The sequence below is a fragment of the Eucalyptus grandis genome, chromosome 6 (genome assembly GCF_016545825.1).
Source record: "Eucalyptus grandis isolate ANBG69807.140 chromosome 6, ASM1654582v1, whole genome shotgun sequence".
NCBI lineage: Eukaryota > Viridiplantae > Streptophyta > Magnoliopsida > Myrtales > Myrtaceae > Eucalyptus > Eucalyptus grandis.
In genome coordinates this window covers 46,459,322-46,527,351 of record NC_052617.1, presented here as the reverse complement: position 1 = coordinate 46,527,351, position 68,030 = coordinate 46,459,322, and the positions used below count along the sequence as shown (strand labels likewise).

At 40.1% G+C, this 68,030-nt stretch overlaps 8 protein-coding genes, 1 long non-coding RNA gene, 3 other non-coding genes and 2 pseudogenes across 15 annotated transcripts in view; 4 read left to right on the top strand and 10 right to left on the bottom strand.

Moving 5' to 3' along the window:
- LOC104450334 (monosaccharide-sensing protein 2) overlaps positions 1-1,756 on the top strand; it is a 4,930-nt gene extending 3,174 nt beyond the window's left edge. Inside the window, exons 3-5 of the mRNA XM_010064847.3 lie at positions 1-325; positions 740-927; positions 1,095-1,756. The exon at positions 1-325 is cut by the window's left edge and continues 625 nt beyond it. Of these exons, the coding sequence (XP_010063149.2) occupies positions 1-325; positions 740-927; positions 1,095-1,539 (958 nt within the window). The 3' untranslated portion in view covers positions 1,540-1,756. The remainder of the gene's footprint in view (positions 326-739; positions 928-1,094) is intronic.
- A 1,271-nt stretch (positions 1,757-3,027) lies between these two features.
- Positions 3,028-5,469, bottom strand: LOC104450333 (protein MULTIPLE CHLOROPLAST DIVISION SITE 1). Of its 2 annotated transcripts, none has more exons than XM_010064846.3 (5): positions 5,318-5,469; positions 4,960-5,205; positions 4,427-4,593; positions 3,892-4,279; positions 3,028-3,396 (listed from the first exon to the last, which is right to left on the bottom strand). In XM_010064846.3, exons 1-5 carry the CDS (start codon positions 5,420-5,422, stop codon positions 3,199-3,201), a joined length of 1,104 nt encoding a protein of 367 aa, XP_010063148.1. In that variant the 5' UTR covers positions 5,423-5,469; the 3' UTR covers positions 3,028-3,198. The 2 variants fall into 2 exon arrangements, with proteins under 2 accessions (XP_010063148.1, XP_039170845.1); XM_039314911.1 differs by having other exon boundaries at positions 5,300-5,451.
- A 71-nt stretch (positions 5,470-5,540) lies between these two features.
- TRNAW-CCA lies at positions 5,541-5,612 on the top strand. Its single transcript has one exon. It is a non-coding gene; the product is annotated as a tRNA-Trp (tRNA).
- A 1,395-nt stretch (positions 5,613-7,007) lies between these two features.
- LOC104452136 (MLO-like protein 9) lies at positions 7,008-11,336 on the bottom strand. Its single transcript, XM_039314617.1, has 15 exons — positions 11,205-11,336; positions 10,791-10,848; positions 10,429-10,649; positions 9,560-9,676; positions 9,413-9,470; positions 9,158-9,246; positions 8,961-9,035; positions 8,806-8,894; positions 8,645-8,694; positions 8,501-8,541; positions 8,220-8,393; positions 7,944-7,979; positions 7,796-7,863; positions 7,603-7,663; positions 7,008-7,343 (listed from the first exon to the last, which is right to left on the bottom strand). The coding sequence occupies exons 1-15, from the start codon at positions 11,334-11,336 to the stop codon at positions 7,008-7,010; spliced, it is 1,605 nt and encodes a 534-aa protein (XP_039170551.1).
- Positions 11,337-12,249: 913 nt separating this feature from the next.
- On the bottom strand, positions 12,250-12,321 carry TRNAD-GUC. The gene has a single exon. It is a non-coding gene; the product is annotated as a tRNA-Asp (tRNA).
- Positions 12,322-12,751: 430 nt separating this feature from the next.
- TRNAD-GUC lies at positions 12,752-12,823 on the bottom strand. The gene has a single exon. It is a non-coding gene; the product is annotated as a tRNA-Asp (tRNA).
- A 651-nt stretch (positions 12,824-13,474) lies between these two features.
- LOC104450329 (protein S-acyltransferase 21) lies at positions 13,475-19,221 on the bottom strand. 2 transcript variants are annotated; one of them, XM_010064842.3, is made up of 10 exons: positions 18,802-19,221; positions 18,021-18,137; positions 17,814-17,934; positions 17,332-17,537; positions 16,522-16,590; positions 15,840-15,911; positions 15,573-15,701; positions 15,178-15,258; positions 14,863-15,066; positions 13,475-14,533 (listed from the first exon to the last, which is right to left on the bottom strand). In XM_010064842.3, the coding sequence occupies exons 1-10, from the start codon at positions 18,844-18,846 to the stop codon at positions 13,643-13,645; spliced, it is 1,935 nt and encodes a 644-aa protein (XP_010063144.2). In that variant the 5' UTR covers positions 18,847-19,221; the 3' UTR covers positions 13,475-13,642. The 2 variants fall into 2 exon arrangements, with proteins under 2 accessions (XP_010063144.2, XP_010063145.2); XM_010064843.3 differs by having other exon boundaries at positions 17,332-17,522; positions 18,802-19,220.
- A 7,717-nt stretch (positions 19,222-26,938) lies between these two features.
- On the bottom strand, positions 26,939-31,229 carry LOC104452135 (MLO protein homolog 1). Its single transcript, XM_039315561.1, has 14 exons — positions 31,107-31,229; positions 30,959-31,016; positions 30,560-30,810; positions 30,336-30,452; positions 29,643-29,703; positions 29,440-29,525; positions 29,179-29,253; positions 28,941-29,029; positions 28,778-28,827; positions 28,646-28,686; positions 28,143-28,316; positions 27,949-27,984; positions 27,668-27,796; positions 26,939-27,367 (listed from the first exon to the last, which is right to left on the bottom strand). The coding sequence occupies exons 1-14, from the start codon at positions 31,227-31,229 to the stop codon at positions 27,005-27,007; spliced, it is 1,653 nt and encodes a 550-aa protein (XP_039171495.1). The 3' UTR covers positions 26,939-27,004.
- Positions 31,230-34,001: 2,772 nt separating this feature from the next.
- On the bottom strand, positions 34,002-42,250 carry LOC120286195 (protein S-acyltransferase 21-like). Its single transcript, XM_039314616.1, has 10 exons — positions 42,098-42,250; positions 40,565-40,681; positions 40,370-40,478; positions 39,889-40,094; positions 38,580-38,648; positions 37,048-37,119; positions 36,781-36,909; positions 36,346-36,426; positions 36,133-36,225; positions 34,002-35,279 (listed from the first exon to the last, which is right to left on the bottom strand). Exons 1-10 carry the CDS (start codon positions 42,140-42,142, stop codon positions 34,308-34,310), a joined length of 1,893 nt encoding a protein of 630 aa, XP_039170550.1. The 5' UTR covers positions 42,143-42,250; the 3' UTR covers positions 34,002-34,307.
- A 1,794-nt stretch (positions 42,251-44,044) lies between these two features.
- On the bottom strand, positions 44,045-47,741 carry LOC120286383 (annotated as a pseudogene).
- Positions 47,742-49,102: 1,361 nt separating this feature from the next.
- Positions 49,103-51,316, top strand: LOC104450331. 2 transcript variants are annotated; one of them, XR_726684.3, is made up of 3 exons: positions 49,103-49,343; positions 49,941-50,064; positions 50,879-51,316. It is a non-coding gene; the product is annotated as an uncharacterized LOC104450331 (long non-coding RNA). The 2 variants fall into 2 exon arrangements; XR_005552193.1 differs by having other exon boundaries at positions 49,941-51,316.
- LOC104450332 (protein S-acyltransferase 21-like) lies at positions 50,539-56,464 on the bottom strand. The gene is made up of 10 exons (XM_039315562.1): positions 56,374-56,464; positions 54,477-54,593; positions 54,270-54,390; positions 53,761-53,873; positions 52,941-53,009; positions 52,258-52,329; positions 51,991-52,119; positions 51,596-51,676; positions 51,421-51,474; positions 50,539-51,080 (listed from the first exon to the last, which is right to left on the bottom strand). Exons 1-10 carry the CDS (start codon positions 56,416-56,418, stop codon positions 50,970-50,972), a joined length of 912 nt encoding a protein of 303 aa, XP_039171496.1. The 5' UTR covers positions 56,419-56,464; the 3' UTR covers positions 50,539-50,969.
- A 1,759-nt stretch (positions 56,465-58,223) lies between these two features.
- LOC104452133 lies at positions 58,224-62,710 on the bottom strand (annotated as a pseudogene).
- A 1,325-nt stretch (positions 62,711-64,035) lies between these two features.
- Positions 64,036-66,497, top strand: LOC104450328 (hypothetical protein). Its single transcript, XM_010064840.3, has 5 exons — positions 64,036-64,256; positions 64,865-64,982; positions 65,402-65,504; positions 65,820-65,906; positions 66,062-66,497. The coding sequence occupies exons 1-5, from the start codon at positions 64,196-64,198 to the stop codon at positions 66,194-66,196; spliced, it is 504 nt and encodes a 167-aa protein (XP_010063142.1). The 5' UTR covers positions 64,036-64,195; the 3' UTR covers positions 66,197-66,497.
- Positions 66,498-68,030: the final 1,533 nt, after the last annotated feature.

Here is a 68,030-nt window from a genome sequence, read left to right as displayed (position 1 = left end):
TGAGAGAGAAGGTGAGGATGGGAAAAAAGAGGGAGGATTTAAGAGAATCTATTTGCACGAGGAGGGAGTTCCAGGGTCCCGACGTGGTTCCCTTGTTTCCCTTCCCGGGGTTGAAGTCCCTGCTGAAGATGAGTTTGTCCCAGCTGCTGCTTTAGTTAGCCAGCCTGCTTTGTATTCGAAGGAACTTATGGATCAGCATCCACTAGGACCAGCCATGGTTCATCCATCCGAAACTGCCTCGAAGGGTCCAATTTGGGCCGCTCTTTCTGAACCAGGAGTGAAGCACGCATTATTTGTTGGGATGGGAATACAGCTACTTCAGCAGGTATCATGTGGTTTCATTTAGGTCCATTGCTTGCTGCCTTTTTTTTTTTTTTTTTTTTTTTCGATCTCATTTAGATAACAATAGACATCAACAAAGGTTTCCCATGTTCTTAACGCCATCAATCCATGTAATCTGCAATCCGGTTAAGCCTTAGTATTCCCAGGACATGGAGTCATTAACCTGACAGTAAAATGCATTCTCTATGTTTGCAGTAGTCTGTAGGCATCCATCTTCCATTTTCTGGTCCAGTTCTGGGATTGAGTAAATGACCCCATGATTTGTCTGGATCTTTGTATTTGGTCCTTCCTTAATGGCAAATTGTGACAAGCCAAAGCTTTTTCTTGTCTTAGCAAGTCATGTATAAATGGGATCATGAATTTGATATGGAAGCACTGCTAACGCGTTTATACACAGTTCTCTGGAATAAATGGAGTTCTCTACTACACTCCTCAAATACTTGAAGATGCTGGCGTTGAAGATATTCTTTCAAGCTTAGGGCTCGGCACAGAGTCTGCATCATTTCTTATTAGTGCATTCACGACTTTCTTAATGCTACCATGTATAGCTGTGGGCATGAGGCTTATGGATTCCTCTGGAAGAAGGTAAACATCTCTCTCTCTCTCTCTCTCTCTCTCTCTCACACACACACACACACAGATTTTGGAGGGACATGATGGCATATCTACGTTCTTCTGTAATTTTATATATTACAGACATGTTCCAACTTTTATTCTCCGAGGTGTTTCAATCAAAATTTGCCTTGATGCAGGACGCTCCTTTTGACTACAATTCCGGTGCTCATTGTGACACTTGTAGTATTAGTAATCGTCGAACTGATCAATTCGAGCTCGACAGTCTGCTCCTATATCGCAACCATATGTGTGGTGGTCTACTTCTGCTGCTTCATGACAGCTTACGGTCCTATTCCAAACATCCTGTGCTCTGAGATATTCCCCACAAGGGTGCGCGGTCTCTGCATCACAATATGCGCATTAGTCTTCTGGTTGGGAGACATCATTGTGACCGATACACTGCCCGTGCTGCTCGAGTCAATCGGCTTAGCCGGCATCTTCGGCATTTATGCTGCCGTGTGCGTCATATCTTGGGTCTTTGTCTTTTTGAAAGTTCCGGAAACCAAAGGCATGCCTCTTGAAGTCATCACCGAGTTCTTCTCCGTCGGAGCAAAGCAGATAGCTACCACGAAAAATGAATGATTCAAAGCAGTAGGCCTCTTATTCATATGTACTGCTAGTTGAGAGTAGAGTATCTGATGGCTTCAAGGATAGTAGTGTCAAATTTGTTATGAACTTACTTGTTTTGTATTGTTTTGTATCGTGATACTGTTTTGCCGAAATTGTTCCTACGGTGAAATTTTTTTCACCAAAGGTCATTTTCCGGCTTTTAATTTAAGAGATCAGGATTCCACGCTAATTTAGGATAACAAAAATGACAGGCAAAATCAATCAATTACATTAAATAGAACTAGACTACACAGACAGAAACAGTTCCAGAATTTAATCAATGACAAAGTCTTAAAAGTATAGACTCAAAATGATATAAACGGTTGTAAACGAACTATATTGAAATTCAATCGACAACAGAAAATATAAAGATATTATGTCGAAATTTAATCGACAATACAGAGTGTAGGAAGATAATGGTAGGGAAAAGATTGTAAATTTGTTTGATTTTGCGGTTTTTCACTGTTGGTTGCTGGCGGTACCTAAAACGAATGTGTAGTTGTTTCTGTACGATTCCCAGCAGTTGCATTCTTTTTGAACGGTTTCCTTCGGTTATTTCAATGTTTCTTTGCTCCCGACACTCTTGCTCTCCTGACCTCTTTACTTACTTTCTGAGGGTTATTTTCTTGAAAATGAGCGCTGACTGCCACACGATTTGGCTTTGTTGATGGCTAGTAACTGTTTATCTGTAACTAACCCACGATCTTGGCATACCATGATCTTACATTCCAATGGCAACTGTTCCCTCTAAAAAAAAAAATTTCCTCAATCCCAACTGCTTCGTTTCGTGTCGTAATCGTGCCTCTATGCTCTTTAAGCGAACCTCTGCCAGTTATTCTATTGCTTTCCAAATTGCTTCACCTCAGACTGTCTGTGTTTCCCATGCTTTCAAAGGACATTCTGCAGCTTGCGCATTGCCAGTGTCCACACCGATAGCTGCCAGTAGCTTTTCATCATGTACCGATAACTGAATGTGTCATTCATAGGCATCAATGTCGATTGGCCGAACACCAATCTCCGCTGTTATCGACAAGATATCATGTGTGGTACTGTTCATGTGTTACTCATGTGACTATCTATGCTCACGTGTTAAACACGTTCTTATCAATGACTTGATCATTTTTGGGCGTAAACAGACACATACAGCAAGATTTTTTGGCACGTCCTTCGCTTGCAGGGGCAATACCAACAACGCTTGTATGTCCCATGAGTACCATCGAAAAGGTGTCTTGTTCCTGCAACCTATCGTATGATCATGCCAAACCTCCGAGCAAAAGGAAGTGCGATATTATCACTGTGTAGATAACCAACCACTTCATGATTTGACACGAGCAAAGATGATCATGAAAGATGAGATACCAATTTAGCTTCAAGCATTTTCACGCACGTCTTATTTCACGAGAAAGAAAAAGTGACGAGAGACAGAGAGAGAGGGAGAGGGAGAGAGGGAGAGGGAGAGAGGAAAAGGGAAAGAGGGAAGCAGGCATTCAACATAGATGCAAAAATTCACATTGATGTAGGGATATTTACGTTGACACAAAACCACTGAATTTACAACCAACGTATTTTCTCTTCTTTTCCCAACTCCCAGCTACTTCTCAGTAAAAAATGAAGCAGACTATGAAAAGGACCCTACTGCTTTTGAATTTCCTCAGCGGATGATTGGCTGATAGAAGAAGTTGAAGACGAGTGCTCTGATTCGGAAGAATTTGATGATTGATTACGTGAGGCACCCTGCTCACCGTCTAATGGCGATGCTTGAAACTTATAGGGTCTTTCAAAGTCCTGAGCGTTTTTCTGATCAATTACGAGTTTATCAAGTTTCTGGTCCTGCAACAATCTCGAGTAAATGAGTACATCAAACAAGATGAGGTACAGAAACCCCAGAGGCAGTTCATTCTACTTATGAATGAGTGAAGTCATATATGTAGACTTGTCTTGATCTTCATGTATGTAGATCAGACACAGCACAACAAGAAGTTCCAACAAAACAAGAATCCAGAAAATCTACCGAAGAAATTAAAATATGCTACAAAAAAACACAACAGACTAAGAATTGCCAAAATTTGACACTCAACCCCTTTTTGGGAAAATCTAATTTTCCCATGAGACTGATTAAATTTTAGTCATTTTTAGCATGGACACAAGCAGTGAGCACAATAGAATGATATGAATCACACTTTTGAATACATACTAGTGTTTAAAGCAAGCAGAACATAAAACCAAGAACACGAACTGAAGATGATCATTTGCGATATGCAAACAAGGAGGTCTATTATCAATAACAGAACAGCCAACTGATTTACATGGAGGAATAGTGCTTACCATCTGTAAAGCTTCCAGTTTCCTTTGCAGTTCCTCATGTTCAGCTTTGATGCGGAAGGGAACGCCATGCTTCTGATACACATTAGTTTGTGCCAAATCTTCATCTATGTCACTGGCAGTGGTTGCAAAGGGATGATTTGCAGGAATCCACCTCACCGTGTCAGGATCGACATCAGGAGGTATCATATCACCTTCTTTTAGAAACATGGTGGGCCTCTTCCATTGATAAGCCCGTGACCTTCTCTTCTTATGAATTGCTTGTTGCTCCTTAGTAAGTGTAACTGGAGCCAACCGATAAACCTTTCCGCACATCTCCAGCGTTGAGTCTCTCTTACCAACTTTGACTAATGGGTTGTTGAATGGATCATCATATTTGAGGGGCCTGGAGCTGTGATGAAAATTACAGGGGGGATGTTAAATCAAGTGTTGATGAAGCGAAAAGCAAACTAAATGGTACAGAGACAAACACGATTCAGACATCAATGCACCAAAAAATATGTGCCAGGAAAAGGAATTAGAGGATTAGTAATCATACATGCCTCTTCTATCAGATCTCAACTGCCCACGTCTCACAAGATCAGCCACAGAGCCTGAACGATTGTAGTTTGCCTTCCTCGCCGCAAAGACTCTCACAACAATGAACACGAATGCAGTCACAATGCATAACGCAAAAGCAAATCCAGCACGAGACTTGCTTTTCATCTGATGGGCCCAAAAAAAAAAAAAAAAAAACGCAAAGCAATTAGAATGAACGCCTGAACTCTCTTAACAGAACAAAAGCAAACTCACTAAGTTAAGCCAGAAAATACTACCCAAAACATCGCCTACTTTAGACGGTTCCAATCACAGATAAACCAATTCAAGCTCCAAACATTTCAGATCGATCATTTACCACATAAACGAGAAAGCTTTACAATAACAAACAGCATCGTAGAGCTCTAACAAGTGCAACCAGTAAACAATTTCGTTTTTTTTTTTTGTTCTTTCAATGCGTTCATTTGCGCTTCTTCCTTTAGCACTGAAAGAAACCCCAATGAAATGAAAATGAGAATGAGAGAGAGAGATTACCACGTAAACAACCGGCGGCAAAGAAGTGACAATGCCATGGAATTTAGCAAATGGGTCTCCTTCCTCTGACTTAACGACCTCTTCTTGATCAGACTTGGGTTCGCCAGAGCTCACCGGATCCGCAACCGCTCTCAGCACGAACCTTCCGTTGGATCCAACCACATTCCACCGCACATTCTCGCGGTTCGACCCGAACCCCGTTCTCAAATTCGAGAAAACCCGGCGCTCCAAAACGCAAACGCGAGGCTGCACAACCACGAACCCACACGCAGTCAAGCACTTATCCGGGACGAGAGAAACTCAGAGCAAGAAAGAAGACCCAAAAAAGAAGTCACGGAACTGCCGACGTCGAGGTCACCTGAAGAGAGGCGGAAGGAGCGTGAAGGGACCAAATTGGCGACATGCTGGGTAGGGCATGGCGGGAGGGAAGACGAGTCGGAGAAGGCGTCGTGCTCGCGGTCATGGCGAGCGAGAGCGTTTTAGGGTTCTTTGATTTTCCGTTGCGAAAGAGATTGGTGGCTCTGGCCGGGGGGATTGGTAATGCAAAGATATAAAATTTGTGGGAGGAATGTTTCAGCCGTGGATCCGTGGCGCAATGGTAGCGCGTCTGACTCCAGATCAGAAGGTTGCGTGTTCGATTCACGTCGGGTTCAATCCCCACGTTTTTATCATTCCTCTTCGGTCCGAGACTTCTCTTTTTTTGGGTTAATTTGACACTGAAAAAATTACTAGAGCACCTTGAGGATTTTTCTCTGGCCATTCTTTTCGTTTGTTCATTTCCAACTGCTAACAGCTTCAGTTCATTTTGAACAGTATCTTTTTCTTAGATTATTTTTTTAGAGAAAATACCACAAACGATACTTAAACTTTGGCCTAATATATAATATGAGTCATGAACTCTAAATTTATTCAACGTGGTTCCTAAATTTTAGCTCAATATATAACGATATCTCTAAAATTTTTAAATTATTCAATATAATCTCTAACCTTTTAGTACGTATTCAATTTAGTCCATAGCTATATCTTTTCTTCTTTTTTTCGATTGAAACCAACTTTGAATATTTGTATATAATCTAAGAATTAAATTAAACATGTTGAACAAATTAAAAATTTAGAGATTACATTGCATATTATGGTAAAGTTCATGAACCGCTTATATCATTATCCCTCTTATTTTTAAATCCTTTGAAGTACCTTTCTTATAATTGCTAAATGCACCATAAAATCAACTCACTCATTAATCTTATAAACAAAATATATACCTTGTCAATTTCTAGACTTGTGTTTGTCAAAGACAAAAAAAAAACTATGAAAGTGTGTTGAGGTCATCAAATAAGCTTTTATCTTAATTATGATTTTCCGCGGTGTTTTTTAATAAGTTTCTCGATTCTTGAGAAGTTAGCGAGATAGTCAATCACGACATCGATACCCCTTAGTTATAAACTGTGAGGACCAAAATAATGTATCATGTGATCATGTTACTAACGAAATAACAAGCATGACTACACTCAACATAGATAAGCACACGATAATCTACATGTATGACAAGCGAGGCATAGAAGAGTAACACAAAATTGGAGTCCAATGAATATATATACTCATCCATTAAGTAATGTAATTTACAGGTTTCACAGTCTGGGATCAAGTCATCCAAACGCAAGAGAATCCACTTTCTAACACATTTGCTATTATAATGACAAAGCACAATCAGGTGCAGACTGGGGAGCAGAACTTGGTACCCTACAAACTATTCAACAATTGGACACAGAATTTTGAGAATACTACCTACAAGACTGGGTTCCTGGGTCTTTTTTTTGCTTCGGAAAGTACTTAAGCCGATGCGGAAAGAAGGCATGTGGCTCGACAAATGATGGTCCTGACTTCCCTTTTATCAATTTGCAGGATAAACAGTACCTAATCAGGAAACAAGGACACCCCCACAACCACAACAAACATCTTCCGACTTTGGAGGGCATCGTGACAAGACGATTCTCAGCATGCTCACAGTTTGTAGGAGAAAATTGCGACTGTCGAAGCTAATAATATGATTAAGGACCAGATAGTAGATCGTGCTGACCGAACGGAGAGCCTTTGTCATTATTCTGGGTATTGCGTTCCCCGGGAACGTCCACACTAGCTGTGATGCTTGCTGCATTGTTGTCCAGAGAACGGGCGTCATTATCTGAGGGACGGATCTTTGTAGGATGAGGTTGTTGTGCATGCATAGGCGAATGCTCGGGCGAGTCTCCAGGGCTTCCACCCAGAGTCCTAGTGGAAAGTTCTGTTTTCCCATCAGTCTTCTTCTTTAAGGCGTTCTTGTGCCACTGTTTCAGAGCCTTCGAAGTTTGGTCGTCAAAGATCGATCTCTTCATGGTCGATCCCATCTGGTATTCCCAAATGAGGGGGAAAATGCATACATGATTAGCAATCTTCTTGTCTTCTTAGTGCAATATATGGCAGAGAGTATGGCAAGCACGCAGCCATTTGCATTTTAGACGAGGTGAGACTATTTCCTGACTCCTAAAACCCTCCTGAGTGTGCTTTTTGTTTTGTGTCTACCGTAAAAACATCCTTAAAAAAATGCAAAGGAACACATTTAGCTAGCATCAGTTGATATGGAGGGATGCAGCGGAAGTCGTGTACCTGAGTGACAAGAGCATATAGGGGGAGTGTGCTATAACTGCAGAGAATTTGGACTCCAACCCTGAGAGATTAAAGCTATCGTTCATTGTTCAATCATTACGCAAATTACATAGTAAGCTTGAAAGAATACTTTTGGAACTACTTGATTCTTACAAACTAACGTGGAAATCGTATCCAAATCATGATGGCTTACCCCAGTGCCACCCTTATCAGGACAAGGGTAAAATTGTCGTGAAAACAGGATTTCAGACCGAATTCATACTGCATCAAGAGAAAGATTTAGAAAAACCAACTTGCAAAGTGAATGAATTCAATAGTTAGAAATCGGAGTTGTTCGTTACCCAAATCCAAAAGAAGTAGGTAATCTCGAATGCGTTCTGCACAGAATGTAACAGACTAGTGAGGAAATCTCCACAGAGCATAATATTAAATGAAGGAAAGGCTAACACGAACAAGAACTATACAATAACATCATGACATGCCGTCATCTGTTAAGAAAGCTACTATGCCCATTGCAGTGTCATTGCAGATGTGCGAGTAAGTAGGATCTAAACTTTTGCTAACTCGATCACTATTGTCCAATAATCCCAACTTCCAAATAAAGGAGAATTTATTACCTGAAACAGGACGAAATGGATTAGATATAGCACTAACTGAGGCCAATGAAACCAAAAATGCCGGTCGGAGACTTGTACGAGGGGTATCCCTTGAACCACAGCGTGTCTCTCTTGGATCTCAAGAGCCATCTGTGTTATGATGGATTGCAATTTCGTCCCGACAGCTAAGATTACCTTCAAGAAAACACAAAAAAGACTTAGACATAGCGAAACAAAAGAAAGCAAGGCTTCTTCCAAGAGTCAAATATAACTTAAACATTTACTGTCAATAATTTTCTTACCACTACAGGTAGAATAGATAGCCAAAACATAGCTTGCCAACCTAGAAAGAGTCAAATGGTTATGAACGAATTCCTTGACTTACAGATTAAACAGAAGCACAAATTATAGTAATGCTATATTTAATTTGATTGAGAGAACTATACCGTAGACATTTAGAAGGAGGAAGATCACCACAGAAGCCCAAAGAAGTGGACTGTTGAAACAATGGTAGAACTATGTCAGACGGTGAGAAATGCTTGAAGACTTGCCGAAGCATATGCAGCATGAGACCTTGTTCAAAGAAATAGTAGTTCAAACGCATTACCTGATTCCCACCACTACTTTGAAGTCATCTTCTAGCGACCTTTTTATGTACTTTTGAAAATCGAATTTGCTCCCCGGTGCTAAATGAACCTGTTAGAAGATAATAAATAAATCACAAGGGAAATATGAACTGAAATGACTTTCTGGGGAACTCACGGTAATAAATCCATGTCTCATGGTCAAGTAGTCTGCCCTGCGAACTGCCCGGAAAAATTGCCGGAAAAAGCATACCTGTACGAGATGATCTTTCAGTAACTCTCCAGAACTATCGTCAAGATCAGTACATCCATTTCTAACTTTTGTGAAACGAAAAGCTAACAAAGGGAAGGGAAAATGCTGCAAAGATCACTTACGACATAAAAAAGACATGGTGTCTTGTTCCCCAAGTGACTGTGCTCTCTCACAAACGATGTCTCATGGGTGAGCCTAAACCTTGAAGGATCTGGAAAAGCATGAAAAACCCTCCATCATGCAGCCCCAAATATGGAACTCTTTGATGATTCTATGGGGCAAAACCCGCAGCTATGTAAGTGTACATGAGCTTTATGCTTTCAATCAGGGGAGATTACAGATTCTACATTGGGAATGACCAAAGTGCACCTTCATACCATTCAAGAACTCAAAATCAGTCATTGTCTCCCGCTCCCACTCTTTCCATCCGCGAATCTGCATTGAGAAAATTCGCATCCGTTCCTTAGGATTGTTGAAAGTTCAGGGAGTGGACTACATTGTGAACTATCAGATTCTTTTATCACCTTCAATCTTCCAAGTGTCATGGTCACTGCGCTGTATAGAACATGGAACACTGCTAGAAAGAAAATGAAAATGTGTAACTGATGCAACGCATTAACGGACACCATTGACACGTACCCCTACAGTAAGACAACTATATTAGTGAAGATCTAGGAGAAAAGTTTGCGCACATAGTAAGCAATCTGCGTAGGAAACTAAGAATTAAAAGACTGATCACAATTTAGAAACAACCGTTTGCAGAAAATTCTTTTACAGAAAAGAATCAAAGTTTTCCATGGAAATGGAGCGCTAATGCAGTCATACCTGTGACAGACCAGAGAGGCAAATTGCTCAGTAGTAGAACCAGTGCAGTGACTCAGGTACTTTATTTACTAACTAGGTTAGGGGCATGATGAAAGTGATTCGCATCTGAAAATTAGGAGAAAAGCACTTGAACATGTGCCAAGACAGTGTACCATCCAAATTTTTAAGAAATGGTGCTCAAATATTGGCCCAAAAGTATATAGAGATGATGGGTCATTAAATGAGATGAATGATGACGAAGTCCACAACAGAGGACCGTGATGTACTCATCCTATCCTGTAACACACTTTCCTTAAAAATCATGTTTGTTCTAGTTTCAAATGATCAACCTTCTAATGAACCAAATTATATAACGTGTGATTGCCCTCACTCCTTACTTTTGCCAATTATGTTTCAGCACACTCGTACTTTGTCCATGTTTGGCGAGAAAGTGTCACACTGCAAATATTCGAACACCAATCCTCAAAGCACTATTAGCAAATCATACTTACTGCTTTACAACCTGCGCCTCCACTCTCAGCCGCTAAGACCCTATGTGCGAACCAGAGGAGCCGGCGGTGATGTTCACCGCTGCCGCTGCCTCCTCCTTCTCCTGCTTCTGCCTCTTCTCCTCCTCCTCCTCCCCCTCCCCCTCCCCCTTATCACCAGCTGCATTGTCTCCATGATGATTAGATTGAGCAAGGGGGCACGGTAACATCGTATCTGCCGCACGTTCTGGAATGCAGACTTTAGCTATGTAGGTTTGCCCAAACGTCAATAGCAGCGAAATAAATCCAAGAACCATGAGTTCTGCAGCATTAAAAACAGATTAAGTGGCTGCACAAGAAATTTTTACAAATTTGAAAAGGAAAGACGTGTAACACATACGGGTGTACATGCGGAAAGCCTAAAAGCATAATGTCGAGAAGCAAATAGAAGCTGTTGCCTCACCTCCTTTCAGCTTCTCAAGAGCTTCTAACATGGCTGCCTTGCGCCTTTTACGAAATATCTATTGGATGCATAACATAAGTTACTAATGTGAACCATAAAGAAAATAGCGACAGGAAGATGGACAAAGCTCAGGAAAAGAAGAAAGGGAAGATCAGGAGAAGCATATTTAGATGTCCAAATCTATGACATCTTGTTTCTTCCCAATTCACGAAGAAGCGCGTCATTAAACAAGAATCCACTCGACATACTTTGAACATCACGTAAAGCGGTGTCGGCTAGCTTTAACAAAAAGGAGTTTGACCCTCTTGCTATGCCCACGGTCCAATGGAACCGCAAGAATGCAAGAGAACGGAAAGATTCATATTACATGGACATGCCAAAAACATTCAAGCAAGAACGAGTTCCATCCATTACCGATCCCACAGAATGAAGAACCTTCTCCAATAAGATGGAAATCAAGACGATGCTCGCACAAACAGCCGAGACAGCCCACGTCGGCGTTTGATCGAGCTCCCTCGAACCAGCGGTTGCGCCGCCACCAGCCATTTCTAAATTAGCTCAAACGAAACTTATATCATCCAACCCTTGATGCTGATCGATCTCTTCAAGAAGGGAAACAGAAAAGGTAGTAGTCACATTCATTCAAAATTTCGGCTGCAGCATGCCAATTAGAAGAAGTGAAACGAATCCTAGGATTTGCTGAAATCACAAAAAACCAACTTCTTTCCCCCCTTCTTTTGTTCTTCTCTTTCCTCCCGGGGACATTGGCCTAATGGAGGTCTCTCCCTCTCCTTCTCTCTTCCTCATAACGGTATTCAAGCAGGGGATGTACGGAGAGACTCATTCGCCGGTTGTCCATCAAGATCGACCCGATTCTCAGAGACTAATTTCGAGCTTGCCCCTTCCTCAGAACCCACAAACGACGGAGTGTTAATAGGGAATTGGTTACATCCTGTCCAATTATAGGAAAGTCGCACACACGCACACACCGACACAGTCTTTTCTTTCAATCGTTAGGGAAAAAAAATAAAAATAAAGGTTGTCTCTTGCAAAAATAAAAAGGGGTAAAGCCCTTCCAGCCGGAGTTCCAAAGAACTTGCATGGAAAGTGAAGAAGAGAAATGGTTACTTGGGATGAGAAACATTGCCTTACTAATTACCACTGTTAGGAGCCAGAAGAACACACAAGAACTAGAACCATCTGATTCTGGTTTCCTCTTACAATGTACACGAAACTTTAGCTGGGAATAAGGAGGACAGTTCGTGCAAAGACAGAGAACGTCAGAGATGCAACCGTGTCGACTGAACATCCATCTGTTCATGTTGCAGAGAACAATGAGACGGTGTAGTGACAGTTCATGGATGGGGGGGTCACCAATCAAACATAATTGCATTTCTAAGCGCGGACCAAATCGGAAAAGGAAGTTGATAACAACAAAAACAAATTATAAAAATAAAAGCGCCGTTGCCGGGGATCGAACCCGGGTCACCCGCGTGACAGGCGGGAATACTCACCACTATACTACAACGACTTCCTTGGCGAGGTGTCAATGAACAATAATATCTCAATCTGTTAAGTCTCGTCATGCATGATCGGGTCCGTTGTCTCCCGTGCGACCGTGGACCACGTGGACGGTTGGATGGCGCCGATTTGACGAGGAAACGCGAACGGTGGGAGTGTCTCGTGTCCTTGCAAGTTGCAATGCAATGGTGCAGCCGCCACCATCACTTTCCACGCGGAGATGGAGGAAGGAGCTTTATCGACATAACCGCCGTGATGGTGGGCAACTGAGGAGGTGACGGCGGCAACAGATGATAAAAGCGCAAGCACAATATCATCTACGCCCTCTTCGGCATTTCATCAAATAGCTACTCTGCAGGAGGGTAAAACTCCCGCCGATCAAAACGTAACGAGAACAGCGGTAGAGGAGGAGCCAAAAATGCGATGGACAAAATGAAAAGCGCCGTTGCCGGGGATCGAACCCGGGTCACCCGCGTGACAGGCGGGAATACTCACCACTATACTACAACGACTCGTGTGGCATGTGGCTCGTATGTATTTATAAATATCTAATAAATATGATAATGCTTTTGCTCTCAGGTTTTATGTCTCTTACACCTCCCTGAGCAGCCGACCGTATCACCATATAAGAACCGCTAAACCACTTCCTATTTTGACAACACTTTACCATTTTCCCGTAAAGACTATAAGAATTCCAACTTTTTGTGATCCTCCAAATCAAGTTAGATAAGATTGCAGCACTTTATTATTTTCCTATAAATGCTAAAAATTCTAACTTTATGTGATTCTCCAAATCAAATTATATGAGATTGCAGTAATTTCAATCGCAACACCATTAAAAAGAGAAAAGTTCATTTTAATCGAATCAATCTATAATTCTCAACTTGTTTGATTTGGTCTTTAGATTTTTGTGTATGTTCAATTTAGTCTCTAGATTATGTGAAAATGTTTAAAATTGTCCCTTCAACAAATTGAAAATTCATGAACCATATTACATATTTGGCTAAAATTCAAATACCACATTACATATAGAGCCAAAATTTAATGATTATATGTGTCAATATCTCAATATATAAAAGTTCATTTTCATTGGATGAGCCAACTTGGAACTCTAGTCAAATTCAAGATTGCTTTGTCAATCAAAGATATATACCCGTAGAAGCTTGAAAGGGAAAATGTAGCTTTTAATAGAATGGATGAGAGAGAGCATTTCGAACAATTAAGTACACAGACCAACTAATCACCTAAAACCTGCACAAGGAAATGGAGTGGAGTCGAAAATGATGTGTCTGCTCTAGATCTACGCTCAAACAAGGTGCTCATCTAAGCGTTCAAGGGAACTGAGACGATCGTTGGTAATCACTCGGAAGAAAAACAGGTAGTTGACCACCCCTCTGCGATCTACCCTGCTGATAATAATTTGATGTCGACCCTCTTTCCCGGTTAGCAGCCACAATCCCACTCCCCGTTCCTCTGTTTGGTTGTTCATTCACGAGAGGGCCGCTGAAGAATATGGATTGACCAGTGTATAGAAGCTCGGCCCCTGGTATCTGTGACGAGCCGACACCTTTAGACGATGATACAAACCGCCCTGCTTCTTGATCCCAATACACTGAAGATCTAGTGCTCTCAGCTGCACCCGAGTTTTTCCTATTAGGATTCTGGGGCACATTCACGTGGAGAGAATTTTCATTTCCCTCACTTTGTTTGGCCGACCGTGGAGACTGGGATGCTGATGACTGATATATTGGGTTTAAGTGATCTCGGTTGGCAATTCGATTGTCAAAAGGAGAAGTGGTCAGATTAGAGAGGTGAGGACTGCTCATGTTGCTAAGGCTGTGACCACAGGTTTCGGTATCTTCCCTACTAGTCCGGCTCGGTGGATACGGACTTTTGGCTCGTGACGTCCCTGCTCTAGCATTTCTATTGTGAAACCCTAAGTCAGAAGTGACCGGGCTACTTCTTCCACTTATGTTGCTGCTGGATAAGTGGTCAGCATCATATGGATGATGTCGAGAACTTACGGGACGTAGAACGGACGAAGATGCTCTCGCTTTAGCACCTGCGTCGATTGCCTCCTTAGAGTCTAACTTTGCAAGCTTCCATGCACTTATGCGAACAGGTCGTTGGGGCATCTTTCTCCCCTTGTCTGAAGGTTGGGTAGCATCTGGATCAATTGTGGAGGGGAGGCGTCCTGGCTCCAAGTGTGGAATGATTTCATCCTGCTCAACGAAACAAGGGGAAATATATTCAGCCAAAACAGTCAGCATGGTCCATAACAAAGATTCTAGCTCCATCTGCATACACGCAGGTGCAGAGGAAGCAGCATTTGACATTTAACCAAGTTTTAGATCTAACATCACCTTTATTTTTTGTACCAGACACAATACTTTTGAAATCCTGTTATTTATGGATATAGGGAAAACAAATTTGGACACAATATTAGCTTTACATTGAAGTTCTCTCCCAGTACACATGCTTTTCTAAATTCCTCCAGGCTTTGTTGCGCATTAACTGCTTTAAGTGCATGTGCATACTGAATAACTTGTACCTGGTTATCCATAAAAATTCTTGGAGGGGTACACCAAGCACCTCTATATTGTAAGCCCTTTCCAAGAGAGCTTCTTCCACTGACAGCGGTGACAACTGAACCAGTTGGGGAAGATGGAAGACTCTGCAGATCACCTCCTACAGATGGTCCAGGTGCTTCACTCTGTGTTCTCATTGCAACTACATACTCATATGTCGTTATACCCTGCACAAAATAAGTACACTAAAATGCCGATTGAAAGAATGTTGTTTAGGAGGAGGCATAATTTTTTATTTTTTTCATATTTTAAAGAAGAGGCATGGTTCATTGCCAAACCTTTCTAATTAAAATCATGTGGAAGAAGAATAGCTCTCCAAGAGGGACAGTGGCCAGACAAGAGACGGCAGTACATAGGGTCTGCAAGGAAAGAACCCGTGATATAGCAATATCATCTCCATAATTAATTGTGTTGAGGAAAGCAAGTTGCTCGGAGGTCATCCTCAATTTCAGGATCGCGAGCAGCAGAGAAGTACGTCAGAGAGTCTATGACATGACTCAACCAAAGCATACACAAAAAAGTGTGACCTAAAGAATTATGCGTACTTCAAATAAACAACAATGCATGCAAAGCATGAGAGAGTCAGTCAACTGACCAAGTGATACCCACTTTTTCATTCAGATAGCCAAACTTACATTATCAATGAAGAAGTGAATGAAAGGAAACAACATACCACCACAATGACAAAGGGAATCCGTGTGAATCCGACTCCAAGCTTGTCAATTATCTGATCTTCCATGCCCTTTTTGTCAACAAAGCACCGGACAAGGACAGCAACTCCCACACCAAATTCAACAACAAGCTGATGAAGATAAAGGCCCAAGCAAATGCATCAGTCCATTTAAGAAATGTAATTAAGGAAATGTGACTAGGAGGAGAAAACTAACATATCTGTAGGTAAATTGACGTTATGGACAGTTGGCAAGGAACAAAAACTCACCCAAATAAGGCTTACGGCCATGAGACACACAAAGGTGACATAGTTTTTCCTTCCCACACAATTATTCAACCACTGAAAAGAATATGCAATACAGTCAGACACTCCCCAACACATAAAAGCTAACGTAAGCATAACATCCCAAAACACAAGTGCAAATGATGGTAAGAAATCCAGCTTTAAGGGACTGGATCCTATTTGATGTAGGACCATAATTCTGTCTCCATTAGACTAGGTCTTTTCTGTTTTATTAAGTCTTCTATTATGCTTTAGGTTAGTAAATAGTCACATGCCAATCACGTGATTTTTAATGAGCTCCAGCCATTGATTTAGAAGTTCTTACTTTAGATCATGGGCTGAGATTATCCTTCTTCTGTAAGCGTTATATATACTTTAGATCATGGGCTGAGTCTCTTTGTCATTAGCTTTTTCTTCATTCGATAAACATCATTGGTTTTTATAACCTAGAATATTTCTCTCTGTTCCAGCTTCAATTCAACTCTAATTTAGCCCCCTTTTTTGTTCTTTTTGGTATCTTTTATTTTTCCGAATATGACAACTTTTAAGGAATTTTCCCTACATCACTATTGCAAATATTCTTTTAGAGCCATCCCTTTGTTAATACATCCATGGAAACTATAGACGTTAATTACCATTAGGCCATTCATGAGCGCACAGAACTTACTCGGCAATGATGATCAAATCCATCAACACATTTGGCACAGCTTCTGCAGTGTTTGCTAAACTTGCGTACCTGAGAGAAACGAAATGCAAGCTCTGGAGTGAGTCATTTGTCATTCTTCTTTCAGAATGTACCATGAAAGGCAGGGTAAAATCCCCAATAGGATTCGACAAACAGATTGAAGTACTATTCATATGAACAGAAAATAGTGAATCACATGGGACTATGCACTTTTCTGAAGAAGTACCAATCTATCTTTGCTGGGTTAAGCACAATAAAACAACGGCAATAATCAGGCCTTTCCTGTCCAATGGGATCGAGCATAAAAATTGTTTATAAGAGGCAAACATATGTTTTTATTCAGTGAAATGCTGTTGCTCATGAATTTTCCATCATAATTGTGTCAGTCAAGATACACATTCCAATTCCCAATTTGTCATATAATAAGACAAACAGACGAACAAACAAATGAACAAGGAGAAATGACCGCCATTTAGTTCCAAATTCAAGATTCTCCATCTAACTACAAGATCATCAAGACTCCAAGGAGACTGAAAAGACCTATAAGGTTTCCAACAAGAAAATGAGGCATAGCTAAACAACTGATTCAAGTACCTCAAACTCTATAGAGGCAGGGATACCAACTCAGTTCGAAATTCTGTAATTTAATTATATCTGCCTCCATATGTTGCACCAATGCATAAGCTTTCTATTATAGGAACCCTGTGGCATGTCTTCCTAGCGCCTAGCCAGCTCCACATTTAAAGGTAACCATGGGCTGGTGGAGCCATGAACCAGATTTCAGGATCTTACCTCAGCATTGCATAAAGTGCAAAATAAAGCATCCTCGTCTCCTGTTTGTTCCTCCAAATGATCTTCATCCTTGCGGCAATCTTCCTTGACAAGGAAGCCACAGAAAAAACCCCCCAACATCGAATAGCAACTTGCATTATGACTACCAGATTCTTCTCCATTCCTCAGACCTGCTTTGCGAGGCTCTTCCACTGAAACAGTATTTCCTGGTCATATATGAAGCTCATCTACGAAAAGGTAGGAAAGACCAAGTACATGTAGTGCTTCTCACACCAGCAAATTGAGTGACTCATTATTCAGCCTCTAGCAGGGACTAGAGTAAAAAATTACCCTGAAAATGTTCGTGTGTGCTGAGTTGGTCCAGACAAAGAAAAGGACAGATTGGAAAGAAAATTCAAATAAATTAGCCTTATTAGAGTTTAATGAGCAAGTTCTTCCCTGGATCATAATAACAATAATAAAACAACAAAAACTACACCAACCATCTAAATCAGTTCCGCTATGCGATTTGTACGCTGAAGTTCTGTCGACTTCGACCAAGATCCCAGGGTCAGAAGGATCGATGGCAGTGCACCGGACATACAGTGTAAATACGGAGAGAGCCTAGAAGAAAAATGTTTATAACCGTGAGATATAAAAGCAGCAGCATATTCACACGAAACAGGAAAAAAGAGTCCAAGTGCACCTACCAACAATGAATAAACACCGAGCGCGACATATTCGTATATGTCCTCCTTTCCAAGAAAGGGAGCAAAGAAGGCATAGAATGCCACAGATAGCAAGAAAAACACTGTTATCGCCACCACCTGCAAACATCGATAAAGATGAGTCAAGTATGGTAAAATGACGACCGCTGTGCTTGGAACGCATCATGAAATTTCAGCCCTTCGAAAGATTATCGACGCCATGATGATATCAGCACGACATGAAAGGCTTCTCTGCAGGTAAGTTAGCCGGATTCAAAACTGAACCCGATTCCCATAAATTAAACGAATAACATTCAGGCAGAAAAAGTTCGTGAAAATGGTTCGTACGGCTTGCGAAACTGTCCAAGAATTTCTGAATGGGGAACAGGGAATTTCATGTGAGAATTACTGTGGAGTTCCGTCTCGTGGCGAAAGGTTCAAATCGGAGAAAAATATTTTTCAGAAAAAGAATCTAAATTTGACTTTGAACAGTTACGCGAAGCTTTCACGGCTTACACCAAAAAGTCGTAAAGCGTCCACGCAAATCAGTGACCAGATCCAGCTCCAAAAGACAAGGAGAAAACTACGATCGCCACCCGCGCCACTACAACGCTTTATCCAAATAGATTGACGAGGAAACCATAATTCGGTCCGCATCGTTCACTGATCCACGAAAAAGCAAAGACTCCACACGCGACAAAACGCCAAGCGAGTAAACGCGCCATGCAATTGCTCACTGGTGCAAGCAGTCGAGCGAGCGTGGGATGCACGGGAGTGCAGTTACCTGGAAGGGATGAGCGGGGAGTTCCCAGCCGTGACGCCTAGACATGGCCGGAACCGGGTCGGAGGTCGCCGATCAAGAGCGTCCGGCGCGCGAGGGTCACTGCGGCGAGGCAGTGCGGTCCGACATCGGAGGCTCCGGCGAGTGCTTCGCGACCGAACTTTCTCTGTGCACCCAAAAGGAGGAGGAGGAGGAGTTCTGAGGAGGTTATATTAAGGAATGGCGCCGAGTCGAACACGAGTGGCGACTCGGTGATACCCGCCGCTGTAACGAGAGAGAAAAATTTTAGGGCTTGGAGAGCGGGAGTTCGAGTTCCGATGGCTGAGCCTCGGAAGAAGAAGCAGGAGAAGAAGAAGAAGAAGAAGAAGCAGCAGCAGCAGCACAAGAAGAAGAGGAGAAAACGGAGAGAGATAGAGAGAGAGAGAGAGAAGGGGGGGGGAGAAAAATAGAATAGTGTTGGACCGTATTTTATTTAGTTTTAATGGTTTTATTTAATAAATGAATTTCTTTTCGGCAAAAATAAATAAATCATTTCTCCAAACGCTTTTCTTTCTTTCTTTCTTTTTTTTTTCCAATTTCTGGGTGGCCATTGTTAGAGGGACGGCTCTACGCCGAGGAGCCGGCCCTAGAGGTTATAGTTTTTGCTTCGTAGAAATTTTCACTTAAACTCCGTTTATTTTACCAAAAATAAATAATTTAACAATTAATTTTTTTAAAAAAATGATTCGTATCGCTTAAAGTTAGTTAATAAAAAATATTTTCATTATCGACATTAATTTAGGGCTTAGTATTTATGTGCATGATGAATTAATAGAAAATGATGAATTATTCTTTCTATTAATTCATTATAAGTGATCGCTTTTAAAAATATATATTTTTAAATTGCTCATGTCATAAACAAGCACGCCTTTAATTTTTTTTTTTAACTACATGAACATCCGTGTCTCTTAACTAATTAATATGCGCAAACATAACTTTCACATTGCAAAAATTATGCCTTTAAAGTCGAATTATTTCAAATACAAAATTTCCTTTTTATCAAAAGGCTTGAGGGTACTTTCCTACCAATGAAGTCTTATCGAGAAAGTTCACGCAAATGACACGCAATATTTCATTTTTGCACCACTGATCACGACCGACAATCATCAAATTCCGTTTTGCCTCAAGTGGAGAGAAAGTCGATGGTGATTGCGACATTTTTGGAGGTAGTATCAAATTATATCTTGTACCGTGCTTCCGTTGAATGGTCAAAATCAGATTCCCCGTACCAATTCACCTCATGTGCTTCTGCTTTCGTGCCCTCTATCTTTTCGTCTTTTTCCATTTTTTTCATTTACGCAATTAAAATAGGGAAGGGGAAAATCGAAAAATTCAGACATGGAAGTTCGTTATACATCGGGAGATCGGATTAGATTTGGTACTCTCATAATTAGCTTAAAAGAATTATCGAATTTCGGGTTTTCTTTTTGACACATAGGTTTGCATCGAAAACGATTAACGTCTCGGAAAACGACGTGACGGGAAAAACAAAAGATGACTTTTTGTAAAAATGGGATCAAAAATTGTCGGGGGACATTATTTATCTTTCTGCCTAAATAAGACGAGATGCTGGCAGTTGACTTGATGGGAAGGTGCATCGCTCAAGTGAGCTGCCTCGGAAAATAAAATAAAAAAATTATATTCCCACCCCGTACCTACGTGGACTTTAAAATCAAGAAATTGAAAATTCAAACCTTTTTTGTTTCTCATCTCCGTCTTGTCTTTATCTGAAAAATATGGGCCGCTCGAGAGGGGACGATTTCATGATAAAGTTGCCTTGTTCGTTTTTTAATCGTCCGGCAGAGAGGTGGGCCCCCCAGATTCCATTTGAATATGGCAGCATTTTCTCGATTTGGAATCTTTTGCTTATTTTGTTTCTGCCGATGTCTCTGTCCGCAAAATTGAAAATTTGCAGTGGGATCCCTCTGCCACATCAGAGATATCGTTGGATTTGTTTTGCGGGTTTCCGTTCGTCATTGGTAATTAGCCCAATATACCAATTTTTATATAGTAAATATAATTAATAAATAGAGCCTTAGGTATGCGAATTTGGCGACGTTGACTGTGAAACGGAAATCACGCTACCGATGAAAATGAGAGAGTCGGGCTTTTCACGTATCATAATGAATCGAGAACTGAATGGCAAACCTTTTCTAATCATACAGATCAAGAACAAAGAAGACCTAATTGTTACGACTCGACAAAAAGGAAAACTCAATGCTGTGTGCCTCTGCAATGATGCTTGCTTGGTGGGCCTGTCTCGCGGGCTCAGTCATCTACGTCTACGGACTCAAGAACCCGGTCCTTATCTGATGAAGATTTGATGGGAAACTAGGCAATAGCGAGATAGGGAGCCTTTCACCATTACTGGCTCGGTACTTGTCCAGCAAGTGCGATGTAATGTAGCGAGAACCGGGGTTGATTTTGGCCACGATTTCGATGATGGGTAAGAGGAAGAGCTATCTCCTTCGAGCCCAACCTTTTCGAGCTGTCGGTTCCTCTCTGTAACTTCCTTGTGCCAATTCGTTGGGGCCTTGGCCATTTGATCATTGAAGGTTGCCTTCTTCGCAGGTGACCTAATCTGTTCGAGCATAGGTTGAGACATTTGAGCTTGTACCAACTTTTCATTATTCGCAATCAAAATAAAAAAAAAAAGAAAAAAAGAAAATGACATCTATTTGATCTATGTCGGAACATCGTCAACCCATCTAAAATGCCCACCTAAAATTTAAGGCGGATGTACTAAGGTGCTGTTAGCCGATCATTTAACACTTTCCAAAATATTGGCAAATTCATCCAAGGAAGAAGGTAAGAAAAGGAAATGATTGTCTATAGGAAAGGTTTTATGGTAGAAATCTCTTGGGTGATGTAGCCGCACAAGAACCGCAACCCAGGAAAAGAACCCTACTCAAAATAGCTCCCACGTTCTCATGAAAGCACGATCTCCACCTGATCTCCGACCGCATCAACCCCATGGCGCCATGTCCATCAGCATCATATCGCACCAGAGTTTCTGAATCAGGTGGATTCATTAAAAACCCTACTAATAAAAAACCAAAAAAGAAATGGCAAATGGGATCAGATCATGCATGAGAAACAATTCACACCCAAGTCCATAAGGAAAATGCCATCTGGAAGGCGTTCTGCAATGATGGAAAGACAACTGGAGTTGGATGTTTCGGGTTCGAGGACGAATCGACACAAAATTAATCTGCATCCGGAAAAGAAAAGAGGGGATCATATGTTTTTGTTAACGGGGGCGATATTCATAATTTCCAAGGCATAAAACACGGTGTCACATACCAGGAACGAGGTGAAATGGATCGAGAGAAGAACCCACTAAGGCTGATTAAACCAGAACAGTAGAGTAGAGCATGGGGTGATTGGTTGGCGAGAATTTTTGCTTCAGCAACCGGCGCCTCTGTCGTCGCCGGAGGACCTTTTTAGGTGGTGGTGAGAATTGGCCCAACGAGAAATCATTTTCCGCCGGACTTATGGTGCTTCTCTTAATTGATGGACGATAAGTTAGCAGAGTGAGTTTAACTTTACTCATCGAGTCCGTAAACATCATTGTCAAAAGGGTGGTGGACCATGTTTTTTTTTCTCTTTTTCCTTTTACATTTTTCTAGCCTCAAACAACAAAGATATTAGATGCTTTTATTTGCCTCCCGTGTGACACCATATCAAAGATTTATTGTTGTTTTTAAGTCATCAAAGGTTAGCTAGCTACAAAGAAGACAACGAGATGCCGTATTGTCCCGTGGAACGAGAACAAGTTTTGTTCCCTCGACATTTGATTTGGGGTTATGACTCATCAAAGAGTCGACGAAAGTGCATCCTTGAAATGACAACAACGCTTTTATGAGGAGGGCCCTTATTGCCTTATTTTAGGCTATGTCTAAATTAGCGTGACTATTATATATTCGATATTGTGTCGTACGGCAAATTGCCATTCGTTCATATTCCTCAGAGTTAACTTCTAGTGAATGATATAGACAGTTCCTGTTTCACATAAACACATAGTCATAAATTAACTTTCGATCGACTACCTTATAACACCACTGAATCATGCTCTAGCATTATGCCACGTGAGAGATTGACATTCTTCTGCATATTGTAAAATTTTCATTATGTCAGGACATACTCGTGACAAAGCCAATATCGACTAATTCGATAGATTACCTTTTCTTTTGTATTTATATCTCATAATCTATTTGGATAATATAGAGTAGACTCATTTGATCACAATTGAAATTTCATGGAAATGTATTTCACTCATGGTCAAGCAGATAATTAGAAAGGCACTATTTATTAGTCATGATATGAAACCACAAAGGCAATGCACAACTCAATTGCCTTAATTTAATTATTAAAAAAAATGAAAATTTCTCCACTTTAATGCAAGGGATATGTCTTCTAGCAATCCTAAGAGCACGACTCCACACAAGCTCCAATCTTCTTCACGTCCACTCCAACTTTCTTGGTATCTACATTAGTTCAAATATGAAACAAGAAATTAAAAAGCCACTCACATCAAAATTGAAATTGAATTTTCTTTTAGCAAAAGCATATATTGAAGTCCAACGAAATGAAATGATTTAGTATGCAACTATCCTCTCATAATTAAAATATAACAATGAAACGCTAACAAAGAAAAAAGATTATACAATTACTTTCTTGGTTTTATGGATCTAATAAGAAGTAATGTTTTATCTTCAATCTCAATGCAAAGATTATTACGACATGACAGTGCTTTGATGCTGGGGATGTCAAAGAGTCTTCTAGTTTGTCACACCTCGATTCACAAGAACAAGAGCATGACACGCCCGTCCTTCCACCAAAAGATGCAATCTTAACATAACTAAAATTCAGCCTAATATCAATATATATACATCCACATATATATATTTGACAAAAATGGCATTTAGTTACAATATCATAATATTTTTATAATCCACCAAACTAGAATATATACCTTTTCCAAAGACTAACTCACAAATTTATCAACTATATACAAGTTATACCAAAAGTCCCCGTCACAAAAAGTCCTCCCCGAAACAGACGCTCACGCCTACTTGCGACTCGCTAAAGAATCTGAAAAACAAGTAAATGAAATGAGTGAGCTATTACAGCTCAGTGAGTAACACATTTCTTCTAAACGGATCGAGAAATCACTATGCACAACAAAAACACAATCATAACTCACTTTAACATAATATATAATCATAACTCAAATATCGAAAATATCAATAATCCAGTCCATCAGTCAATCTTATAAAACATGTATCAATGGTCTATTCCATTGATTAAATTTACCAAACCACACATCGATGGTTCATTCCATCGACCAAACTCAAATCACATGTTAATGGTCCACTCCATTGACCAAATGGTTACGTGTAACGTCCGTAACAAGATGACCAAGATTCCCCATTTGCAAAGTCTCCACCTATTATTAGTTGGTGGCTTGGCCCATAAGAATATCCTAGACTAGTTTGCGCATATTCACACACCCCTCAGGGTTTACAGAGACATTGAGCATTAACCATCAATCACTAAATCCAATAATTCAACATTAAAACGAAAGTCATATCTCAACCGAAGTAGTCTTCAAAATCTTTTAAGATTCTTTCATAAAGAGTTTCACAAAACATTTTCAAACAACCATTCAAATTGAATTTGAAATATCTCCATCTGTCAAACAATAAATTGGTAGTAATAGCTCGATCCTATTTTATGGAACAAAATATGCTTTTTATCAACTCATAGAATATATAGTTCACTATGTTTTTCAAAACATGAGTCTAAAATACAAAAAATAAATAATGTCACTCATTTGGGAAAAGTCAAAAATTAATTACAATGGTAACTTTAGTCCGCGCACTCGAATTCCTAACAAGTAATTGAAAAACAATATTAAAAGACAAAGTAAAACGATATTCTAATGAATGACTCGACTATACTAGCTTATTTTTCAATAAAACAATACATGTACGTTACAAAAAGCCCGCCTTTAGCAGCAACCTATTGTTGTCCGCTAGGCCCGGCCCGCACGCTAAACTTCATCACGCCATAACTTCCTCTACAAAATTCCGTTTCAAACCATCTTATAGTCCTTACAAAGCCCTCTTGAGGTACTACAACAACCCCAACTCAGCCATCCCAAAACATCTCCGAAAATGGCTAAAAATCATACCTAAAGCTACTATTCGCTATAGTTCCATAATGCGCCCCCAACTTGAAAATTCCATTCCGGATAAATTGTAAATTCAAATCACAATCCGTAAAATGTTATAGCTTCACAATATCCTAAAATACCATTTCTACAAAAATATACAGCTTAACGATTCAAAAATCGGATTTCGCTGCACAAATATCCAAGAAACCCGAATTTTGAGCTCTAATTGCGATGATTCATTCAAATAGACAATTGAAGGCTTTGATCACTTACTGGCATTGCAAAATGAAGTTGAGTCAGCTTGATGAAGTGTCTGGATCGTGAACGCGGCAAATTTTTTTCTCTTTTTCCCTTTTTTTGTCTCTCCTCTCCCCTATTTCTTTCTTTCTCTTGTTTCGTTTCTGCCCAAGCCCTCCCTCTCTCCTCTTTAAAAACAGCCAAAGCTTCAGCTTGTTTTGTTGACTTTTCAAACCCTCCCCTCTTTTTTTTTCAAAGCTCATATATCACTTCCCAATGCATTTGGTAATGCATATAAATGGCAAAAAGTCAATCGCACACAACACTCCACAGTGCACCTTACATGCCTAAGATGCTACATCAATGCTGATGGATGACCACGATATCAAAGTTGCCACCAACATTATTAAGCCCATTCTTTTGGATGTCATTACTTCCATGGCTATTCCTACCTAAACTATTTGTAGCCTCTCTTTCAATGAGTCTTGACAGCTTTGTGATCTAGTGTAGTGATGTGTTAAGATGAACAAGTATAGCACCTTCATATACTTAGAAATTCATTCAATTTGATCAATGAGCATGTGACTACAAGGTTGGAAGAGGATAAAATCTATGTCTTTTATTTAATGTGGGTATGCTCCATATACCATTCAATCGAGTGATATCGATTTTTCACTGAATTTCGAGGTCCAATAAAATAATGACAATAAGTTGCCACCTGTTGTAAGAATTTCTTCTTATGTGCAAGTACTTGTCAAATTTAAGACGGTGATGATAAGTTGCTACCTATTGTAAGAATTTCTTTTTATGTTCAAGTACTTATCAAATTTAATCTCATCAACGAGCTTATTTCTAAAGGGCCCTAATTTCATTTAATGAGCATGTGACTATAAGGTATGAAGAGGATAAATTCTATCATTTTCATTTAAAGCGGGTATGCTCGATATACCATTCAATTGAATAATATCAAAGTTTTACCAAATTTCAAGGTCCAGTAAAAAATGACCATAAGTTGCCATCTATTGTAAGAATTTCTTCTTTTGTGCGAGTACATGTCAAATTTAATCTCATCAATAAATTTATTTCTAAAGGGCCCTAATCCATGGAAGCCCTCTTTGAGGAAGTCCATCAAGCGAGTAGCCCGTGGAAGCCCCTTTGAGGAAGTCCATCAAGCGAGTAGAGAAAGGTTTTTCTCTTTTTTGGCTTTTGAGTCCTTGGCACATCACCTTATTCTTTGAACACTATATCATATGCATGGAGAACTAAATTAAATTGATTTTACAAAACTAGGACTTTATGGATAGAGGCCCAGAAAATAACATTGCATTTGTTCCCTGATTTGATAAGACGCACGTCAATTCTTTTTTTGTTTTGTATTCACACTGTGAAAGTCTTAACATTAAGTAGATTTTCCTTATTTAATACTAAGTGATGAGCCAAACGAGGCAGTGTATCAGATCTGAAACGGGGCAAAATGAAGTGGAGAGGCGGCTGCAGTTACCACCCTAATCAATGTGATCTCATCTCTTCAACTACGGTAATAACCCACATACGTAAGGGCAAGAGACAGTAATGATCGGGACACAAACGATCAATCATTATAGTGGAAACTTCATCCTTGACGATGTTGATGCTTAATCGGAAATTGCACTGCCAATTAAACAAAGAGAATCGGACTTTTCACATATCATAATGAATTAATAACCAAATGGCAAACCTTATCTAATCATACAGATCAAGAACAAAGAAGATCTAATTGTTAGGGCTCGACGAAAAGGAGAACTCAATGCTGTGCGACTCTGCATTGGTGCTTGCTTGGTGGGTCTTTCTTATGGGCTCATCCAAATGTATCCGCAGACTCGAGAGCCGATCCTTATCTGAAGAAGATGATGGGTGATCGGACATTGGCGAGATAGGAAGGCTTTTGCCATTACTAGCTTGGTGCTTGTGACCCATGGTTGATGGTGGCGAAGATGGTGATGATGTGGAGGAGCCATCTCCTCCGAGCCCAGCCATCTTGAGCTGCCTGCTCCTCTCTTTGGCTTCCTTGTGCCAATTCTTTAGGGCCTTGGCCATTTGGTCCTCGAAGATTGCCTTCTTCATGTGTGACCCCATCTGTGTGAGTATAGTTTGGGGCATTTGAGCTTGTGCCGACTCTTGCTTATTTTGCAATCAGAGTTGAAAAAAGAAAGAAAATGACCTCTATTTGATTCATGTCAGACTGTCATCAACCCATCTATAATGCCCATCTAAAAATTTAAGGTCGATGTACTGAGGTGTTGTTAGCTATTTAGATAGTTGAAACCCCACGTAATCAACTAACTCTTTCCAAAATATTTGCAAATTCTCACCTAAGGTAGAGGATAAGAAAAGGACATGGATGTCTATAAGAAAAGGTTTCATGGTAGAACTCACTTGGGTGACTAGAGCATAGAGAGGGAAGGTGATGTAGCTGCACAAGAATTGAAGTGCCAACCCAAGAAGAACCCTAGTCAAAATAGCTCCCACGTTCTCATGGAAGCATGATCTCCACCCGAACTCCGACTGCATCAATCCATGTCGCGATGTCCATTAGCATCATATATCGCACCATAATTTCCGAATCAGGGGGATTCATTTAAAACACCACTGATGAAAAACCAACAGAAAAAAAAAAAATGGCAAAATGGAATCAGATCATGAGAAAAAATTCATACCCAAGTCCATAAGAAAAATGCCATCTGGAAGGCGTTCTGCAATGATCGAAAGACAACTGGAGTTAGATGTTTCGAGTTTGAGGACGAATCGAATCAAAAATGATCTGTATCCGGGAAAAAAGAAGGGATAACATGTTTTTGTTAACGGGGCAATACCCATTATTTCCACAGCAGAAAACACTGTGTTTACATACCTGAAATAAAGTGAAATGGATCAAAAGAAGACACCACTGAGGCCGATTAAACCAGAAGAACTTGTCGTGTGGCTCGACAAGTGGAGCTCCTTTGACTACACTGGTCCTGTCCTGGATATCTTGAGCCATTTCCATGATGATCACTTGAAGCTTTGTGCCCACTGAAAGAATTATCTGGCAACCCACCAAAAAACCAAAACAAGAAGAAGAAAAGTATCGTGATACTTCAGTATGTACCGTACGCCAACCTGATCATAATGTATGAAATGCATCAGAACGTGTTAACATGTGCCCGAAAGATTGTCGCAAATAATTGATTCAGATATTCACAAAGTACCAAAGGGTCTCGCATACATGCGAGAGGTGAATTAAAAGAATTGGGATCACAAAATATAAATTTTTTTCTGAATGAAGTTTGAATGTTTGAGGCGAGATTGATCCAACGATCTTTTTTTTCCTTCTTAGTTGAAGTAGGCAAAGAAGTGGGCTATGCATGAACTTACGAGAAGTGGAGCCAACGATAGCCAGGTGAGCGCGTACAATTCTGAAAAGATTAACACAAGGAGATCCATTTTAGAAGATGAAGAAACAAGGATTCATCGCAGAAGCCTGCGAACTAGAGCTGAAGAACTCACTGTATACGTTCAGCAGCAGGAACAGAATAGCGAAGATCCACAGTGGGAAGCTGCAACGTGGAACGAAAATTGAAAAGGAGAAATCAGCTTCCGATCAAAATGTCAGTGCATGTTGCTGCTGCAATAGTAACATTTCAATTTTCTTCACCGAGAGAAGAAGCACCTGATTCCCACGACGGCCTTAAAATCATCTTCCATAGACCTCTTGATGTACTTGTGAAAATTGAATTTGCTATTAGGAGCCAGATGGGCCTGCGCTGGTTTCCCACAGAAGGCAAATGATAAGTGCGATTTCTCATTTCAATGCAAACGATAAAAAGTATAACAACGAGCCATGAAGACTACTTTCATGCACAGGTATTTGGCACAGGCTTAGTAAAATTTCCCCACTCTAAACTCACGTTGATGAAGCCATGGCGCATCGTCAAGTAGTCGACCTTCGATACCGATCCGGAAAATTGCCTAAAGAAAGCAACCTGGTGATGAGGATTTGAGGGTCAGTCATGAACAGAGTGAGGGCCAAATCGACGAACCTGAGCCGATAAATAAGACTAGAATGGACTAAGAGGCCGTGTTGAAACAAAACCGCTGTGCTTTGCAATGTAAGGAATTTAAATTTAAGGACTATGACCACATACATGGGAAGATAATGCAAGACTTACGATCCATTTGATTCCAGGGACTTTTGAGAAGCCGGAGTGACGCATCACAAAAGAAGTCTGATGAGTGAATCGGAATCTCTCCGGATCTGGAAATTGTAGCAGGACCGTGCCATTACCATTTGACAACAATGTTATAATTATGATTAACGAAACTACAGTTTCGGGTTCAATCGAAAGGGAGAGGATTAGTTAGGATCAATCACCATGAGTATATATGTATTCCAGAGATGAGCTTTCTGCTTCCCAAGCCTTCCACTTCTTCGTCTGATCAACGTACAAAACCAAAATTTCATGAGGACTTTTGTGAAATCGTTTAATCTGAACTTTTGTGGACTGGGAAATGGGCGATGATCCGATCGAGCCCATTCACAACAGTGATCCATCGGCCGGCTCCTTTGAGGGCTTTTTTGGGCCCAAGAAGTTTATGGGCTAATTAAGAAAAAGTAAACAACAGTGTGACTATAACAAGGATTGTGAATTGCCCTTGCACTTGCACGTGCACACATACAGGGTAGAGACTTGTGCCAAGTACATGTACTAATTTGCTACATCGTCCCTAAATTAAGAGGATCGGCATCCAATATCGCATAGCATCGCAATTTATAATAAACATAAGTCTAAAATGCTAACCATTTTATACTTTATATACAGAAATATTTAGATAGATCCAAGATCGGGTGCGTTAAGTACTTAGTTAACGTCTAATTTAGTGAAGTCCATATTATTCCCGTGTGCCTCTTGCACCTGATCTCAGGTCAAATGCCGTCGCCGTTGAACAGCGAAAACCCAGGCCTCGGATCATAATAATTGGCCAATAACAGGTAAACTTATAGACCATGATGCAGCAAGAACAAACGCATCGTTCTTAAGAACTTGCGATGAAGGAAGAGACTCACTTTGGCCCTCGCTAGTGCCATCGTGACGACGCTGTAGAGAACGTGAAAGACGGCCAGGACAAAAATGAAGATGTGCAGCTGATGCAGCCCTGACGGAGAGATCAACGATATCTTCCCCTGTTTTCAAATCCCATCAAAATCAACGTCTTAAGAACAAGAACAAGAACAGAACAGTGACCACAAAACTGTCAAAAGAGTCTTATTAGTTTGGGAGGATGTCGTACGTGCTTGGAGCAGTAATCGTCCGAGGTGGAAGCCGCTAAAGATCGGCGCCACATCATGTCCGTGGCGAGGGAAAGAAGCTTTCTCTTGTCATGATCATGGTCGTGGTCATGATCGTCATCGTCGTCCTTGTTTCCGTGATTGAACTCGCACGGAAGCATGGTTTTGCCATAACTAGCAGGGATGCATATCTTTGAAAGGACGCCTGTACTCACGGTGAGCACTAGAGATATGAAACCTAGCAGCATAAGCTCTGCACATCCAAATTATCAAAGCCCGTTGGTCTCGAACACGAAAATTCCATAGTCAAGCACAATATGCATTGTTGAAATTTATTTTATCGATTGACATGACATTACATATGATATAGACTATAAAGCGATGGAATTGTGATGTTATACCGGCTTTAATTTTCTCCAATGCTTCCATCATGGCCTTCTTCTGATTCTTCTTGAACCACTGCCATCACCAGTTCAGCACAGAATGAGAATTCCATGACGACAGTAAAGAAATTTCTTGTACAATGCTAACGCTGTAAGTACAATATACTTTGGCCAGAAAATGAATGCATTGTTCGATGAAGACGGATAGAACAATGAAGACCGCGCACACGGTGGCGATCGCCCACGTCGGCGACTCTTGCAACAACTGGCCTCCTGCAGCACCTGCCATGGCCTGAATTCTCTCTACACCAATGCTTGTGTCCGACTGATTGAGACCGACGAACTCAATTCTTTCCTTGTCTCGAAGAGAAGAAAGCAAGAGAGATTATGGGACTTGAGAGAGCAAGAGCGATGATGTGCTGTTTCGAATTCCAATCAGGCGAACGAGAATATAAGCATTCGGAGCACGTATTTGGGGACAGAAGAGGGAATAAAATTATGCACACTTTCGTTGTAGGTTGTCCGAGAACGAAGATCGTTCGACGTTGACTTGAATTCCAGCTCCATCTGCGGTGGGATGCTCGTTTTTGTCTACTTTGCGTTTCGAAAGTTATTGCAAATCAAATGACTTTGGCGGTGACAATAATTATCAAGTCAATGAATAAACATGAACAGGGGTCCTGGTTAAACATGTCGATTCTTGGAATTGTGCAAAGCATATGTCTAACCAACTGGAAGCAAACTTCCAACGGAGATTTCTAGCGATAATCCAGTAATCCGACACCTAACCTAGATGCATTTCTTATTTTAACATACTAGTGCCCGTACGACTCGTCCTCCCAATTGGAGAAAAGGTTTTTCTTCCCTTACCCCAAGGAAAATTTTCAAATTTTACATCTTATAGTTCAAACGAGGCAATTTTAAGACATACTTAGGTTTATATCAATTTAGTGAATAAACATGAACCGATTCAAGACTCGAGAATTGAACTATTCTTTTATTTTACTTGAGAATAATGCTATGAATAGTTTATATATAGTTATTAAGACAAATCCAAAGTCTAGGAGTTACGCCTAGCTGATCAATAGATAAAAGACAAATGAGTAATTTTTTTTAAAAAAAAAAATATATATATATATTAAAATTGGAAGTTTTGTTGAAATCACCTTTCCGCGTATCTAAATTGTCAACCACGTGCTTCATCCAACCACAGAAAAGATAATGAGCTTTCTGAAAAATAATCAGCTCAAGAGTACTCTTTTCTTTGCAACATCAATTTTTTTCAAAAAAAAATTTAACTTTTATCTCCCTTTGTTACATAAAAATAAATATTCTAAAAAATCGCCTCTATCAATTAAAATAATTAGTTAATTAAAAATATTTTCATCATTGATAATAATCTATAATTAAAAAATTGCATGCATGCATGGTGAGAATATTTTCCGTCGGTTTATTTTTATAAGTGATGTAGTCGGTATTTTAAAAAATATATATTGAATTATTTATTTTTCTTAAAACAAATTAGGAAAAAAATGGAGAAAACAAAAGCTCTTGCCTAGGTAGCGTGGCCCCCAAATAACAAGTGACATTGAAGAAAATGAAACTCCAGTCCAGTTTGCACATCGAACTCATCGAAACCAGAGGAGATCATCTCTCTCTCCCTCTCTTCTCTCATCGTTGATCTCGTCTTGACTGAGCTCTCATCGTTGATCTCGTCTTGACTGAGCTGAACTCCTCTCTCTCTCTCTACAAGCAGACACAGGCACGCATCCTTAGTCGCGCCTGGCTACAATGGCTGCAGTCTCGTGCCCGTCGAGGCCAATGAGCAAACCTGCAGACGGCTTCTCATTCGGTAAGTCCTCTCCTGCATTTCGTCACTCTTGACTTCTTCAACCTCGAAACGTCCTCGAATGCCGTCGGTCATCTGGGTCTAACGAGTGCCTTTTGGAACCGCAATCTATCCTCGTGCTCCTTCGGTGGCGTCATTGCCGTTGTTATTTCCATTAAATGAATGCGATCTGCTCAAACGTGGCTCCCCCGCGAAACTGCTCTAGTCATTGGGATTCTTCCCTAGGAAATAGTTGGACATGATCATCTTAAGGAGGGAGGGAGGGAGGGAGGGAGAGGGGTAGAGAGAGAGAGAGTTGACTATTTTGCTGTGGCAGTCCTTTTCATGCCCTCTTGGTGGCGCAGCCAAGATCAAAGTTGGATGAATAACCTATTTCCAGGTTTAGAATCACTGAACCATTCGATGAATTTGGTGTTGTCGGCCAGACAAATGGTGGGTACCTTACTGGTCATTCGCTTGCTAATTGTGTTTTGAACGTCAGGTGTTTGTTATTTTGTCGTTGATGTAAAGCGCTCTCCGTTCTGTTGTAATACTCTTTTACACGGTCGTCCTCACCGTCCTCGCCGTCTTTAAATAGCATGTTCTGATTTTTTTTCGTAGGGACGTCTCCGAAGACACCAAACCAATTTCTCGGGAGACCAGGCTGCAAGAATCTATCGTTCGCTTCAAATTATGCAGGCAAAGTGAAAGTCTGCACTTCTCGGAAAATCACTGTTCAGGCTAGGTATGATTTGATTTCTGGCTTCCTGCAATTTCATGCTCCCCAATCTCAGTTTCTCTCCTGTGGTCAATGATTGCTTGCTGGAGTCCAACTATGTTGCATAGCCATTTGATATCACCTGATGACTATTGAATCAATATACACAAGTAACCTGTGGTGAATATGGGTGTTGATAAAGCACGTAAAGTAATCTGCGCACTTTAGGTGCTTGTCAAAAGACCACGAATCTAAACTCATTCTGAACTTGTCATGCTTAGCTACATACTCTACATCTATGACTTTTCCTGTGACTTTCTTTCGCATTAATTAGGCACGTGGTAAATGTTAACTCTTTTGCACCAAGCAACCTCTTCCAAAGAGGGGACTGAAATGTTATGGCACGAGAGAGTAATGTTCTAACTTTCTGTCTTTTTCACCAAAGCAACCAAATTACATATTGGGCCAAAATTTAATGATTATTTGTGTCAATATCTCAATAGATAAAAGTTCAATTTCATTGGATGAGCCAACTTGCAACTATAGAACGTAGTATAAAAGTCTTACAAGCCAACTTGGAACTATAGAATGTAGTATAAAGTCTTACAAATTCAAGATTGCTTTGTCAATCGAAGATATATACCCGTAGAAGCTTGAAAGGGAAACTGCAGCTTTTAATAGAATGGATGAGAGAGAGCATTTCGAACAATTAAGTACACAGACCAACTAATCACCTAAAACCTGCACAAGGAAGTGGAGTGGAGTCGAAGATGATGTGTCTGCTCTAATTCTACGCTCAAACAAGGTGCTCATCTAAGCATTCAAGGGAACTGAGACAATCGTTGGTTATCACTCGGAAGAAAAACAGGTAGTTGACCACCCCTCTGGGATCTACCCTGCTGATAATAATTTGATGTTGACCCTCTTTCCCAGTTAGGAGCCACAATCCCACTCCCCATTCCTCTGTTTGGTTGTTCATTCACGATAGGGCCGTCGAAGAATATGGATCGACCAGTGTATACAAGCTTGGACCCTGGTATCTGTGACGAGCCAACACCTTTAGACAATGATATGAACCCCCCTGCTTCTAGTTCTCGATCCCCATACACCGAAGATTTAGTGCTCTCGGCTGCACCCAAGTTTTTCCTACCAGGATGCTGGGGCACATTCATGTGGAGAGAATTTTCATTTCCTTCACTTTGTTTGGCCGACCGTGGAGACTGGGATGCTGATGACCGATATATTGGGTTGAAGTGATCTCGGTTCGCAATTCGATTGTCAAAAGGAGAAGTGGTTAGATTAGAGAGGTGAGGACTGCTCATGTTGCTAAGGCTGTGACCACAGGTTTCGGTATCTTCCCTACTAGTCCGGCTCAGTCGATATGAACTTTTGGCTCGTGACATCCCTGCTCTAGCATTTCTATCGTGAAACCCTAAGTCAGAAGTGACCAGGCTACTTCTTCCACTTATGTTGCTGCTGGATAAGTGGTCAGCATTATATGGATGATGTCGAGAACTTACGGGATGTAGAACGGACGAAGATGCTCTCGCTTTAGCACCTGCGTCAATTGCCTCCTTAGAGTCTAACTTTGCAAGCTTCCATGCACTTATGCGAACAGATCGTTGGGGCATCTTTCTCCCCTTGTCTGAAGGTTGTGTAGCATCTGGATCAGTTGTCGAGGGGAGGCATCCTGGCTCCAAGTGTGGAATGATTTCATCCTGCTTAACGAAACAAGGGGAAATATATTCAGCCAAAACAGTCAGCATGGTCCACAACAAAGATTCTAGCTCCATCTGCATACACGCAGGTGCATAGGAAGCAGCATTTGACATTTAACCAAATTTTAGATCTAACATCGCCTTTATTTTTTGAACCAGACACAATAATTTTGAAATCCTATTATTTATGGATATGGGGAAAACAAATTTGGACACGGTATTAGCTAGGGATGTGCAAAATACCCGGAAACCACTTGGACCGCCCGAAATCGGACCGGAACCGCCCAGAACCAGCGGTTCTTAAGGGAACTGGTCCGGTTCCCGGTTTCAATTTATGGGAACCGGTGGATACCGGTCCGGTTCTCGGTTCCATGGGCGGATCCGCTCGCCCACCCGGACCGGACCGGAACCTTTTTAATATTAAAAAAAAATTACTAAAAGAAACTCCAAATCTCATCTCACTCCCTTTAGGGATGTGCAAAATACCCTGGAACCGCCCGGACCGTATTTGTAAATTTGTTGCGTTTACTTCTCCTGTCGTCCGCATCTCCACGTACTTAAATTTGGTTTTTCTTTATTTGGCTTGCTTTGATATCACGTGGTCATTCTATGTTGAAAACCAAAATTGTTTCGCGTCAAGATCGGTTCCATGGATCCATCCGAGAACCGGACCACTGGTCCGGTTCTCAAGTGGATCCATGCAACAAGCGGGTGGATCTTGGTTCCAATTTTTCGGAACCGGTCATTAGCAAGCGGTTCCTAGTTCTAGGTCGGGAACCGCCCGCCCGGACCATGCACACCCCTAGTATTAGCTTTACATTGAAGTTCTCTCCTAGTACACATGCTTTTCTAAATTCCTCCGGGCAAGCGCAACAAATTGTTGCGCATTAACTGCTTTAAGTGCATCTGCATACTGAATAACTTGTACCTGGTTAAGACTCTGCAGATCACCTCCTTCAGATGGTCCAGGTGCTTCACTCTGTGTTCTCATTGCAACTACATACTCATATGTCGTTATACCCTGCACAAAGTAAATAAGTATACTAAAATGCCGATTGAAAGAATGTTGGCCAGGAGGAGGCATAGTTTTTTTTTTAAAAATAAGAATAAATAAAGGAAGAGGCATGGTTCATCGCCAAACCTTTCTAATTAAAATCATGTGAAAGATGAATAAATCTCCAAGATGGACAGTGGCCAGACAAGAAACAGCAATACATAGGGTCTGCAAGGAAAGAATCCATGATATAGCACTATCATCTCCATAACTAATTGTGTTGAGTAAAGCAAGTTGCTCAGAGGTCATCCTCAATTTCCGGATCGTGAGCAGCAGAGAAGTACACCAGAGAGTCTCTGACATGACTCAACCAAAGCACACACAAAAAGTGCGACCTAAAGAACCATGCGTACTTTTTTTTTTTTTTTTTTTTGATCGGAGAACCATGCGTACTTCAAATAAACAATAATGCATGAAAAGCATGAGAGAGTCGTCAACTGACCAAGTGATACCCACTTTTTCATTCAGATAGCCAAACTTATGCTATTATAATGAAGAGGTAAATGAAAGGAAACAACATACCACCACAATGACAATGGGAATCCGTGTGAATCGAACTCCAAGCTTGTCAATTATCTGATCTTCAGTGCCCTTTCTATCAACGAAGCACCGGACAAGGACAGCAACTCCCACACCAAATTCAACAACAAGCTGATGAAGATAAAGGCCCAAGCAAATGAATCAGTCCATTTAAGAAATGTAATTAAGGAAATGTGACTAGGAGGAGAAAACTAACATATTTGTAGGTAAATTGATGTTATGGATAGTTGGCAAGGAACGGAAACTCACCCAAATAAGGCTTACAGCCATGAGACACACAAAGGTGACATAGTTTTTCCTTCCCACACAATTAGTCAACCACTGAAAAGAAGATGCAATACAGTCAGACACTCCCCAACACATAAAAGCTAACATGAGCATAACATCCCAAAACACAAGTGCAAATGATGGTAAGAAATGCAGCTTTAAGGGACTTGATCCTTTTTGGTGTAGGATCCTAATTCAATTTCCATCAACTAGGTCTTTTCTGTTTTATTAAGTCCTTATTATGCTTTAGGTTAGAAAATAGTCGCATGCCAATCACGTGACTTTTAATGAGCTCCAGCCGTTGAGTCTAGAAGTTCTTACTTTAGATGGTGGGCTGAGATTGTCTTTCTTCTGTAAGCCTAGTATATACTGGTCATTAAGGCCCTGTTTGGCAACGTGCCAAACAGAATCGATTCTAATTTTTGTTTCCGTAATCGTTTAGGACGAGAATCGCGTTTGGTAAAAAAATTTGTTCCCAGAATCGCCGGAGAAGATTTGAGAATAAATAAAAAGTTGATTCTCGCGTCCGAGAATCAAAAAGAGAATCAACACAATAAAACTCTTCTTCTTTCCTTCCGCCATCCCGCGACACCACCCCGCCGCCGTCCGCCGCCACCGGTCGCCGGCCGTCGATCCGGCGAGCTCGCGGAGGCTCGCCCAACCACCGACGAGGCTTGGCCTCGCCGGGGAGCATGGGCGAGGCCCGCCGCCATCGGCCGGGCTCGCCTAGCCTAACCGGTGGCCGGCGAGCCTCGCCCAACCCGGCGAGGCTCGCCCGCCACCGGCCGAGCTCGCCTAGCCGGCCGTGGCCGAGCGAGCCTCGCCCGCCTCGGCGATGCCCGCCGTCCACCGGCGAGGCTCGGGCGACGAGGGCCTCGCCAAGGGCCCGACGCTCGGTGAGGTCGCCGGCGACCGGCCACAAGAAGAAGAAGAAAAATAGGATAAAAGGAAAAAAAAAAAAAAAGAAGGAAAAAAAGTAGAAAAATTATTTAAAAATTTAAAAAAAATAATTTGGAACAGAATCAATGAACACGTTATCAAACGCAATTCTATTCCATAATTAGAAATTTTAGACAGTTATCAAACACGTTGTTTTACTCGAATCGGTTAAGGAACAGGTAATAAAAATAACCATTTCTTGTCAGAATCAGTTCCCGGGAACAGAATCAAAAATAACCATTTCTTGTCAAAATCAGTTCCCGGGAACAGAATCATTACCAAATGCACCTTATTCTCTTTGTAATTAGTTTTTTTCTTCATTCAATAAACATCATTTGTTTTTATAACCCTAGAATATTTCTCAGTTCCAGCTTCAATTCAACTCTAATTTAGCCCCGTTTTTTTGTTCTTTTTGCTATCTTTCATTTCTCCGACTACGACAACTTGTAAGGAATTTTCCCTCCATCACTTTTGCAATTATTCTTTTAGAGCCATCCCTTCGTTAATACATCCATGGAACTATACACGTTAATCAATAATCACCATTAGGCCATTCATGAGCGCACAGAACTTACTCGACAATGATGATCAAATCCATCAACACATTTGTCACATTTTCTGCAGTGTTTGCTAAACTTGCGTACCTGTGAGAAACAAAATGCAAGCTCTGGAGTAAGTCATTTGTCATTCTTCTTTCGGAATGAACCGCATAAAGCAGGGTAAATTCACCAAGAGGAATCGACAAACAGATTGAAATACTATTCATATGAACAGAAAATAGTGAATCACATGGGACTATGCGCTTTTGTATGAAAATCGAAACAGCAATAAAATGTCTGAAGAAGTACCAATCTACCTTTGCTGGGTTAAGCACAATAAAACAACGGCAATAATCAGGCCTTACCTGTCCAACGGGATCAGGCATAGAAATTGTTCATAAGAGGCAAGCATATGTTTTTATTCAGTGAAATGCTGTTGTTCATGAATTTTGCATTATAATCGTGTCAGTCAAGATACGCATTCCAATTCCCAATTGTCATATAATAAGACGAACGAACAAATGAACAAGGAGAAACGACCGCCATTTAGCTCCAAATTCATCTAACTGCAAGATCATCAAAAGACTCCAAGGAGACTGAAAAGACCTATAAGGTTTCCAACAAGAAAATGAGACCATAGCTAAACAAGTGATTCAAGTACCTCAAACTCTATAGAGGCAGGGCTACCAACTCAGTTCAAAATTCTGCAATTTTCGTATGTCTGCCTCCATATGTTGCACCAACGCATAAGCTTTCTATTATGGGAAACCCATCTTCCTAGTGCCTAGCCAGGTCCACATGTACAGGTGTTGAATTGTTGATCCAATTTCTAGAAACTTCAAGATTGATATTAGCTAGAAAAGACAAGAAAAATCCTTTAAAAAGAAAATCTAGCTTAGGCGGCAAAGAAAAGTGTAGAAGTTAGAAGAAGAGTGGCTAAATTACAATCTAGAATTTCCTAGATGAAGCCTAAGTAGACAGTATTCTTCACAAATCTAGAATGTTGTACTTAGTCGGTGAAGAACCCTATAAATACGAAAGAGGGAGGGAGCGTAGTAGACCAATAAAGGTAAGCAAGCTCCTCCCCTTCCCTTTGTACTACAATAACTAAATAAAGAACTTTTTTTTTCCCATTGTACTTCTCTTTTGCCACTCTCTTTTATACATTCCTATTATTACTCCTATTATTACTTTGCCCTTGCCCATTTTGTTCTCAGTTCTTTTGCTATCTTGAAAGTTCACACACAAAACACACTTGCCTACACATCAAACACACGCTTCCACAAACACCAACAAAAGGTAACCATAGGCTAGTGGAGCCATGAACCAGATTTCAGGATCTTACGTCGGCCTTGCATAAAGTGCAATATAAACCATCCTCGTCTCCTGTTTCTTCCTCCAAATGATCTTCATCCTTGCAGCAATCTTCCTTGACAAGGAAGCCACAGAAAAAACCCCCCAACATCGAATAGCAACTTGCATTATGACTACCAGATTCTTCTCCATTCCTCAGACCTGCTTCGCCAGACTCTTCCACTGAAACAGTATTTCCTGGTCATATATGAAGCTCATCTAAGAAAACGTAGGAAAGACCAAGTACATGTAGTGCTTCTCACACCAGCAAATTGAGTGACTCATTATTCAGCCTCTAGCAGAGACTAGAGTATAAAATTACCCCGAAACGTTCGTGTGTGCTGAGTTGGTCCAGAAAAAGAAGAGGACGGATTGGAAAGAAAATTCAGATTAATTAGTCTTATTACAGCTTAATAAGCAAGTTCTTTCCTGGATCATGATAACAACAATAAAACAACAAAAACTACACCAACCAGCTAAATCAGTTCCGCTATGTGATATGTACGCTGAAGTTCCCAAGATCCCAGGGTCAGAAGGATCGATGGCAGTGCATCGGACATACAGTATAAATACGGAGAGAGCCTAGAAGAAAAATGTTTATAACCGTGAGATATAAAAGCAGCAGCACATTCACACGAAACAGGAAAAAAGAGTCCAAGTGCACCTACCAACAATGAATAAACACCGAGCGCGACATATTCGTGTATGTCCTCCTTTCCAAGAAAGGGAGCAAAGAAGGCATAAAATGCCCCAGATAGCAAAATAAAACCTGTTATCGCCACCACCTGCAAACATCGATGAAGATGAATCAAGTATGGTAAAATGACGACCGCGGTGATCGGAACGCATCATGAAATTTCAGCCTTTCTAAAGATCATCGACGCCGTGATGACATCAGCACGACATGAAAAGCTTCTCTTCAGGAAAGTTAGCCGGATTCAAAACTGAACCCGATTCCCATAAATTAAACGAAGAACATTCAGGCAAAAAAAGTTCCCTGAAAATGGTTCGTACGGCTTGCGAAAGTGTTTTAAGAATTTCTGAATGGGGAACAGGGAATTTCATGTGAGAATTACTGTGGTGCTGCGAAAGGTTCAAATCGGAGAAAAATATTTTTCAGAAAAAGAATCTAAATTTGACTTTGAACAATCACGCGAAATTAGAGCTAGCAAATGGGTAGATCGGGTTAGGTATGAATTGGTCGAAAATTGGTTGACCCATATTTGACCCATTTAATCCGTTTTGACATATATTCTTATAGTATAAATCTAATGACCCATACCTGACCCGACCCGTACTCGACCCATACCCAACTCGACCCGTATTGCTAAAATCTATTAATATTCTAGGAAAACTCACTTTTACTATATGCTAATTGAATTAAAACTTCAAATTAAATTAAAAATAGTAAATAAAATAAAATAAGCTTTAAAAAACTATAAATTGAAATATTTATAAAAAATTAGACTATGCGCATGCTTCTCTTATTTGAAGTGAACATACCATTGAATAACTAAAAACTGTAACGTGAAAATTTTTTAACTAAACCTAAAAAAGCTCATTTTTATACAATACAATTTTGTTAACAATTTTTATGTAATACAAATTTAATGGAAAATTTTTATAATTATTTTTAAAATATTTTTAAAAAATTGAATTTTCAATTCTTTAAATATAATTTTTAATTATGTTTATTTTTTAAAATATAAATTTTATTTTTTAAAATATAATTTTTAATTTTTAATAATTATTTTTTCATTTTTCTTCTTCTTTGGCCAACCGCCGGCCACGACGACGACCAACGACCGGCCACGAGGTGAGATCGAGCTCGCCGGTGTCGGGCGGGGCTCGATCTCGCCGATCCAGCAAGGCCGAGGCCCCGCCCGACGCCGGCAAGCTCAAGTCTCGCCCAGATCCGGCTGGCAAGGTTCGAGCCTTGCCAATCGTCGGCGACTTGTCGGTGAGCTCAAGCCTCGCCTCGCTTTGTCGCCGGCTGCCGCCGGCCACCACCACCCACGCCACTACAAGGCTTTATTGAAATGGATTGACGACGAAACCATAATTCGGTCCGCATCGTTCACTGATCCACGAAAAAGCAAAAACTCCACACTCGACGGAACGCCAGACGAGGAAATGCGACATGCAATCGCTCACTGGCACAAGCAGTCGAGCGAGCGTGGAATGCATGGGAGTGCAGTTACCTGGGAGGGATCAGCGGGGAGTTCCCAGCCGTGACGCCTAGACATGGCTGGAACCGGGTCGGAGCACGCCTACCAAGAGCAGGCTCCGGCGAGTGCTTCGCGACCGAACCTTCTTTGTGCACCCAAAAGGAGAAGAGGAGAAAACGGGGAGAGAGAGAGAGAGAGAGAGGGGGAGAAAAATAGAATAGTGTTTTTTTTGGTAAAAAAAAAAAAAAAAATAGAATAGTGTTGGACCGTATTTTATTTAGTTTTAATGGTTTTATTTAATAAATGAATTTCTTTTCGGCAAAAAAAATAACTCATTTCTCCAAACGCTCTTCCTTCTTTTTTTCTCCCAATTTCTGGGTGGGCATCATTAGAGGAACGGTTCGATGCCAAGAAGCCGGCCCTAAAGTTTTTTGCTTCGTAGAAATTTTCCCACAGACTCATTTTATTTTACAAAAGATGATTAATTTACAAATTAATTTTTAAAAATATGATAACCCGTATTGCTTAAAGTTAGTCAAAGAAAAATGATTTTATTATCGATAATAATTTATGACTTAATATTTATGTGTATGATGAATTTTTCTTTCCATTAATTCATTGCAAGCTATTGCTTTTAAAAAAATATTTTTAAATAAATCATTTTTCATAAACAAGAAGGCCTTAATTTTTTTGAGTAACATGAATATCCGTGTCTCTTAACAAATTCATATGCGCAAACATACATTTTACCCTATTTGCCGCAAAAATTATGACTTTGAAGTCGAATTATTCCAAATATAAAATTTCCTTTTTATTAAATACCTTGAGAGTACTTTCCTATAAATGAAGTCCTATTGAGAAAGTTTGTGCAAATGCCACGCAATTTCTCGTTTTAGGTATCATTGATCAAACTAACGATCATCAAATTTCATTTTGCCTCGAGCATGAAGAAAGTGGGTGGTGATTGCGACATTTTTGGAGGTAATATCAAATTATCAATCTCGTATCATGCTTCGGTTGAATAACCAAAATCAGATTCCCCGTACCAATTCAGCCTATGTTCTTCTGCTTTCATGCTCTCCCTCTTTTCCTCTTTTTCCATTTTTTTTCATTTACGCAATTAGAATAGGGCAGGGAAAAATCGAAAAATTCAGAGATGGAAGTTCGTTATACATCGTGGAAGCCCTCTTTGAGGAAGTCCATCAAGCGAGTAGAGAAAGGTTTTTCTCTTTTTTTGGCTTTTGAGTCCTCGACACATTACCTTATTCTTTGAACACTATATCATATGCATGGAGAACTAAATTGAATTGATTTTACAAAACTAGGACTTTATGGATAGAGGCCCAGAAAATAACATTGCATTTGTTCCCTGATTTGATATGGCGTACGTCAATTCTTTTTTTTTGTTTTGTATTCACACTGTGAAAGAGTCTTAACATTAAGTAGATTTTCCTTATTTAATACAAAGTGATAAGCCAAACGAGGCAGCATATCAAATCTGAAACGAGGCAAAATGAATTGAAGAGGCGGCTGCTGTTACCGCCCTAATCAAAGTGATCTCGTCTCTTCAACTATGGTAATAACCTACATACGTAAGGGCAAGAAACAGTAGCGATTGGGACACAAACGATCAATCACTGTAGTGGAAACTTCATCCTTGACGATGTTAATGCTTAATCGGAAATTGCACTACCAATTAAACAGAGAGAATTGGACTTTTCACATATCATAATGAATTAATAACCGAATGCCAAACCTTATCTAATCATACAGATCAAGAACAAAGAAGATCTAATTGTTAGGGCTCGATGCTGAGCAACTCTGCTTTGGTGCTTGCTTGGTGGGTCTTTCTCATGGGCTCATCCATATGTCAGAGTCGAAAAAAGAAAGAAAACGGCCTCTATTTGATTCATGTCAGACCATCATCGACCCATCTACAATGCCCGTCTAAAAATTTAAGGCCGATGTATCAAGGTATTGTTAGCTATTTAGATAGTTGAAACCCGACATAATCAACCCCACATAGTCAACTAACTCTTTGCAAAATATTTGCAAATTCTCACCTAAGGAAGAGGATAAGAAAAGGACATGGATGTCTATAAGAAAAGGTTTCATGGTAGAACTCACTTGGGTGACTAGAGCATAGAGAGGGAAGGTGATGTAGCTGCACAAGAATTGAAGTGCCAACCCAAGAAGAACCCTAGTCAAAATAGCTCCCACGTTCTCATGGAAGAATGATCTCCACCCGAACTCCGACTGCATCAATCCATGTCGCGATGTCCATTAGCATCATATATCGCACCATAATTTCCAAATCAGGGGGATTCATTTAAAACACCACTGATGAAAAACCAACAGAAAAATAAAAAATGGTAAAATGGAATCAGATCATGAGAAAAAATTCATACCCAAGTCCATAATAAAAATGCCATCTGGAAGGCGTTCTGCAATGATCGAAAGACAACTGGAGTTAGATGTTTCGAGTTTGGGGACGAATCGAAACAAAAATGATCTGTATCCGGGAAAAAAGAAGGGATAACACGTTTTTGTTAACGGGGCAATACCCATTATTTTCACAGCAGAAAACACTGTGTTTACATACCTGGAATAAAGTGAAATGGATCAAAAGAAGACACCACTGAGGCCGATTAAACCAGAAGAACTTGTCGTGTGGCTCGACAAGTGGAGCTCCTTGACTACACTGGTCCTGTCCTGGATATCTTGAGCCATTTCCATGATGATCACTTGAAGCTTTGTGCCCACTGAAAGAATTATCTGGCAATCCACCAAAAAACCAAAACAAGAAGAAGAAAAGTATCGTGATACTTCAGTATGTACCATGCGCCAACCTAATCATAATGTATGAAATGCATCAGAATGTGTTAACATGTGCCCGAAAGATTGTCGCAAATAATTGATTCAGACATTCGCAAAGTACCAAAGGGTCTCGCATACACGCTAGAGGTGAATTACAAGAATTGGGATCACAAAATATAAATTTTTTTCTGAATGAAGTTTGAATGTTTGAGGAGAGATTGATCCAACGATCTTTTTTTTAACTTCTTAGTTGAAGTAGGCAAAGAAGTGGGCTATGCATGAACTTACGAGAAGTGGAGCCAACGATAGCCAGGTGAGCGCGTACAATTCTGAAAAGATTAACACGAGGAGATCCATCTTAGAAGATGAAGAAACAAGGACTCATTGCAGAAGCCTGCGAACTAGAGCTGCAGAACTCACTGTATACGTTCAGCAGCAGGAACAGAATTGCGAAGATCCACAGTGGGAAGCTGCAACGTGGAACGAAAATTGAAAAGGAGAAATCAGCTTCCGATCAAAATGTCAGTGCATGTTGCTGCTGCAATAGTAACATTTCAATTTTCTTCACCGAGAGAAGAAGCACCTGATTCCCACGACGGCCTTGAAATCATCTTCCATAGACCTCTTGATGTACTTGTGAAAATTGAATTTGCTATTAGGAGCCAGATGGGCCTGCGCTGGTTTCCCACAGAAGGCAAATGATAAGTGCGATTTCTCATTTCAATGCAAACGATAAAAAGTCTTACAACGAGCCATGAAGACTACTTTCATGCACAGGTATTTGGCACAGGCTTAGTAAAATTTCCCCGCTCTAAACTCACGTTGATGAAGCCATGGCGCATCGTCAAGTAGTCGACCTTCGATACCGATCCGGAAAATTGCCTAAAGAAAGCAACCTGGTGATGAGGATTTGAGGGTCAGTCATGAACAGAGCGAGGGCCAAATCGACAAACGTGAGCCGATAAATAAGAGTAGAATGGACTAAGAGGCCGTGTTGAAACAAAACCGCTGTGCTTTGCAATGCAAGGGAATTTAAATTTAAGGACTATGACCACATACATGGGAAGATAATGCAAGACTTACGATCCATTTGATTCCAGGGACTTTTGAGAAGCCGGAGTGACGCATCACAAAAGAAGTTTGATGAGTGAATCGGAATCTCTCCGGATCTAGAAATTATAACAGGACCGGCCATTACCAATTGACGACAACATTATAATTATGATTAACGAAACTGCAGTTTCGAGTTCAACCGAAAGGGAGAGGATTAGTTAGGATCAATCACCATGAGTATATATGTATTCCATAGATGAGCTTTCTGCTTCCCAAGCCTTCCACTTCTTCGTCTGATCAACGTACAAAATCAAAATTTCATGAGGACTTTTGTGAAATCGTTTAATCTGAACTTTTGTGGACTGAGAAATGGGCTATGATCCGATCGAACCCATTCACAACAGCGATACATCGGCCGGCTCCTTTGAGGGCTTTTTTGGGCCCAAGAAGTTTATGGGCTAATTAAGAAAAAGTAAACAACAGCGTGACTATAACAAGGATTGTGAATTGCCCTTGCACTTGCACGTGCACACATACAGGGTAGAGACTTGTGCCAAGTACATGTAACGTCCCTAAATTAAGAGGATCGGCATCCAATATCGCATAGCATCGCAATTTATAATAAACATAAGTCTAAAATGCTAACCATTTTATACTTTATGTACGAAAATATTTAGATAAATCAAAGATCAGGTGCGTTAAGTACTTAGTTAACGTCTAATCTAGTGAAGTCCATATTATTCCTGCATGCCTCTTGCACCTAATCTCAGGCCAAATGCCATCGCCATTCAACAGCGAAAATCCAGGCCTCGGATCATAACAATTGGCCAATAACAGGTTATACCTATAGACCATGATGCAGCAAGAACAAACGCATCGCTCTTAAGAACTTGCAATGAAGGAAGAGACTCACTTTAGCCCTCGCTAGTGCCATTGTGACGACGCTGTAGAGAACGTGAAAGACGGCCAGGACAAAAATGAAGATGTGCAGCTGATGCAGCCCTGACTGAGAGATCAACGATATCTTCCCCTGTTTTCAAATCCCATCAAAATCAACGTCTTAAGAACAAGAACGAAAACAGAACAGTGACCACAAAACTGTCAAAAGGGTCTTATTAGCTCGGGAGGAGGTCGTACGTGCTTGGAGCAGTAATCGTCCAAGGTGGAAGCCGCTAAAGATCGGCGCCACATCATGTCCGGGGCAATGGAAAGAAGCTTTCGCCTGTCATGATCATGGTCGTGGTCATGATCGTCATCGTCATCCTTGTTTCCGTGATTGAACATGCACGGAAGCATGGTTTTGCCATAACTAGCAGGGATGCATATCTTTGAAAGGACGCCTGTACTCACGGTGAGCACTAGAGATATGAAGCCTAGCAGCATGAGCTCTGCACATCCAAATTATCATAGCCCGTTGGTCTCGAACACGATAATTCCATAGTCATGCACGATATGCATTGTTGAAATTTATTTTATCGATTGACAAGATATTATGTGTGATATACACTATAAAGCAATGGAATTATGGTGTTATACCGGCTTTGATTTTCTCCAAGGCTTCCATCATGGCCTTCTTCTGGTCCTTCTTGAACCACTGCCATCATCAGTTCACCACAGAGTAAGAATTCCATGACAACAGTAAAGAAATTTATTGTACAATGCTAACGCTATAAGTACAATATACCTTGGCCAAAAAATGAATGCACTGTTCGATGAAGACGGATACAATGATGAAGACCGCGCACACGGTGGCGATCGCCCACGTTGGCGACTCTTGCAACAACTGGCCTCCTGCAGCACCTGCCATGGCCTGAATTCTCTCTACACCAATGCTTGCGTCCGACCGATAGAGACCGACGAACTCAAATCTTTCCTCATTTCGGAGAGAGAAGAAAGCGAGAGAGATTATGGGACAAAAGAGAGCAAGAGCGATGATGTGCTGTTTCGAATTCCAATCGGGCAAATTAGAATATAAACGTTTGGAGCACGTATTTGGGGACAGAAGAGGGAATAAAATTATGCACACTTTCGTCACAGGTTGTCCGAGAACGAAGATCGTTCGACGTTGACCTAAATTCCAGCTCCATTCGCGGTGGGATTCTCGTTTTTGTCTTCTTTGCGTTTCGAAAGTTATTGTCGAATCAAATGACTTTGGCAGTGACAATAATTATCAAATCAATGAATAAACATGAATAGGGTCCTGGTTAAACATGCCAATTCTTAGAATTGTGCAAAGCATATGTCTAACCAGCAGGAAGCAAGCTTCCAACTGAGACTTCTAGCAATAACCCAGTAATCCGACACCTAACCTAGATGCGTTCCTTATTTCAATATACTGGTGCCTGCACGAACTATCCTCTCAATTGAAGAAAAAGTTTTTCTTCCCTTACCCTGAGGAAAATCTTCAAATTTTACATCTTAAAGTTCAAATGAAGTAATTTTATGACATACTCGGGTCCATATCAAATCGGTGAATAAACATGAACCGATTCAAGACTCGAGAATTGAACTATTCTTTTATTTTACTTGAGAATAATGCTATGAATAGGTTATATATAGTTGTTGAGACAAATCCAGAGTCTAGGATTACGCCTAGCTGATCAATAGATAAAAGACAAATGAGTATTTTTTTTTCAAATATATATATATATATATATATATATATATATATATGTATGTATATATATATTAAAATTGGAAGTTTGGTTGAAATCACCTTTTCGCGTATCTAAACTATCAATCACGTGCTTCATCCAACCACAGAAAAGGTAATGAGCTTTCTGAAAAATAATCAGCTCAAGAGTACTCTTTTCTTTGCAACGTCAATTTTTTTCAAAAGAAAAATTAGCTTTTATCTCTATTTGTTACATAAAGAATGAATGATCTAAAAAAATCGCCTATATCGGTTGAAATAATTAGTTAATTAAAAATATTCACATCATTGATAATAATCTATAATTAAAAAATTGCATGCATGCATGGTGAGAATATTTTCCGTCGGTTTATTTTTATAAGTGATGTAGTCGGTATTTTAAAAATATATATTGAATTATTTATTTTTCTTAAAACAAATTAGGAAAAAAAAAAAGAAATGGAGAAAACAAAAGCTCTTGCCTAAGTAGCGTGGGCCCCAAATAACAAATGACATTGAAGAAAACGAAACTCCAGTCCAGTTTGCACATCGAACTCATCGAAACGAAGGAGATCATCTCTCTCTCCCTCTACTTCTCTCATCGTTGATCTCGTCTTGACTGAGCTGAACTCCTCTCTCTCTCTGTCTCTCTCTCTCTCTCTCTCTCTCTCTACAAGCAGACACAGGCACGCATCCTTAGTCGCGCCTGCGCTACAATGGCTGCAGCGTCGTGCCCATCGAGGCCAGTGAGCAAACCTGCAGACGGCTTCTCATTTGGTAAGTCCTCTCCTGCATTTCGTCACTCTTGACTTCTCGAACCTCAAAACGTCCTCAAACGCCGTCGATCATCTGGGTCTAACGAGTGCCTTTTGGAACCGCAATTCATCCTCTCGCTCCTTCAGTCGCGTCATTGCCGTTGTTATTTCCATTAAATGAATGCGATCTGCTCAAACGTGGCTCCCCCGCGAAACTGCTCTAGTCATTGGGATTCTTCCCTAGGAAATAGTTGGACACGAATCGTGCTTCTTCGAGATGGATGGATCATCTTGGGGAGCGAGAGGGAGGGAGGGGGAGAGAGTTGACCATTTTGCTGTGGCAGTCCTTTTCATGCCCTCTTGGTGGCGCAGCAGAGATCGAAGTTGGATGAATAACCTATTTCCAGGTTTAGAATCACTGAACCATTCGATAAATTTGGTGTTGTCGGCCAGACAAATGGTGGGTACCTTACTGGTCATACGCTTGCTAATTGTGTTTTGAACGTCAGGTGTTTGTTATTTTGTCGTTGATGTAAAGCGCTCTCCGTTCTGTTGTAAAACTCTTTTACACGGTCGTCCTCGCCGTCTTTAAATAGCATGTTCTGATTTGTTTCTGTAGGGACGTCTCCGAAGACACCAAACCAATTTCTTGGGAGACCAGGCTGCAAGAATCTATCGTTCGCTTCAAATTATGCAGGCAAAGTGAAAGTCTGCACTTCTCGGAAACTCACTGTTCAGGCTAGGTATGATTATGACTTCTGGCTTCCTGCAATTTCGTGCTCCCCAATCTCAGTTTCTCTCCTGTGGTCAATGATTGCTTGTTGGAGTCCAACTATGTTGCATAGCCATTTGATATCACCTGATGACTATTGAATCAATATACACAAGTAACCTGTGGTGAATATGGGTGTTGATAAAGCACGTAAAGTAATCTGCGCACTTTAGGTGCTTGTCAAAAGACCACGAATCTAAACTCATTCTGAACTTGTCATGCTTAGCTACATACTCTACATCTATGACTTTTCCTGTGACTTCTTTTGCATTAATTAGGCACGTGGTAAATTGTAACTCTTTTGCACCAAAGCAACCTCTTCCAAAGAGGGGACTGAAATGTTATGGCACGAGAGAGTAATGTTCTGACTTTCTGTCTTTTGCACCAAAGCAACCACATTACATATTGAGCCAAAATTTAATGATTATTTGTGTCAATATCTCAATAGATAAAAGTTCATTTTCATTGGATCAGCCAACTTGAAAGTATAGAACGTAGTATAAAGTCTTACAAGCCAACTTGGAACTATAGAACGTAGTATAAAGTCTTACAAGCCAACTTGGAACTATAGAATGTAGTATAAAGTCTTACAAATTCAAGATTGCTTTGTCAATCGAAGATATATACCCATAGAAGCTTGAAAGGGAAACTGTAGCTTTTAATAGAATGGATGAGAGAGAGCATTTCGAACAACTACAGATGGTCCAGGTGCTTCACTCTGTGTTCTCATTGCAACTACATACTCATTTGTCGTGAATAACTTGTACCTGGTTAAGACTCTGCAGATCACCTCCTACAGATGGATGATGTCGAGAACTTACGGGATGTAGAACGGACGAAGATGCTCTCGCTTTAGCACCTGCTTTGATTGCCTTCTTAGAGTCTTAACTTTGCAAGCTTCCATGCACTTATGCAAACAGGTTGTGTAGCATCTGGATCAACTGTGGAGGGGAGGCGTCTTGTCTCCGAGTGTGGAATGATTTCATCCTGCTCAACGAAACAAGGGGAAATATATTCAGCCAAAACAGTCAGCATGGTCCATAACAAAGATTCTAGCTCCATCTGCATACACGCAAGTGCATAGGAAGCAGCATTCGACATTTAACCAAATTTTAGATCTAACATCGCCTTTATTTTTTGTACCAGACACAATACTTTTGAAATCCTATTATTTATGGATATAGGGAAAACAAATTTGGACATAATATTAGCTTTACATTAAAGTTCTCTCCTAGTACACATGCTTTTCTAACTTCCTCCAGGCAAGCGCAACAAATTGTTGCGCATTAACTGCTTTAAGTGCATCTGCATACTGAATAACTTGTACCTGGTTAAGACTCTGTCTTCTCATTGCAACTACATAATCATATGTCGTTATACCCTGCACAAAATAAATAAGTATACTAAAATGCCGTTTGAAAGAATGTTGGCTAGGAGGAGGCATAGTTTTTTTTTTTTTAAATAATAATAAATAAAGGAAGAGGCATGATTCATTGCCAAACCTTTCTAATTAAAATCATGTGGAAGAAGAATAAATCTCCAAGAGAGACAGTGGCCAGACAAGAAACAGCAGTACATAGGGTCTGCAAGGAAAGAATCCATGATATAGCAATATCATCTCCATAATTAATTGTGTTGAGTAAAGCAAGTTGCTCAGAGGTCATCCTCAATTTCCGGATCGTGAGCAGCAGAGAAGTACATCAGAGAGTCTCTGACATGACTCAACCAAAGCACACACAAAAAGTGCGACCTAAAGAACCATGCGTACTTCAAATAAACAATAATGCATGAAAAGCATGAGAGAGTCGTCAACTGACCAAGTGATACCCACTTTTTCATTCAGATAGCCAAACTTATGCTATTATAATGAAGAGGTAAATGAAAGGAAACAACATACCACCACAATGACAATGGGAATCCGTGTGAATCGAACTCCAAGCTTGTCAATTATCTGATCTTCAGTGCCCTTTCTATCAACGAAGCACCGGACAAGGACAGCAACTCCCACACCAAATTCAACAACAAGCTGATGAAGATAAAGGCCCAAGCAAATGCATCAGTCCATTTAAGAAATGTAATTAAGGAAATGTGACTAGGAGGAGAAAACTAACATATTTGTAGGTAGATTGATGTTATGGATAGTTGGCAAGGAACGAAAACTCACCCAAATAAGGCTTACAGCCATGAGACACACAAAGGTGACATAGTTTTTCCTTCCCACACAATTATTCAACCACTGAAAAGAAGATGCAATACGGTCAGACACTCCCCAACACATAAAAGCTAACATGAGCATAACATCCCAAAACACAAGTGCAAATGATGGTAAGAAATGCAGCTTTAAGGGACTTGATCCTATTTGATGTAGGATCCTAATTCAGTTTCCATTGTACTAGGTCTTTTCTGTTTTATTAAGTCTTTATTATGCTTTAGGTTAGAAAGTAGTCGCATGCCAATCACGTGACTTCTAATGAGCTCCAGCCGTTGAGTCTAGAAGTTCTTACTTTAGATGGTGGGCTGAGATCGTCTTTCTTCTGTAAGCCTAGTATATACTGGTCATTAATTCTCTCTGTCATTAGTTTTTTTCTTCATTCAATAAACATCATTGGTTTTTATAACCCTAGAATATTTCTCTCTGTTCCAGCTTCAATTCAACTCTAATATAACCCCGTTTTTTGTTCTTTTTGCTATCTTTTATTTCTCCGACTGCGACAACTTGTAAGGAATTTTCCCTCCATCACTTTTGCAATCATTCTTTTAGAGCCATCCCTCGTTAATACATCCATGGAAACTATACACGTTAATCAATAATCACCATTAGGCCATTCATGAGCGAACAGAACTTACTCGACAATGATGATCAAATCCATCAACACATTTGTCACAGCTTCGGCAGTGTTTGCTAAACTTGCGTACCTGTGAGAAACAAAATGCAAGCTCTGGAGTAAGTCATATGTCATTCTTCTTTCGGAATGAACCACATAAAGCAGGGTAAATTCACCAAGAGGATTCGACAAACAGATTGAAATACTATTCATATGAACAGAAAACAGTGAATCACATGGGATTATGCACTTTTGTATGAAAATTGAAACAGCAATAAAATGTCTGAAGAAGTACCAATCTACCTTTGCTGGGTTAAGCACAATAAAACAACGGCAATAATTAGGCCTTACCTGTCCAATGGGATCAGGCATAGAACTTGTTCATAAGAGGCAAGCATATGTTTTTATTCAGTGAAATGCTGTTGTTCATGAATTTTGCATTATAATCGTGTCAGTCAAGATACGCATTCCAATTCCCAATTTGTCATATAATAAGACGAATGAACGAACAAGGAGAAACGACTGCCATTTAGCTCCAAATTCATCTAACTGCAAGATCATCAAAAGACTCCAAGGAGACTGAAAAGACCTATAAGGTTTCCAACAAGAAAATGAGGCCATAGCTAAACGACTGATTCAAGTACCTCAAACTCTATAGAGGCAGGGCTACCAACTCAGTTCGAAATTCTGCAATTTATTTATATCTGCCTCCATATGTTGCACCAATGCATAAGCTTTCTATTATGGGAACCCTGCGGCATGTCTTCCTAGTGCCTGGCCAACTCCACATTTAAAGGTAACCATGGGCTGGTGGAGCCATGAACCAGATTTCAGGATCTTACCTCGGCATTGCATATAGTGCAAATTATCTCATCACCGTCTCCTGTTTGTTCCTCCAAATGATCTTCATCCTTGCGGCAATCTTCCTTGACAAGGAAGCCACAGAAAAATCCCCCTAACATCGAATAGCAACTTGCATTATGACTACCAGATATTTTTCCATTCCTCAGACCTGCTTCGCCAGGCTCTTCCACTGAAACAGTATTTCCTGGTCTTATATGAAGCTCATCTAAGAAAACGTGGGAAAGACCAAGTACATGTAGTGCTTCTCACACCAGCAAATTGAGTGACTCATTATTCAGCCTCTAGCAGAGACTAGAGTAAAAAATTACCCTGAAACGTTAGTGTGCTTAGTTGGTCCAGAAAAAGAAGAGGACAGATTGGAAAGAAAATTCAGATTAATTAGTCTTATTACAGCTTAATGAGCAAGTATTAGTCTTATTACAGTTTAATGAGCAAGTTCTTCCCTGGATCATGATAACAACAATAAAACAACAAAAACTACACCAACCAGCTAAATCAGTTCCGCTATGTGATTGGTACGCTGAAGTTCTGTCGACTTCGACCAAGATCCCAGGGTCAGAAGGATCGATGGCAGTGCACCGGACATACAGTGCAAATACGGAGAGAGCCTAGAAGCAAAATCGTTATAACCGTGAGATATAAAAGCGGCAGCACATTCACACGAAACAGGAAAAAAGAGTCCAAGTGCACCTACCAACAATGAATAAACACCGAGCGCGACATATTCGTATGTGTCCTCCTTTCCAAGAAAGGGAGCAAAGAAGGCATAAAATGCCCCAGATAGCAAAATAAAACCTGTTATCGCCACCACCTGCAAACATCGATAAAGATGAATCAAGTACGGTAAAATGACGACCGCGGTGATCGGAACGCATGATGAAATTTCAGCCCAATCATCGACGCCATGATGACATCAGCACGACATGAAAAGCTTCTCTTCAGGAAAGTTAGCCGGATCCAAAACTGAACCCGATTCCCATAAATTAAACGAAGAACATTCAGGCAAAAAAAGTTCCGTGAAAATGGTTCGTACGGCTTGCGAAATTGTTTAAGAATTTCTGAATGGGGAACAGGGAATTTCATGTGAGAATTACTGTGGTGCTCCGTCTCGTGGCGAAAGCCGAAAGGTTCAAATTGGAGAAAAATATTTTTCAGAAAAAGAATCTAAATTTGACTTTGAACAGTTATGCGAAGCTAGAGATGGCAAATGGATGGGTCGGGTCGGGTATGGATCGGGTCAAAAATGGATTGATCCATATTTGATCCATTTAACCCGTTTTGACCTATATTCTTATAGTATAAATCTAATGACCCATACCCAAACCCGACTTGTACTCGACCCACACCCAACTTGACCCATATTGCTAAAACCTATTAATAATCTAAGAAAACCCACTTCTACTATATGCTAATCGGATTAAAACTTCAAATTAAATTAAAAATAGTAAATAAAAAAAAAGTTTTAAAAAATATAAATTGAAATATTTATAAAAAATTAGACTATGCACATGCTTCTTTTATTTGAAGTGAACATACCATTGAATAACTAAAAATTGTAACATTAAATTTTTTTAACTAAACCTAAAAGGCTCATTTTTATGATTTTTTTAAAAAAAGTATTATTAAAACATTTGTATGCAATACAATTTTTTTAACAATATTTATGCAATACAAATTTAATGGAAAATTTTATAATTCTTTTAAAAATATTTTTAAATAATCGAATTTTTAATTTTTAAATATATTTTTTTTATTTTTTTTATTTTTTTAAAATATAATTTTTTATTTTTAATAATTTTTTTCTTTTCTCTTTTTTTTTTTTCTTCTTCTTCGGCCGGCTGCTGGCCACGACAACAACCAGCGATTGGCCACGGGCGAGATCGAGCTCGCCGATGTCGGGCGAGGCTCGATCTCGCCGATCCAACGAGGCTAAGGCCCCGCCCGACGCCAACGAGCTCAAGTCTTGCCGATCCGGCGAGGCTCATCGGCGACCTACCGGTGAGCTTGAGCCTCGCCTAGTCTGTCGCGGTTGCCACCCCAATCGGCCGGCTAAGGAAGGAAGAAAAAGAAACAAAATTGAAATATGAAAAATAATTATAATTTCAATTTTTATTAAAAAAAGTTTTTATAACGTTAAAAAAACGCTACGGTTACCTAATAACCCATTTAGACTTATTTCCTTTTATGTTTTACTTTCTCAGATCCATTTCTGATTTATATTTAACTTTCACTCGACTTATATATAACCCATTTAACTAAAAATTGGTCATAATATGGGTTTATGACCCATTTTACCAGCTCTACGCGAAGCTTTCATGGCTTACGCCAAAAGTCGTAAAGCGTCCAAACAAATCAGCGACCAGATCCAGCTCCAAAAACCAAGAAGAAAACCACGATCGCCACCCGCGCCACTACAACGCTTTATCGAAATAGATTGACGACGAAACCATAATTCGGTCCGCATCGTTCACTGATCCACGAAAAAGCAAAAACTCCACACTCGACGGAACGCCAGACGAGGAAATGCGACATGCAATCGCTCACTGGCACAAGCAGTCGAGCGAGCGTGGAATGCATGGGAGTGCAGTTACCTGGGAGGGATCAGCGGGGAGTTCCCAGCCGTGACGCCTAGACATGGCTGGAACCGGGTCGGAGCACGCCTATCAAGAGCAGGCTCCGGTGAGTGCTTCGCGACCGAACTTTCTTTGTGTACCCAAAAGGAGGAGGAGAAAACGGAGAGAGAGAGAGAGAGAGAGAGGGGAGAAAAATAGAATAGTGTTGGACCGTATTTTATTTAGTTTTAATGGTTTTATTTAATAAATGAATTTCTTTCGGCAAAAAAATAACTCATTTCTCCAAACGCTCTTCCTTCTTCTTTTTCGCCCAATTTCTGGGTGGGCATCATTAGAGAAACGGTTCGATGCTAAGAAGCCGGCCCTAAAGTTTTTGCTTCGTAGAAATTTTCCCATAAACTCATTTTATTTTACAAAAAAAATATTAATTTAAAAATTAATTTTTAAAAAATATGATAACTCGTATTGCTTAAAGTTAGTCAAAGAAAAATGTTTTTATTATCGATAATAATTTATGACTTAATATTTATGTGTATGATGAATTTTTCTTTCCATTAATTCATTGCAAAATATTGCTTTTAAAAAATATTTTTAAATTAATCATTCTTCATAAACAAGAAGGCCTTAATTTTTTTTTAGTAACATGAATATCCGTGTCTCTTAACAAATTCATATGCGCAAACATACATTTTACCCTATTTGCCGCAGAAATTATGACTTTGAAGTCGAATTATTTCAAATACAAAATTTCCTTTTTATTAAATACCTTGAGAGTACTTTCCTATAAATGAAGTCCTATTGAGAAAGTTTGTGCACATGCCACGCAATTTCTCGTTTTAGGTATCATTGATCAGACTAACGATCATCAAATTTCATTTTACCTCGAGCATGAAGAAAGTGGGTGGTGATTGCGACATTTTTGGAGGTAATATCAAATTATCAATCTCGTATCATGCTTCGGTTGAATAACCAAAATCAGATTCCCCCGTACCAATTCAGCCCATGTGCTTCTGCTTTCATGCTCTCCCTCTTTTCCTCTGTTTCCATTTTTTTCATTCACGCAATTAGAACAGGGCAGGGAAAAATCGAAAAATTCAGAGATGGAAGTTCGTTATACATCGTGGAAGCCCTCTTTGAGGAAGTCCATCAAGCGAGTAGAGAAAGGTTTTCTCTTTTTTTGGCTTTTGAGTCCTCGACACATTACCTTATTCTTTGAACACTATATTATATGCATGGAGAACTAAATTGAATTGATTTTACAAAACTAGGACTTTATGGATAGAGGCCCAGAAAATAACATTGCATTTGTTCCCTGATTTGATATGGCGTACGTCAATTCTTTTTTTGTTTTGTATTCACACTGTGAAAGTCTTAACATTGAGTAGATTTTCCTTATTTAATACAAAGTGATAAGCCAAACGAGGCTGCGTATCAAATCTGAAACGAGGCAAAATGAATTGAAGAGGCGGCTGCTGTTACCGCCCTAATTAAAGTGATCTCGTCTCTTCAACTACGGTAATAACTCACATACGTAAGGGCAAGAAACGGTAGCAATTGGGACACAAACGATCGATCACTGTAGTGGAAACTTCATCCTTGACGATGTTAATGCTTAATCGGAAATTGCACTACCAATTAAACAGAGAGAATTGGACTTTTCACATATCATAATGAATTAATAACCGAATGCCAAACCTTATCTAATCATACAGATCAAGAACAAAAAAGATCTAATTGTTAGGGCTCGATGCTGAGCAACTCTGCTTTGGTGCTTGCTTGGTGGGTCTTTCTCATGGGCTCATCCATATGTCAGAGTCGAAAAAAGAAAGAAAACGGCCTCTATTTGATTCATGTCAGACCATCATCGACCCATCTAGAATGCCCATCTAAAAATTTAAGGCCGATGTATCAAGGTATTGTTAGCTATTTAGATAGTTGAAACCCGACATAATCAACCCCACATAGTCAACTAACTCTTTCCAAAATATTTGTAAATTCTCACCTAAGGAAGAGGATAAGAAAAGGACATGGATGTCTATAAGAAAAGGTTTCATGGTAGAACTCACTTGGGTGACTAGAGCATAGAGAGGGAAGGTGATGTAGCTGCACAAGAATTGAAGTGCCAACCCAAGAAGAACCCTAGTCAAAATAGCTCCCACGTTCTCATGGAAGCATGATCTCCACCCGAACTCCGACTGCATCAATCCATGCCGCGATTTCCATTAGCATCATATACGGCACCATAATTTCCGAAGCAGGGGAATTCATTTAAAACACTTCTGATGAAAAACCAACAGAAAAAAAAATGGTAAAATGGAATCAGATCATGAGAAAAAATTCATACCCAAGTCCATAATAAAAATGCCATCTGGAAGGCGTTCTGCAATGATCGAAAGACAACTGGAGTTAGATGTTTCGAGTTTGAGGACGAATCGAATCAAAAATGATCTGTATCCGGGAAAAAAGAAGGGATAACACGTTTTTGTTAACGGGGCAATACCCATTATTTTCACAGCAGAAAACACTGTGTTTACATACCTGGAATAAAGTGAAATGGATCAAAAGAAGACACCACTGAGGCCGATTAAACCAGAAGAACTTGTCGTGTGGCTCGACAAGTGGAGCTCCTTTGACTACACTGGTCCTGTCCTGCATATCTTGAGCCATTTCCATGATGATCACTTGAAGCTTTGTGCCCACTGAAAGAATTATCTGGCAATCCACCAAAAAACCAAAACAAGAAGAAGAAAAGTATCGTGATACTTCAGCATGTACCATGCGCCAACCTAATCATAATGTATGAAATGCATCAGAATGTGTTAACATGTGCCCGAAAGATTGTCGCAAATAATTGATTCAGACATTCGTAAAGTACCAAAGGGTCTCGCATACACGCTAGAGGTGAATTACAAGAATTGGGATCACAAAATATAAATTTTTCTGAATGAAGTTTGAATGTTTGAGGAGAGATTGATCCAACGATCTTTTTTTAACTTCTTAGTTGAAGTAGGCAAAGAAGTGGGCTATGCATGAACTTACGAGAAGTGGAGCCAACGATAGCCAGGTGAGCGCGTACAATTCTGAAAAGATTAACACGAGGAGATCCATCTTAGAAGCCTGCGAACTAGAGCTGCAGAACTCACAGTATACGTTCAGCAGCAGGAACAGAATTGCGAAGATCCACAGTGGGAAGCTGAAACGTGGAACGAAAATTGAAAACGAGAAATCAGCTTCCGATCAAAATGTCAGTGCATGTTGCTGCTGCAATAGTAACATTTCAATTTTCTTCACCGAGAGAAGAAGCACCCGATTCCCGACGGCCTTGAAATCATCTTCCATAGACCTCTTGATGTACTTGTGAAAATTGAATTTGCTGTTAGGAGACAGATGGGCCTGCGCTGGTTTCCCACAGAAGGCAAATGATAAGTGCGATTTCTCATTTCAATGCAAACGATAAAAAGTCTAACGACGAGCCATGAAGACTACTTTCATGCACAGGTATTGGCAGAGGCTTAGTAAAATTTCCCCACTCTAAACTCACGTTGATGAAGCCATGGCGCATCATCAAGTAGTCGACCTTCGATACCGATCCGGAAAATTGCCTAAAGAAAGCAACCTGGTGATGAGGATTTGAGGGTCAGTCATGAACAGAGCGAGGGCCAAATCGACAAACCTGAGCCGATAAATAGGACTTGAATGGACTAGGGCGCATTTGGAAAACGCGCTTCATTCCCATGAACAATTTCTAATAAAAAATAATTCTTTTTATTATGTTCTGGGAACAATTTATAAGCATTTTAAACCATTTGATAACTGTCCAAAATTTCAATTCCCGGAATAGAATTGCATTTGGTACCATGCTCAAAATTTCTACTCCAAATCATTTTCTTTTAATTTTTAAGTAATTTTATTATATTTTTTTCCTTTTTTTTTTTCTTTTTTTCTTCTTTTCTTTTTTTCATTTCTTTCTCCTATTCTTCTTCTTCAAGTAGCCGCGCTAACCTTGGGATGGCCGATGGCCCGCCGGACAAGGGCCGCGACCTCAGGAGCATCGCCAATCCTCGTTAGTCGAGCCTCCCTGACAGCTGGGCGAGCCTTGCCAGTGGTTGGGCTTGCCTCTGGCAAGCTCACTAGACTAGTTGCCGATGACCAACGGCGGATGACAACCGCGATGGTGGCAATAGATGAAGAAAAAGAAAAGGGAAGAATAACAAGAAATAAGAAAATAGAAAATATAAAATATGGGCTTGATTCTAGAATTTATTCCGGGAATAATAATCAATTTTTTTATTCTTGATTCCGTTCCAAATCTACTTCCGATAACAAAAAAAAATATAAATTTGTTCCTGGGAACAAAAAATTTATTAAACACATTTTTATTCTAAATCTACTCCCGGGAACAAAAGAACATAAACAAACACTATTTGGCACACTGCCAAATAGCCCCTAAGAGGCCGTGTTGAAACAAATCCGCCGCGCTTTGCAATAAAAGGGAAATTAAATTTAAGGACTATGACCGCATACATGGGAAGATAATGCAAGACTTGCGATCCATTTGATTCTAGGGACTTTGACGCATCACAAAATAAGTCTGATGAGTGAATCGGAATCTCTCTAGCAAGACTGGCCATTACCATTTGACGACAACGTTATAATTATGATTAAAGAAACTGCAGTTTCGGTTCAACCGAAAGGGAGAGGATTAGTTAGGATCAATCACCATGAGTATATTTGTATTCCAGAGATGAGCTTTCTGCTTCCCAAGCCTTCCACTTCTTCGTCTGATCAACGTACAAAACCAAAAATTCGTGAGGGCTTTTGTGAAATCGTTTAATCTGAACTTTTGTGGACTGAGAAATGGGCTATGATCCGACCGAGCCCATTCACAACAGTGATCCATCGGCCGGCTCCTTTGAGGGCTTTTTTGGGCCCAAGAAGTTTATGGGCTAATTAAGAAAAAGTAAACAACAGTGTGACTATAACAAGGATTGTGAACTGCACTTGCACTTGCACTTGCACGTGCACACATACAGGGTAGAGACTTGTGCCAAGTACATGTACTAATTTGCTACATCGTCCCTAGATTAAGAGGATCGGCATCCAATATCACATAGCATTGCAATTTATAATAAACATAAGTCTAAAATGCTAACCATTTAATACTCTATGTACAGAAATATTTAGATGGATTCCAAGATCAGATGTTAAGCACTTAGTTAATGTCCAACCTAGTGAAGTCTATATTGTTCCCGTGTGCCTCTTGCACCTCATCTCAGGCCAAAATGTAAACTTTGCCGTCACCATTCAAAAGCAAAAATCCAGGCCTCGGATCATAATAATTGGCCGATAACAGGTAAACTTATAGACCATGATACAGCAAGAACAAATGCATCGTTCTTAAGAACTTGCAATGAAGGAAGAGACTCACTTTGGCCCTCGCTAGTGCCATCGTGACGACGCTGTAGAGAACGTGAAAGACGGCCAGGACAAAAATAAAGATGTGCAGCTGATGCAGCCCTGACGGAGAGATCAACGATATCTTCCCCTGTTTTCAAATCCCATCAAAATCAACTTCTTAAGAACATTTACCAAAAAAAAACTTCTTAAGAACAAGAACAGAACAGTGACCACAAAACTGTCAAAAGGGTATTATTAGCTTGGGAGGACGTCGTACGTGCTTGGAGCAGTAATCTTCCGAGGGGGAAGCCGCCAAAGATCGGCGCCACATCATGTCCGGGGCGAGGGAAGAAGCTTTCTCTTGTCATGATCATGGTCGTGGTCATGATCATCATCGTCGTCCTTGTTTCCGTGGTTGAACTTGCACGGAAGCATGGTTTTGCCATAACTAGCGGGGATGCATATCTTTGAAAGGACGCCTGTACTAACGGTTAGCACTAGAGATATGAAGCCTAGCAGCATAAGCTCTGCACATCCAAATTATCAAAGCCTGTTTGTCTTGAACACGATAATTCCATAGTCAAGCACGATATGCATTGTTGAAATTTATTTTATCGATTGACATGATATTATGTGTGATATAGACTATAAAGCAATGGAACTATGATGTTATACCGGCTTTAATTTTCTCCAAGGCTTCCATCATGGCCTTCTTATGGTTCTTCTTAAACCATTGCCATCACCAGTTCACCACAGAATGAGAATTCTATGATAACAAAAGAAATTTTAGTAAAGAAATTTCTTGTACAATGCTAACACTATAAGTACGATATACCTTGGCCAGAAAATGAATGCACTATTCAATGGAGATGGATATGATGATGAAGACCGCACACACGGTGGCGATCGCCCACGTCGGCGACTCTTGCAACAACTGGTCTCTTGTAACACCTGCCATGGGCTGAATTCTCTCTACACCAATGCTTGCGTCTGACCGATAGAGATCAATGAACTCGATTCTTTCCTCATCCCGGAGAGAGAAGAAAGCAAGAGAGATGATGCGACTAGAGAGTGTGGGAGCGATGATGTGCTGTTTCGAATTCCAATCGGGCAAACGAGAATATAAGCGTTGGGAGCACGTATTTGGGGACAGAAGAGGGAATGAAATGATGCACAGTTTCGTCGCAGGTGGTCCGAGAATGAAGATCGTTCGATGTTGGCCCGAATTCCAGCTCTAGTCGCGGTGGGATGCTCGTTTTTGTCTGCTCTGCGTTTCGAAAGTTATTGTCGAATCAAATGATTTTGGTTATGACAATAATGATCGAATCAATGAATAAATATGAACCAGAGTTACTAGTTAGACATGTTGGTTCTAAACATTATACAAAGTATATATCTAACAAACAAAAAGCAAGCTTCCAACAAGAGGTTCCAACAATAGTCCAGTAACCCGACATCTAACTAGATACTTTCCGTATTTTAACATGTTAACGCTTGCATGCCCTATCCCTTCCAATTAGAGAAAAAAGTTTTCCTTCCCTCACCCAAGTGAATATCCTCAAATTTCACGTCTCAAAGTTCAGACGAATCAATTCTATGACATACTTAGGTCAATATCAAATCAATGAATAAACATGAACTAATTCGAGACTCGAGAATTGAATTTTATTTTATTTTTGCTTGAGAATAACGCCGTAAATAGTTTATATATAGTTATTAAGATAGATCGAGAGTCTAGGGGTACACCTAGCCGATCGATAGATAAAAGACGAATGAATATTTTGTTCGCAAGTTCTAAAAAAAGAAAACAAATTAAAATTGGAAGTTTTGTTGAAATCACATTTGGGCGTATCTTAATTGTCATCCAACCACAGAAAAGATAATGAGCTTTTTGAAAAATAATTGGCTCAAGAGTACTGCTTTTTTTCTCGCGACATCAATATTTTCAAAAAATGAATTTAGCTTTAATTTTTATTTGTTGCGTGAAAAATAAATTATCTAAAAAATTTATATATCAATTAAAATAATTAGTCAATTGAAAATATTTTTATCATTGATAATAATTTATAATTAGAAATTTGCATACATTACGAGAATATTTTTCATCAGTTTATTTTTTTAAGTGACATAGTCGGTATTTAAAAAAATATATGAAATTATTTATTTTTCGTAAAATAAATTAAAGAAGAAAAGAAATTGAGAAAACAAAAGCTCTTGCCTAGTCATCGCGGGCCCCAAGTGACCAGTCAAAATGAAGGAAACGAAACTCATTCCAGTTTGCGCATCGAACTCATCGAAACCAAACCAGAGGAGATCATTTCTCTCTCTCTCTCTCTCTCTGCTTCTCTCATCGTTGATCTCGTCTTGACTGAGCTGAACTCCTCTCTCTCTCTCTCTCTACAAGCAGACACAGGCACACATCCTTAGTCGCCCCCGCGCTACAATGGCTGCAGTCTCGTGCCCGTCGAGGCCAATGAGCAAACCTGCAGACGGCTTCTCATTCGGTAAGTCCTCTCCTGCATTTCGTCACCCGCAACTTCTTCAACCTCGAAACGTCCTCGAACGCCGTCGGTCATCTGGGTCTAACGAGTGCCTTTTGGAACCGCAATCTATCCTCGTGCTCCTTCGGTCGCGTCACTGCCGTCGTTATTTCCATTAATTCAATGCGATCTGCTCTAACGTGGCTCCCCCTCGAAACTGCTCTAGTCATTGGGATTCTTCCCTAGGAAATAGTTGGACATGAATCGTGCTTCTTCGAGATGGATGGATCATCTTGGGGGGAGAGAGAGAGAGAGAGAGAGAGAGAGTTGACTATTTTGCTGTGGCAGTCCTTTTCATGCTTTCTTGGTGGCGCAGCCAAGATCAAAGTTGGATGAATAACCTATTTCCAGGTTTAGAATCACTGAACCATTCGATGAATTTGGTGTTGTCGGCCAGACAAATGGTGGGTACCGTACTGGTCATTCGCTTGCTAATTGTGTTTTGAACGTCAGGTGTTTGTTATTTTGTCGTTGATGTAAAGCGCTCTCCGTTCTGTTGTAAAACTCTTTTACACGGTCGTCCCCACCGTCCTCGCCGTCTTTAAATAGCATGTTCTGATTTGTTTCTGTAGGGACGTCTCTGAAGACACCAAGCCAATTTAGACCAGGCTGCAAGAGTCTATCGTTCGCTTCAAATTATGTGGGCAAAGTGAAAGTCTGCACTTCTCGGAAACTCACTGTTCAGGCTAGGTATGATTATGATTTCTGGTTTCCTGCAATTTCATGCTCCCCAATCTCAGTTTCTCTCCTGCGGTCAATGATTGCTTGTTGGAGTCCAACTATGTTGCTTAGCCATTTGATATCACCTGATGACTATTGAATCAATATACACAAGTAACCTGTGGTGAATATGGGTGTTGATAAAGCATGTAAAGTAATCTGCGCACTTTAGGTGCTCATCAAAAGACCACAAATCTAAACTCATTCTGAACTTGTCATGCTTAGCTACATACTCTACATCTATGACTTCTCCTGTGACTTCTTTCACTTTAATTAGGCACGTGGTAAATGGTAACTCTTTTGCACCACAGCAACCTCTTCCAAAGAGGGGACTGAAATGTTATGGCACGAGAGAGTAATGTTCTAACTTTCTGTCTTTTGCTGGTCAGTAATAGAGATGGTGGAAGGTCTGGCAACACAGGCATTTTCATTGGTGGCTTTGTTCTTGGAGGAATTGTAATGGGCACACTTGGTTGTGTGTATGCACCTCAGGTGACACTTTCTGAAACTAATATAACTGTCCTTTTGCACAGAACTCCACTTTATTTTGTGGAGAACTGAACTCTGTTATTTGCAAGCACATGATTTAGATAGTGAAACAGGCAATTCTGGGTTACTCCTCAATAATTTCATTACTGCAGAGCATTCAAACTGATTATGGAGATGATTATGCTGACATGAGACTTACATATGCATTTCTTGTTTTGTAAAAGATTACGTTGTGGCACTTTTAGCAATAAAAACATTCTTCCACTGGATATTAGAAGCAAGAACAAACTTTTTGTTAGAATCTTCTTCCATGTGTAGATCAGCATGGCATTAGCTGGAACTGACAAAAAGGAATTAATGAAGAAACTACCGAAATTCATTTACGATGAAGACAAGGCTTTAGAGGTGAGCTCCACCATCAATTCCTGGATTCTCTACTGATTGCCTGCTTCTTTGTTTCACAAGTCTTGGCAATATAACTCTTATTCTTAATATGTTTGATGAGAATGCTGTGAGTCCATCATTAAAATACTCTTCCGGGAATATCATATGTTTTGCAGAAAACGAGGAAAGTTCTGGCACAGAAGATTGCGCAGCTGAACTCTGCTATCGATGATGTCTCAGCACAACTCCAGCCCGGAGATACACCAAACGGTGCAGCTGTTCCTTCTGACGAGGTGGAAGCTTCTACATGATGGGCATTTGTCATTTCATGATGAAAAAAGTCTTTCAATTTTCAAAGGCAATGAGTTCAAGAGCAACAAGTAGTTGGTAACTTTCCCGTGCAATTTCTTCATAGCTCGAATCATTTAGGTTTCCAGCGGTGCTTCTTCCTCCTCCCAGCCAACTACTCTTTACTCTTATTGCAGACACTTTCCCTGTTTTCTACGATTGCAACACTTAAAACACAAGTTTACTTTGATTATCTAATGGTGTCCCAACCCGAGCCAGGACCCCAACCAGGGACATGAACTAGCCAAAAAATTGTGGTGGACACTTGAGTATATTGTTTAAGCTTTAGTTTAAATGCCCAGTCTGGACACTCAGTTTAGAAGATGGCTTGGATGCCACTAGATCCTGCCAGTACTCGGCGAAAGTCTCGACGTCGACCAGGAAGAACGAGTCGATGATTTGCATCAAAAGATAGTGTGGTGTCGAATCTTTACCTTGTCCTCAGCACTTTGTGTTACAGGAGGGGAGGAAGATGGGACCCTAGAGTCCATGCCTCATGCTTGGGGGGAAACGGCTCCATCAACTCAGGCAATCCTGAATCTGTGCCTGTCTACATTTCATTTGACTTTTCCTCATCCTCGTCACTTTAAGCTGCTAAACCTTCCTCCTTCTCAACGTGCCAATCCAGCTCGCGCATTTCTTCTTTTCTAGTCCTTACACTATTTTGCGTGTGAGCAGGTGACCATCTTTACCGTGTGGTGTATCAACCATGACCTTTTCTTGGATTAAATAGGAAAAACACGGGAGATTACGTTATTACTATGTCTTTACCCCGAGCTACGGTTACACCATTACATAAATATAAATCTGTAATGTATACATAAAATTATAGGTAGGGATTACAAATAAGTGAGGGGTTATGCGATTTAATGTATAAAGCGGAAAGTATGAATCGGAGACTATTTAATACTTGTCAGACCTTATTTATTTTACAAAACTCACTTAAAATTTATAGCAAGTACATAAAGAAAGAAGTCTCAACAACATACTCGGCATTGAAGGTCTAACGACCAAAACCTCTCTTTTATGTGTGTAATTGTAGATAATAGATGGATGACTATACATATTGTTGAATCCATTTTGAACTTTTCTTAAGGTCCTCGATGTTAGATAGGTGGAATTGTTAAACTTTTGTGTCTTATTAATGCAAAAGGTGTATAAATATTACTAATATCCTCTTTATATGTTGCATGAGTCCTTTTTAATTTTTTGAGGAACGTTGTTAGCGTTAGATAAGTGAAACGACTAAGCTATATCGCATGAGTCCATTTCAGATGTTTTTAGGAGCATTTAGGTTAGTTAAGTGGAAAGTTCAAGCTTCTTAATCTACTTAATGAAAAATACAATGCTTTCTAGATGTGCACCTTTGGATTTTATTTTTATATCTTTTTGTTACTCTTTAACAGTATTTTAACTTTTCTCTAATCGGTCCGTATCTTTTGATTGGTCAACAAGTATGAGTAAGTTTTTACATCTGTCAACATATCTAATTGTTTACCGATAATCTCTTCATGCACCGACCCAAAAAAAAAAGAAAAAAAAGGTCTCTTTATTTGTTGCGCCAATCCATTTAATGTGAATGGAAATATAAGTGGAATGATAAGGTTTAGGTTTTATCTAATAAATGTAAAACGTCTATGCTTTCGAGGTAGGCAACTTTAACTCTCTCGTTATCTTAAATTTTTTTCCTTAATATATCATTACGTAATTAATTTGTATTTTCATGTAATGTTGGACCTGAGCAGGTCCTTAAACTGCTCCTGGGTTTAAATAGGGAAGCATGGAGAACCTGCTTGT

Excerpts from the sequence above, each read along its gene's own strand:
- LOC104452136 (XM_039314617.1), bottom strand. The coding sequence starts at position 11,336 with ATGGCTGGTGGCGGCGCAACCGCTGGTTCGAGGGAGCTCGATCAAACG. Across the intron at positions 9,247-9,412 it reads TGATTTTGAGTTCTTGAATG|ATCCTTCAAGGTTTAGGCTC; the intron begins GTATGAAGGTGC and ends ATGCTTTTCCAG. Across the intron at positions 7,980-8,219 it reads TCCATTTCGTCCTGTTTCAG|AACGCATTCGAGATTACCTA; the intron begins GTAATAAATTCT and ends CATTCTGTGCAG.
- LOC120286195 (XM_039314616.1), bottom strand. The coding sequence starts at position 42,142 with ATGTCTAGGCGTCACGGCTGGGAACTCCCCGCTGATCCCTCCCAG. Across the intron at positions 38,649-39,888 it reads GCACTTTATGCAAGGCCGAC|GTACGCAAGTTTAGCAAACA; the intron begins GTAAGATCCTGA and ends TGTTTCTCACAG. Across the intron at positions 36,910-37,047 it reads TGGCTGTAAGCCTTATTTGG|CTTGTTGTTGAATTTGGTGT; the intron begins GTGAGTTTCCGT and ends TATCTTCATCAG.
- LOC104450328 (XM_010064840.3), top strand. The coding sequence starts at position 64,196 with ATGGCTGCAGTCTCGTGCCCGTCGAGGCCAATGAGCAAACCTGCAGAC. Across the intron at positions 64,983-65,401 it reads AAACTCACTGTTCAGGCTAG|TAATAGAGATGGTGGAAGGT; the intron begins GTATGATTATGA and ends TTTGCTGGTCAG. Across the intron at positions 65,907-66,061 it reads ATGAAGACAAGGCTTTAGAG|AAAACGAGGAAAGTTCTGGC; the intron begins GTGAGCTCCACC and ends TATGTTTTGCAG.
- LOC104450333 (XM_039314911.1), bottom strand. The coding sequence starts at position 5,422 with ATGACCGCGAGCACGACGCCTTCTCCGACTCGTCTTCCCTCCCGCCAT. Across the intron at positions 4,594-4,959 it reads TGCCGCCGGTTGTTTACGTG|ATGAAAAGCAAGTCTCGTGC; the intron begins GTAATCTCTCTC and ends TGGGCCCATCAG. Across the intron at positions 4,280-4,426 it reads AGATCTGATAGAAGAGGCAT|CTCCAGGCCCCTCAAATATG; the intron begins GTATGATTACTA and ends TTTTCATCACAG.
- LOC104452135 (XM_039315561.1), bottom strand. The coding sequence starts at position 31,229 with ATGGCAGGTGCTGCAGGAGGCCAGTTGTTGCAAGAGTCGCCGACGTGG. Across the intron at positions 29,254-29,439 it reads TCCCTGGAATCAAATGGATC|GTTGCTTTCTTTAGGCAATT; the intron begins GTAAGTCTTGCA and ends CCTCATCACCAG. Across the intron at positions 28,317-28,645 it reads TATCGTTGGCTCCACTTCTC|ATAATTCTTTCAGTGGGCAC; the intron begins GTAAGTTCATGC and ends GTGGGTTGCCAG.
- LOC104450332 (XM_039315562.1), bottom strand. The coding sequence starts at position 56,418 with ATGTCTAGGCGTCACGGCTGGGAACTCCCCGCTGATCCCTCCCAG. Across the intron at positions 54,391-54,476 it reads TCGGTGTTTATTCATTGTTG|GCTCTCTCCGTATTTGCACT; the intron begins GTAGGTGCACTT and ends TTTTGCTTCTAG. Across the intron at positions 53,874-54,269 it reads TAGCGGAACTGATTTAGCTG|GGGGATTTTTCTGTGGCTTC; the intron begins GTTGGTGTAGTT and ends ATTCGATGTTAG.
- LOC104450329 (XM_010064842.3), bottom strand. The coding sequence starts at position 18,846 with ATGTCTAGGCGTCACGGCTGGGAACTCCCCGCTCATCCCTTCCAG. Across the intron at positions 17,538-17,813 it reads TAGCGGAACTGATTTAGATG|GAAATACTGTTTCAGTGGAA; the intron begins GTTGGTGTAGTT and ends ATATATGACCAG. Across the intron at positions 15,067-15,177 it reads ACATGATTTTAATTAGAAAG|GGTATAACGACATATGAGTA; the intron begins GTTTGGCAATGA and ends TATTTTGTGCAG.